This window comes from Piliocolobus tephrosceles, chromosome 20 (genome assembly GCF_002776525.5).
Source record: "Piliocolobus tephrosceles isolate RC106 chromosome 20, ASM277652v3, whole genome shotgun sequence".
Taxonomy (NCBI): Eukaryota; Metazoa; Chordata; class Mammalia; order Primates; family Cercopithecidae; genus Piliocolobus; species Piliocolobus tephrosceles.
This window is the reverse complement of record NC_045453.1, coordinates 40,183,660-40,255,748: the sequence shown is the minus strand read 5'-3', so window position 1 is coordinate 40,255,748 and position 72,089 is coordinate 40,183,660.

The following is a 72,089-nucleotide window of genomic DNA, read 5'->3' as shown; positions in this document are numbered from 1 at the left end:
AAACAATGAAAGTCTTGTGTCTGAATCAGTATTAATAACTATTTAGTATTAGGTAAGCATTGTTAAGTAATTAAGTACTAAGAATCAAGCACAGTATTTTAAAATGTGACTTTACAGAGAGAGAGAGAGAGAGAGTATAAATTGTATGAAATTCAAAAACACACAAAACCAATCTATACTGATGGGCATCAGAATAGTGGCTATCTTTTGGGAGGTGTTGACTAGGTGCACAAGATGCTTTCTTGGGGGTTGGACATGGCCTGCATCTTGATTGGGTAGTGATGGATTACACGGTTGTAAACATATGTAAAACTTCATCAAGCTGTAGACTTCAGACGTGTGCACCAGACTGCACATACATTGTATCTCTGTAAAATAAATACAAGTACACTCCCCTACCACCTCATGATTTATGAATGTCTTTCACAAGATCTACTTAATTCCCTATTATAACTGACCCACAGGTAGATCCTGCAAGATGGCTGAATAGGAACAGCTCTGGTCTGCAGCTCCCAGTGTGATTGATGCAGAAGACAGGTAGTTTCTGCATTTCCAACTGAGGTACCTGATTCATCTCACTGGGACTGGTTGGACAGTTGCTGCAGCCCACAGAGGGTGAGTCAAAGCAGGGAGGGTCATTGCCTCAACCAGGAAAAGCAAAGGGTCAGAGGATTTCCCTTTCCTAGCCAAGGGGAGTCATGACAGACTGTACTGGGAAAGTCGGGACACTGCCACCCAAATACTGTGCTTTTCCAATGGTCTTAGCAAATGGCACACCAGGAGATTATATCCCACACCTGGCTCAGTGGGTCCCACACCCACGGAGCATTGCTTACAGCTATCACAGCAGTCCAAGATTGAACTGCAGCCTGGCTGGGGGAAGGGCGCCCACCATTGCTGAGGCTTGAGTAGGTAAACAAAGCAGCCAGGAAGCTCCAACTGGGTGGAGCCCACCAGAGCTCAACAAGGCCTGCCTGCCTCTGTAGACTCCACCTTTGGGGGCCAGGTATAGCTGAACAAAAGGCAGCAGAAACTTCTGCAGACTTAAATGTCTGTGTCTGACAGCTCTGAAGAGAGCAGTGGTTCTCCCAGAACAGTGTTTGAGCTCAGAGAATGGACAGACTGCCTCCTCAAATGGGTGCCTGACTCCTGTGTAGCCTAACTGGAGACATCTCCCAATAGCGGCTGACTGACACCTCATACAGCTGGGTGCCCCTGCAGAAATATTGCTGTTGTGCAATATTTGCTGTTCTGCAGCCTCCATTGGTGATACCTAGGCAAACAGGGTCTGGAGTGGACTTCCAGCAAACTCCAACTGACCTGCAACTGAGGGACCTGTTAGAAGGAAAACTAACAAACAGAAAGGAATAGCATCAACATCAACAAAAAGGGCAAATCCACACCAAAACCCCATCTGTAGGTCACCAGCATCAAAGACCAAAGGTAGATAAAGCCACAGAGATGGGCAGAAACCAGAGCAGAAAAGCTGAAAATTCTAAAAAGCGAGCGCCTCTTCTCCTCCAAAGGATCACAGCTCCTCGCCAGCAATGGAACAAAGGTGGATGGAGAATGACTTTGACAAGTTGACAGAAATAGACTTTAGAAGGTCGGTAATAGTAAACTTCTCCAAGCTAAAGGAGGATGCTTGAACCTATCACAAGGAAGCAAAAAACCTTGAAAATGGCTAACTAGAATAAACAGTGTAGAGAAGACCTTGAATGACCTCATGGAGCTGAAAACCATGGCACGAGAACTACATGATGCATGCACAAGCTTCAATAGCAGATTTGATCAAGTGGAAGAAAGGGTATCAGTGATTGAAGATCAAATTAATGAAATGAAGCAAGAAGAAAAGTTTAGAGATGAAAGAGTAAAAGGAAACGAAGTCTCCAAGAAATATGGGACTATGTGAAAAGACCAAATCTACATTTGATTGGAGTATGTGAAAGTGATGGGGAGAATGGAACCAAGCTGGAAAACACTTCAGGATATTATCCAGGAAAACTTCTCCAACCTAGAAGGGCAGGCCAACATTCAAATTCAGGAAATACAGAGAACACCACAAAGATACTCCTCGAAAAGAGTAGCATCAAGACACATGCTCATCAGATTCACCAAGGTTGAAATGAAGGAAAAAATGTTAAGGGCAGCCAGAGAGAAAGGTCAGGTTATCCACAAAGGGAAACCCATCAGACTAACAGTGGATCTCTTGGAAGAAACCCTACAAGCCAGAAGAGAGTAAGGACCAATATTCAACATTTTTAAAGAAAAGAATTTTCAAACCAGAATTTCATATCCAGCTAAACTAAACTTCACAAGCGAAGGAGAAATAAAAGCCTTTACAGACAAGCAAATGCTGAGAGATTTTGTCACCACCAGGCCTGCCTTACAAGAGCTCCTGAAGGAAGCACTAAACATGGAAAAGAACAAGCAGTACCAGCCCCTGCAAAAACATGCCAAATTGTAAAGACTATCAATGCGAGGAAGAAACTGCATCAACAAATGGGCAAAATAACCAGTTAACATCATAATGACAGGATCAAATTCACACATAACAATATTAACCTGAAATGTAAATGGGCTAAATGTCCCAATTAAAAGACACAGACTGGAAAATTGGATAAAAAGTCAAGACCCATCAGTGTGCTGTATTGAGGAGACCTATCTCATGTGCAGAGACACACATAGGCTCAAAATAAAGGGATGGAGGAAGATCTACCAAGCAAATGGAAAGCAAAAACAAAAACCAAAGCAATAAGCGGGTTTGCAATCCTAGTCTCTGATAAAACAGACTTTAAACCAACAAAGATCAAAAGAGACAAAGAGGGCCATTACATAATGGTAAAGGGATAAATTTAACAAGAAGAGCTAACTATCCTAAATATATATGCACACAATACAGGAGCACCCAGATTCATAAAGCAAGTCCTTAGAGACCTACAAAGAGACTTAGACTTCCACTCAATAATAAAGGGAGACTTTAACACCCCACTGTCAATATTAGACAGATCAACGAGACAGAAGGTTAACCAGGATATCTGGGACTTGAACTCAGCTCTGCAACAAGCAGACATAATAGACATCTACAGAACTCTCCACCCCAAATCAATAGAATATACATTCTTCTCAGCACCACATTGCACTTATTCCAATATTGACCACATAGTTGGAAGTAAAGCACTCCTCGGCAAATGTAAAAGAACAGAAATCACAACACACTGTCTCTCAGACAACAGTGCAATCAAATTAGAACTCAGGATTAAGAAACTCACTCAAAACTGCACAACTACATGGAAAGTGAACAACCTGCTCCTGAATGACTACTGGGTAAATAATGAAATGAAGGCAGAAATAAAGATGTTCTTTGAAACCAGTGAGAACAAAGATACAACATAACAGAATCTCTGGATCTCTGGGACACATTTAAAGCAGTGTGTAGAGGGAAATTTATAGCACTAAATGCCTACAGGAGAAAGCAGGAAAGATCTAAAATCAACACCCTAACATCACAATTAAAAGAGCTAGAGGAGCAAGAACAAACAAATTCAAAAGCTAGCAGAAGGCAAGAAATAACTAAGATCAGAGCAGAACTGAAGGAGATAAAGACACAAAAAACCCTTCAAAAATCAATGAATCCAGGAGCTTGTTTTTTGAAAAGATCAATAGAATTGATAGACCACTAGCAAGACTAATAAAGAAGAAAAGAGAGAAGAATCGAATAGATGCAATAAAAAATGATAAAGGGGATATCACCACCGATCCCACAGAAATACAAACTACCATGAGAGATTAATATAAGCACCTCTATGAAAATAAACTAGGAAATCTAGAAGAAATGGATAAATTTCTGGACACACATACCTTCCCAAGACTAAACTAGGAAGAAGTTGAATCCCTGAATAGACCAATAAGAGGCTCTGTAACTGAGGCAATAATTAATAGCCTACCAACCAAAAAAAGTCTAGGACCAGACGGATTCACAGCCAAATTCTACTAGAGGTACAAACTATTCCAATCAATAGAAAAAGAGGGAATCATCTCTAACTCATTTAATGAGGCCAGCATCATCCTGATACCAAAGCCTGGCAGAGAGACAACAAAAATAAAGGGAAATTTAGACCAATATCCCTGATGAACATCAATGTGAAAATCCTCAATAAAATACTGGCAAACTGAACATCAAAAAGTTTATCCACCACCGTCAAGTTGGCTTCATCCCTGGGGTTCAAGGCTGTTTCACCATATGCAGATCAATAAACGCAATCCATCACATAAACAGAACTGAAGGAAAAAAACCACATGATTATCTCAATAGATGCAGAAAAGGCCTTCAACAAAATTCAACAGCCCTTCATGCTAAAAACTCTCAACAAATTAGGTACTGATGGAACGTATCTAAAAATAATAAGAGTTATTTATGACAAACCCATAGCCAACATCATACTGAATGGGCAAAAACTGGAAGCATTCCCTTTGAAAACTGGCACAAGACAGATGCCCTCTCTCACCACTCCTATTCAATATGGTGTTGGAAGTTCTGACCAGGGCAATCAGGCAAGATAAAGAAATAAAGGGTATTCAATTAGGAAAAGTGGAGATCAAATTGTCTCTGTTTGCAGATGACATGATTGTATATTTAGAAAACCCCATCGTCTCAATCCAAAATCTCCTTAAGCTGATAAGCAACTTCAGCAAAGTCTCAGGATACAAAATCAATGTGCAAAAATCACAAGCATTCTTATACACCAATAACAGACAGAGAGCCAAATCCTGAGTGAAATCCCACTCACAATTGCTACAAAGAGATTAAAATACCTAGGAATCCAATATACAAGGGATGTGAAGGACCTCTTCAAGGAGAACCACAAACCACTGCTCAATGAAATAATAGAGGACACAAACAAATGGAAGAACATTCCATGCTCATGTACAGGAAGAAACAATATTGTGAAAATGGCCATACTGCCCAAAGTAATTTATAGATTCAATGCCATCCCCATCAAGCCACCGTTGACTTTTTTCACAGAATTGGAAAAAACTACTTTAAAGTTCGTATGGAACCAAAAAAGAGCCTGCATAGCCAAGACAATCCTAAGCCAAAAGAACAAAGCTGGAGGCATCACACTACCTGACTTCAAACTATACCACAAGTCTACAGTAACCAAAACAGCATGGTACTGGTACCAAAACAGAAAGATAGACCAATGGAACAGAACAGAGGCCTCAGAAATAACAACGCACATCTACAACCATCTGATTTTTGACAAACCTGACAAAAACAAGAAATGGGGAAAGGATTCTCTATTTAATAAGTGGTGCTGGGAAAACTGGCTAGCCATATGTAGAAAGCTGAAACTGGATCCCTTCTTTATACCTTATACAAAAATTAATTCAAGATGGATTAAAGACTTAAATGTTAGATCTAAAACTGTAAAAACCCTAGAAGAAAACCTAGGCAATACCACTCAGGACATAGGCATGGGCAAGGACTTCATGATAAAACACCAAAAGCCATGGCAACAAAAGCTAAAATAGACAAATGGAATCTAACTCAACTAAAGAGCTTCTGCACAGCAAAGGAAACTACCATCAGAGTGAACAGGCAACCTACAGAATGGGAGAAGATGTTTGCAATCTATCTATCTGACAAAGGGCTAATATCCAGAATCTACAAGGAACTTAAACAAATTTACAAGAAAAAATCAACCCCATCAAAAAGTAGGCAAAGGATATGAACAGACACTTCTCAAAAGAAGACATTTATGCAGCCAACAGACACAGGAAAAAATGCTCATCATCACTGGTTATCGAGAAATGCAAATCAAAACTACGATTAGATACCATCTCACACCAGTTAGAATGGCGATCATTAAAAAGTAAGGAAACAACAGGTGCTGGAGAGGATGTGGAGAAATAGGAATGATTTTACATGGTTGGTGGGAGTGTAAACTAGTTCGATCATTGTGGAAGACAGTGTGGCAATTCCTCAAGGATCTAGAACTAGAAATAACATTTGACCCAGTGATCCCATTACTGGGTATATACCCAAAGGATTATAAATCATACTGCAGTAAAGACACATGCACGTGTATGTTTATTGTGGCACTATTCACAATAGCAAAGACTTGGAATCAACCCAAATGTCCATCAGTGACAGACTGGATTAAGAAAATGTGGCACATATACACCACAGAATAGTATGCAGCTATAAAAAAGATGAGTTCATGTCCTCTTTAGGGACATGGATGAAGCTGGAAACTATCATTCTGAGCAAACTATTGCAAGGACAGGAAACCAAACACCCCATGTTCTCACTCATAGGTGACAATTGAACAATGAGAACACTTGGACACAGGGCAGGGACCATCACACACTGGGGCCTGTCGTGGGATGGGGCAATGGGAGAAGGATAGCATTAGGAGAAATACCTAATGTAAATGATGAGTTAATGGATTTAGCAAACCAACACGGCACATGTATACATATGTAACAAACCTGCACATTGTGCACATGAACCCTATAACTTAAAGTATAATAATAAAACAAACAAACAAACAAAACAACAACTGACCCACAGCAGATTTTTAGCAATCTTTGACTTTCCTGAAGATTGAGTTCCTTTGGAATACTGTGGAGGATTCTTTCATCATATCATCCTTTCAAAGAAAATATGCCGATTGAAAGACAGAATAAAATCTCTTTCATCACTGTTGGTCTGTGTGACGTTATTTATTTAGCCAGCATATCCTTTCCTTTTTTACATCTAGATAAGTAACAGATACAGAGTGTACTTAATCCTGCACTGCATTCCTGTAAAGAAGCCCAGTTTGGCATTTTTAATGATGAAGTACGTTTATTTTGTTTTCTTGCAAGGATTTATTGTAAAAGCTGTATGCATATATCAATAAAACATTGTTAAATGCAGCATTGCTAAAGAGGTTGGAAAATAATTTGAGACATGAGTTCATGATTATGTTTGCCCTTTTTTCCCCCTACCTTTGAAACTCGCAGAGGTTTGGGTTTCCTAGCCTCAGGTTAGGGGTGGAGTGGGGCTGGGCAGGGCAGAGAGCATAGGGACCTTCATGGCTTCCTGGCATTTATTTCCAAAAGCCTCAACCCACCGAAGAGGGCAGGCTTGGCTGGACAAAGGGTTTTCTGTCTGACTAAAAAGAGATTTTGAGTCAGGAGTGGGAACAGGAGGAGGTCTGTCACTCTTTAAGAAGGTGGTTCTGCCATCTTCTTGGGAGATCTTTGGCAGGGAAGCAGAGTGAGCTGTCAACAAAGGCAGGGACCCAGATACTGATTTCATTGTTCCTGAAGTGGTATCTGTGAGTTCTCACACCTTCAGGAACCATGAGCACAGGGAAGATGTTCTCAGTCATACCTTCTGTGGGAAGATGACCAAAGATAGGACCTCCCATCTGGTCTCCAGCTCTTCCCAAAGCCTTGGTGTTGACCTGGGCCTGAGAGTTGACAGGAAACCACAAGAACAGCTGAGATTAAATGCATCACCAGTTAGGTGGGATGGGGAACTCACAGTTAGTAATACATTTGATTAGAAAGACATAGAGATATTTCACATCGGAAAAACCCTTCCAGAGATTGGCTTAGGCAAGAAATTCATGACTAAGAACCCAAAAGCAAATGCAATAAAAACAAAGATAAAAAGCTGCTACTTAATTAAACCAAATAGGTTTTGCATGGCAAAAGGAACAGTCAGCAGAGTAAACAGACAACCCACAGAGTGGGAGAAAATCTTCACAGTGTATACATCTGACAAATGACTAATATCCAGAATCTACAATAAACTCAAACAAATTAGCAAGAGAAAACCAAACAACCCCATCAAAAATTGGGCTAAGGACATAGATATACAATTCTCAAAAGAAGTCACACAAATGGCCAATAAACATATGAAAACATGCTCAACATCACTAATGATCAGGGAAATGCAAATCAAAACCACAATGCGATACCACGTTACTCCTGCAAGAATGGCCATAATAAAAAAATTAAAAACAGTAGATGTTGGCGTGGATGCAATGAACAGAGAACACTTCTACACTGCTGGTGGGAATGTAAACTAGTACAACTGCTGTGGAAAACAGTGTGGAGATTCCTTGAAGAACTGAAAGTAGAACTACCATTTGATCCAGCAATCCCACTACTGGATGACTACCCAGAGGAAAAGAAGTCATTGTACAAAAAAGATACTTGCACACACATATTTATAGCAGCACAATTCACAATTGCAAAATGTGGAACCAACCCAAATACCAATCAATCAACGAGTAGATAAAGAAACTGGGGTATATATATACGATGGAACATTATTTAGCCATCAAAAGGAATGAATTAATGGCATTTGCAGCAACCTGGATGAGATTGGAGACTATTATTCTAAGTGAAGTAACTCAGAAATGGAAAACCAAACATCGTATGTTCTCACTCATAAGTGGTAGCTAAGCTATGAGGATGAAAAGGCATAAGAGTGACACAATGGACTTTGGGGACTCAGGAGGACAGGGTGAGAAGGGGGTGAGGGATAAAAGATTACAAACTGGGTGCAGTGTATACTGCTCGGGTCATGGGAGCACCAAAATCTCGCAAATCACCACTAAAGAGTGTGTTTACTCATGTAACGAACACCACCTGTTCCAATAACCTATGGAAATATTTTTTTTTTTTTTTTAAAGAAGGATATTTCTAGCACATCTGAGTTTATGGATGGAGACTCATGCCTGCCACACTATGAAAACATTCTTCCCTTCAAAATCCCGATCAGTGTAATTTGAAGTGAATGTTCTAGTACTACATGCTTTTGGACTCTAAGGAAGAGATATGATGTATGAAAATGTGGTATTTGAATAAAGCAAATTGAAAAATACCAGTTCAGATACTTTGGGGCTATGCAGAATTTCCCAGTCAGGTGTAAGTGTGGGTGGTGGTGGTGGTTTGAATACTGAAGAGATGGACAGGTGGGGGTGACAACTAAGAGCTACCACCTGGGGAGAATCCTAGGCAGAGTCTGGGTCTGGATAAGCCAACCAGTAGTGATGGTGGGCCAGATGAGCCTCTGGACTCTGCAGCTCTGGGTGACACAGACTCCTAGCCAGGAGCTCATTCTGAGCCAGAATGTGTCTGCAATTAGGTCTTAGGAATCTTGACAAGCAGTTGTAAAAAATCTCAAAGAAAGGAAGATACAGAAACAAGCTTGAGAGACAAGAAAACAAAAACATTTGATCTAGATGGTTCTTTTCCACTTCCAGTTTGGGACTGGAACTGGTGGTGACTGAGGTTGGGGGAGGGGAACGCCTGGCTGCAGGTGCATGCTGGGAAGGAACTGCGTCTAGTTGAAAAGCTAGAGGCTTTCAGCTGGGCTCTCTTCCCAGCTGCAACCAAGGCAGAGGAGCTGGGATTACAGGATGGCTGTTACAGAGAATGTAGAGACCTACACCTCAGTCTCAAGCCAAGATGGGGAGGGGATTGAGCTGAGAGCTCAAAACAGAGACTTCTAGGCACTGCCCTTGATCGTAGGCCAAAGAAAGAAGTTCAAGAAAGCTGTTGGAATAGGATATGTAAGAATGAGAAACAATCTATACTATAACAAGAACCCCGCTCATGTATGTGCATGCGTGCATGTGTGTATGTGCTTGTAGATGCATGTGTGAGTGTGTGCGTGTGTGTGCACCTGTATGTGTGCATGTGTTTGTGCATGTGTGTATTCGTACATGTATGTGGGTGTGTGTGTGCACATTATGTGTGTGTGCTTATGTACGTGTGTATTGTGCATGTGCATTTGTGTATGTGCTTGTGTATGTGTGTGTGTGTGTGTGTGTATGCGTGTGTGCCTGTGTGGTGGTAATGACCACAACTGGGAAGCCAGCCTGGAAAAAGCCAGCCTGGAAAGACTTGGCTTTATTTGTGTCCAGGGAATTTGGGAATGAGCATTCTGTCTTGGCCGGGAGTTAGAAGAAAAATGCAACTAGAAAGGGCTACTTCCAAGGAACAGCTTTAAAGAGTTGCAGTTCTGGGGAAAAGCTGAGAGATAATTCTAAATGCTTTGTCAAGTCAAGCTGGCCCAGGGAATAATCTGGTTATCTCTAATTTACCCATTCCTATGCTAGTATCCCCTCTTGCTATAATCAAATTGCTTTTTACCCTGAGTCGTTAGGACCAGGGGCCATGTAAGAAGTACATAAAAAAAAATTAAGAGAAAACTCTAAGTTTGTGGTCACTAAAAGTAAAATTCTTCATAAGTTTTATCCAGCTCCAAAATTCTGTGATTCACACATTTTATAATCTACAAAATAATGCGATATCAATAATAATGTTTGCTGTCTTCTGAGATCTCCATGGGAAAGATATGCTAGGATATTATAGAAGTTGGCCCAAAATGTGCACAAATGGATTAGAGAGTGAGCAGAATCAAGTAAAAGAATGGTTTGAATAATAACATATTGATAACAGATAATACAAACTTTTTTCATTAAGCTTCAGAAGAATCTAAGTAGAAATGCATTGTTTGGAATGCATATGCTTTGGTCTCAATAAAAATATCCGGTTGCAGAGATATTTCATGTGGTTTGAACTAACAGGCAAAAAATTAAAAATTCATTGGTATACGCTAATTCATGTAATTGTATATTTTGGAGGTAAGTGTAATGGCATAGGTTTGCTGTAATGGAACTGATTGGAAAATGATCTCTTGGAGAAAATTTATTGCTGGTCATAAGATTTATTTGGTTTAGAAAAATGCTGGGTTTAGTAAAATCTGAAGCACTAAATAAAAGTCTGCTTTAATAAAAATGTGGATCTGAGAATTGTGGTTTTTAGTAAGTGGGCATTTGATCCATTAAAATTGTATTGGTTTTATTCTTTATGTTGGCTTTTCCTGAAATCCATCAGTTTGAAGCATGAAGTAAGCACATGCCAGGTGTTGCTCCAATAATGAAAGAATGAAAGCAAGGCCCTTAATAATTGTTAAAACAAGTCCTATTAATCAGCTGTGACTTGTCCCTTTGTAAACTTTTCATAATGGAAAAAGAGGCAGTTTATTTCGCTTTTGTTGAAGATGGCAAAGCAGTAATTTTATTGTCACTGAATCCCCTCAGCATTCTAGAACTCAGTGATGGAAACATATCTACAGAATTAGATCATGCCACCTGCTTGGGCTGCCTGCATCTCTTTTTCCATACAGAGTTCTCCAGTGCTTTGTCTCGGCGAAGCTGGGCTGGACCCCTGACGGGGACTCTGCCACTCTCCTTGGATGAGGATCCTGTGGTCTAACTGACCTTATTGTTAGGAACTTGTTCATAAAATTAGGACGCTCTGAGTAAACAGAGAACTCAGACAGGACTCTTCCTTGCAGAGGGTAATGTACATGTGTAATGAGTTGCTGAGAAAAGTGATTGAGGCGAAGATCACAAATAAATTCAAGAGCGTTCCAGGTTTATTTCTGGACATGACAGAGGAGGGAGGGGATGAGGAGGAGGCTAGTAGAAGGTAGGGTTAAGATGCATTTTTGAAGGATGGGTATGCGAATAATTTTGCTTATTCTTCAAATTTCCTTTTATGATTGTGGAATATTCCCAATGAAAGGCTGCATGTTCTCATCCATTTGGCGCTGATGAGTACAGCAGGGTCGATTCTGAGTGACAATTCTGGTCCTGCCACTGTCTTTGAGGGAGATGGTTTCCAGTGCCGAGGCTGGGGGGAGCGGGGGTATCCCACCTAATCCAGAGCAAACAATTCAGCAGCAAAAGAGGAGTCAGAGCTGGGCACTCCCAGTGGGTTTCACGCCGAAAAATGCACAACCAAGAACTTGCTTCTGAAAGCCTCTGTTTTTAACTGTGTTTTCAGTTGGGAAAGGGCACTGAGGACCAGTTACATGGAAGACCCTATTTTCTCCTCTTTGCTTCAACGTTGGACTTGTGAATGTGGTAATCTGCTAGGGCTGCACAAAGTACCACAGAATGGGAGGCTTAAGCAACAGACATGTAAATTCTCACAGTTCTGGAAGCCAGAAGTCTAAGACTAGGGTGTTGGCAGGGATGCTTTCCTGTGAGGTCTTGCTCCATGGATTGTCTTCTCCTGTGTCTTCACATGGTCTTTGTGTCTGTGAGCGTGGGTCCTAGTCTTCTCTTCTTACAAGGATACCAGTCATGTTGGATGATGGCCCATCCATATGACCTTGTTTTAGCTTAATTACCCCTTTAAATAGCCTATCTCCAAATATAGTTATATTCTGAGGTACCACCAGTGAGGGATTCAACATGAATTTGGTGAGGACACAACTTAGTCCATAACACTGAGGTTGACAAAGAAACTGGAAGCACTGGAAGAGTTTTGCTGCAGCTCCAAGGGAGAAGGACACACACCTGGCCAGGAACCTTTGTGGCAGCCTTGAGGTCTAGTCTAGGAGGGATTGTAAAAGGGCTGACAAAGGGAGGCCTGAGCTTCTGGCTCACAGCATTGGGTGCTGAGATCTCGCAGCAACTGACTCATCAACCCTGAAGTAGGAGGCTCTTGGAAGCCGAGGTCCTCTTGCCCTGTACTCAGCACCACTCATGATTCCATTTGATGCTCTATAGGTAGCACATGCAAGGGAGAAGGGGGAAATGTGGCAGGGGGGATCACTAAATGGTGAGAAAACTGCCTTGGCTGGGATGTAAGAAACCAACTGTTTTAGGCAGGGAAACGTTATAGGTGGAGGTGATGCCAAAAGGAGAGGAGCCAGTGGTGTGGTACAGTGTGTCAGGGTGGAAGGGAGAGAGCTCCACGTGCTAGTCCTCCAGAACACAGAATTTATTAGTCTAGAAAACAACTCCAGACATGGAGCTCTTTTAAACTTTCACAGCTTGGAGGTTCAGTGCCATCTGCCTTGCTCTGAACCCAGCACCCTGGGCTGGGAGCTGGGAGGAGGAACTTCAGTTCCAGTGCTGTCAACGGGGCTCTTGCTATATTTGAGGTTTCACATCATGGCCACTTGCCTCCACTTTTCCTATGTCTTCTGTTTTCCACTAGACCTCAGAGTTTTTCTTAGAAAGTTTATAAGGCCCAATGTGGGTGGGGGCTCAAAGACAAGGTCAAGGGCAGGCAAGATGGATGAGGCAAATGACTCGATGAGCAAGTGATGGCAGGCCCTTCATGCCGCCTTCTCATTATGCAATTGATAGTTGCTCCTTCCCCACATTTGGTTTGGTTCCCTAAACGTTAAATCATCTCTAGGATAAGAAGCAGGTGATAGCCCATGAATGGAACCAGATACTGAGATGTTGTTCAGCTTGAGTGGCCTCCAGTTCATTCCTGACCGAGCTGTGGTTTGTTCCTGCTGGCTGTTGGATCACCTCCTTCAAGGATTCATCACTGGATAGGCCACTGTTGGCCACTGGAGCTATTCAGCCAAGACTGACCTGAACTCCCCCAATGAGACTTTTCCTTTTCCAGTAGGCTCCATATCTGATTCTATGAAAAGTTCAGCCCAAATGAGAGGACCTTGGGAACACATGTTGATAGAACAGAGTCCAGCTCCTCAAACTGCCCCTCTGACTTATCTGTGCACAGGGCAATGCCTTATATGGTAAATCCTCAACTGACATTGTCAAATTGAATGATCTGACATCAAAAAAAGAGGGGGAAACAAGGTAGCTAGTGTCAGAGGTGTTATTGTCAGCTGCCTGTTATCTCCAGATACCATCTATAAATTAAACTGGGATATTTACACCAGTCCAGCCTTCTCCTTCTATTTCTAGAGTTATCCTTTTATTGTTCCCCTAAATAGGGTAGCTTCATATGTTTTTTAATACAGATTTTGTGATGATTACATGGAGGCAGTCAGTGTCTGCTATGCAGTAAGCACTGTATGTGCCATTTCATCATTATTGCTATTGTCATACTCACCACTGAAATTAGATAAAAGGTCTTTCAAGGTTGAGATTCCTTTTGAAATCAAAGGCGAGCCAAACAGCTAGCCCAGAAGGAGCTGAGCACCCTCTCTTTATGACAGTTTTTAACATGAGAGAAGCAGCATTGTCCTGAAAAGAAGACATCCCAAGGCTCAGCTGTGAGAATAGAGTCTTTACATCTGTTGAAATCAGGAAGTAACTGGAATTCACAAATTTCTGGTCATTTGAGATTTCCTGACTGTTTTATGAACCACAGTTGAACATAAATTAATCTTGGGAACATATTGGAGTTTACTTGTGTCTCTAGACCATTTTATAGCCCAGATCTTTTCCTGAAAGATGGCTCTGCTGTTGATTTCCATTTTCCTTAGGATCTTTACAGAAACTTCTCCAGCTTCTGAAAGGGCCAGAAGAATTTACCTGTCTGAAAGCAGTGGTCACACATGAATGGATTTTCTTGTAGACGAGCAGTAGTTCCTTAGCTTTGAAGGCATCGCCAATGTATTTTTATACATACTACTAGAGAGTCAAATATTTGGCAGGTTGATTCAAAAGAACATTTCACTGGGATGAGGGAGCACTAAATATAACTGGTGAGCAGATTTGTCTTTTACCAAATGCATTTTTTATGAATCACGATAAATGCTTCTTTCTTTAGTGTTATCACATTTTTTTTTCTATTGTTTTAGTACTCAAAAATGTGACTGTGGGAAAGACTGAAAATAGCCAAGGGCATTACCCTTGTTTCTAGTAAGCCTGAAGAAGACAGCAGACTGGTTGATAAGTATGGACATCAAATGTGTTTACGTGATCCATCTAGTCCAGAAATATTTGCTCAGCTCCTACCATATGTCTGGCCCTGAGATAAACATTGGCTATTAGGCAGTATTCTTGTCTCTGGTTTTAAGGAACAGAACGCTACTCAAGCATGCTCATATATCAAGTAGAGTTTATTGAAGGCACCATTGTGACAGCTCAGGGAAAAAGAAAATAGCAGAGTCAGATGTGAACTAGTTCCAGGAACTGGGAAATGACCAACATCTCCAGCAGCTACCCTTGCTCTCTGTTTTGGCCTCTCTGTATCAGTCTCAGTTCTCTGCCTCCCCAAAAATACTTTTTTAAAATACTTTTTAAAAAAATATGTAGTTTGCATCTTGTTATAATAAGGCAACCTAAGAGTTTTCAGTGAAATACATTTATGTAGGCTTGGGTAGTTAGAATATTCATACCATAAAAGGTAATTTTAGAGATCACTCCCTCCTCTAAAATTTTGGTTTCTCTTCACAAATTATTAGGGAGGTCTTTTTCATTGATATGAAGGACCTTGTCACTTTAGGTAACTGATACTACTGAGCATATTAATATTATTCAGCACTGTGCTAATCAATGCTGAACAAGACATACAGGTATCACTAAAGAGAATACATCATTACAATAAGAAAAAGCTTTGCTCTAGGAGGCCAAAGGGGAAAACCGTCTTTTCACTTGGCTGCCACTTCAATGAAGTAATTGGGTAAGACTCATTTATCCCTAAACAACAGTTGCCAAATTTGAATGGAACTTAGTGCTTGGATTTAGTCATTAACGTTCAAGGAAATGCTGCAGCAATTCTCTGAATATTTCCAAAGAATGCATCACAATCCAGGAATATAGAATGCATAAGGCTACTTTCACAAAGTGCCATCAGAGATTAACGTGTTGCATGGGCTTGAAACACTGGCACTTTAATATTCATTACTATATGTAAATTAAAAACTGCCTTGAACATTAGGATTGTTAATTTGAGTGTAGGGAAAAACTAATCTAATACTCATTTCAGTGAGTGTCCAATGATGGAGGATGTAAGCCATTAGGAATATGCTGTAATCAAATATAGATATGTAAAATGTTATTTCATTTCATGTAATTTGATATGGAGTTACATGGAATATCTACAGACTGCACCAAATTAAACCAAAATAGACTCTTACATATTTGCTTTGGGTTTTTTGTTTGTTTGTTTTCATTTTTTAGAGACAGAGTCTCACTCTGTTGCCCGGGTTGGAGTAGAGTGGTGTGATCATGGCTCCCTATAGCCTCAACCTCCTGGGCTCTATGAGTGTGTGCCCCCACGCCCAGCTAATTTCTGTATTTTTTTCTAGAGATGAGGGTCTCACTAGGGTAGCTGGCGTGTTGGAAGGCTTTTAAAATTATTTGCTTTAAATCCTTTAAGTAAACAGATTAAACCCCTATTTGAAATAAAAGTAGCTGTTTACTCATGTAAATGCATTGTTTTTCCTTGACTATTTAAAGGCAAACAGATTAAAGGACATGGAGAGTCTAAAGAGGCTTTTGTGAAGAGTATGTTGAAATTCCTATTTTTTTTCCCTACTGCACTCCTTTTCCCCAATTCATTTAGGTTTTCTATGGCTTTAAAAGATGAGAAAGAAAAGTTTTCGTTTCTAAGTAACAAGGTTTCACAAGCAGGCAGAGGCATTATTGTTTCCATTTAAAGGGAAAGAAAACCAAGAAAAGGAGTGACATGTTCCTCCACCAGCAGGACGGGGGTATGGGACAACTTTGGGCATGCCAAAATGCTTTTTTCACTGAGAGATTTATTTTAAAATATTACTTTATAAACAAAAGGGCAATATATCATTGGATTTTCTAACACCGTATTGGTGTTTTAATTTAAAATAGCAGAGCGTGTGATATTAATGAGCAGGCATTGGTTCTCAAGTCCTTCTCGAGAGTTAAGAGGGCTGGCGTTAGTCTTGTCTCAAACTCAAAGAAGGGGCATTTTCATAATTTTCAGTGGAACAGTGAAGATATTTCTCCCTCCCCCCACCATACACATTTCTCAAATGCAAATGTGACTTTTAAGGAAGCCTGCCTGGCTTTCTCTGAATTCTGGAGCCAGTGATGAGAGAACAGGATGCCCACCCTGATAGCCCACCAACCCAGCAGTTGCTTTGCAGTATGGGGGTAGGGGAGGCTGCTCCTCCTTGGAGGATGGGGCTTTTTCAGAGATACACATATCCCATGTTGTCATCAATCCCTTTGTGTTCACATTTTCCTGTACAGGAGGGATTTGAATCTTTTTATAGACATTCTTGACTCTGTCTTCAGATTATGCCATTTGCCATGTTAGTGGTGACAGGGACTCCCAGGGTCAGGGGACATCGTTATCTTCTCAGCAGATGTGTGGCACAGTGGGGCAGCATTGGACTTAGGATTTGAAAACCTGGACATCGACCACAGATTTGTCCCTTGTTTATTTATTCTGACAACAAATAGTGAAAGCCAATTGCATGCCAGGTACTGTCCTTGCTGCTGAGACACCTGGGGATCAGGTGTGGCTCCTGACCTGGAGCTCACCTCTAGTGCATTTTCCAAATACTCCATGGTGGAGGACCAGATTTTAAATTAAAAAAAAACTCATCATGGACTAATAGTTTTGTGAAGTACAATACAGCCAAGTGACTATAAAAGTGAAAATAAAGACATGCACAATATAAACCCACATTTCATTGTTATTAGATTCCACAAGCATACAATTATCCTGTCAGAGTGACTACTTGGTCTCTTTCTCATCTCTATAGCTATCTCTTCGCAGACAGGTAACAGCCTGTGGAGGACCACACTGGGTATCATTGGTCTAGTAGGTGCTGTGATCCTAAGAGGGTAACATTCTCCCTGGCTCCTGGAAGTGGGTGGAATGGAGCCACCATAGTAAATGTTGTTGGATGCCTACTTAGCAGCCTGCCTCCTGCCTCCTTCCTGAGAGACTCCAACTTATTCAGCTGTGCTCTGGGCACACCATCCTGCTTGCGGCTGGCCCCACCTGTAGGTTGTGGCAAACTTGACTGACCTAAGTGTAATCCCATATGCCTTACCCCTAAATGGACCAGGAGGAGGCACTTGATGGGGTCTAGGTCCGTGAGCTTCAAAGCAAGCTTTGCTGTGAGTGTTGGGAAAGGTCTCTCTTTGTTCTTTCTAGACAGCTTTCTGAAGCAATCACACTAGCTTAAGAACGTGTATTAGTCAGGGTTCTCTAGAGAGAGGGACTAATAGGATAGATGCATATATGAAAGGAAGTTTATTAAGGAGTATTGACTCACACAATCACAAGGTGAAATCCTACAATAGGCTGCCTGCAAGCTGAGGGGCAAGGACGCCAGCCTTAGTCCGAAAACCTCAAAAGTAGGGAAGTTGACAGTGCAGCCTTCAGTCAGTTGCTGAAGGCCTGAGAGCCCCTGGAAAACCATAGGTGTTCAAAAGCTGAGGAACTTGGAGTCTGATGTTTGAGGGCAGGAAGTGTCCAACACAGGAGAAAGTTGGAGGCCAGAAGACTTAGCCAGTCTAGTCTTTCCATGTTCCTTTGCCTGCTTTTATTCTAACCACGCTGGCAGCAGATTACATGGTGTCCACGAAAATTGAGGGTGGGTTTGCCTCTCCTTGTACTGACACAAATGTTAATCTCCTTTGGCAATACCCTCACAGGCACACAGGAACAATACTTTGCATCCTTCAATCCAGTCAAATAGACACTCTTATTAACCATCACAGGAAGAAAGCATGAAATCCAGGTGGCTGGACCAAAAGAATGCCCTAGGCTTGGTGGATGCTGGATGACCAACTGGAGGGGAGAAAAGCAGGTCTTGATGACATTCTAATTAGCCCCAAACCCTCCAGTCCCATGAGCCAGTCTTTTCCCTTTAAGTTGATGCTAGCTGTCATTGTGTTATCTGTTACAGACTAATACGATCTGTAATAATTGAAGATCCAATATTTATTGATATATTATTATCAACTGAAGTCCATAGCTTACATTAGGATTCACTCTTAGTGTTGTATGTTCTACGGATTTTGACATATGTAAAATGACTTGTGCCCACCATTACAGTATCACATAGAATAGTTTCACTGCCCCAAAATACCCTCTGTTCCATCTATTTATCTCTCTTCCTTTCCATGGACCCTTGACAACCACTGATCTTTTTATCGTCTCCATAGTTTTGCCTTTTGCAGAATGTCATGTAGTTAGAATCATACAGTACGTAGTCTTCCTAAATTTGCTTCCTTCACTTAGCAATATATATTTAAGGTTATTTTTTGTTCCCGATAGCTCACTTCTTTTTGTGGCTGAATAATATTTCATTGCCTTGATGTGCCACAGTTTGTTTATTCATTCACCTATTGAAAGCCATCTTGGTTGCCTCCAAGTTCTGGCAATTATGAATAAAGCTCCTATAAACATTAATGTGCAGGTTTTTGTGTGGACTTAAGTTTTCAACTCCTCTGGGTAAATACCAGGAGCACCACTGCTAGACTGTATGGTAAGACTATGTTTACCTTTGTAAGAAGCTACCAAACTCTCTTGCAAAGTGGTGGTATCATTTTACATTTCTATAAGCAACCAATGAGGGTTCTTGTTCCTCTTCATCTTGCCAGCATTTGGTGTAGCCAGTGTTTTGGATTTTCTTTCACAGAACGATATTTTTACATATCCCTGAACAAGGGATGATGTTTAAAATTCCTAGCAATGAGTATCACCAGGGCAGGAGCTCACAGAATAGAAGTGGATATTCAGGTGAAGGCTGGCTGATCACTGGCCCAGCCTGCAACAGAGCGCCATTTGAGATCGTTGCCAAATGCTTTCATTTGTTCTTCTTTTTCCTTCACTAGAAAAGCAACAGCTCATGTGCATCTGGATTGCTCCCTACAACAGCTCTCCCTAACAAGATGCCAGGGCTCTCTAAGCCTTATTTAATATCCCCCCTTTGTTAGGACCCCACATGTTCCTTGAGACATTAAGAATCCTGGCAAGAGTAGAGTAGGGGTGATGAAATTGTTTGTTGTAGGGAGCAGCATCACATGGAAGTATGGTTTCTCACTGCCCTCAGCAAGCCCCAGGCCAAAATTGGAGATGGACTACATTTATTTTCAGCATTCTGCCTTCTTACCATTTCTTGCCCCTTACTTGTCTCAGGCAGTCTACCTCCCTTGAGAAATATTTTACAGTAAAATTCCAGAAACTTTCATTAACCTAATGTAACCTCCTTTAGAGGAGAGAGTTTTTGTCTTTTAAGAAGGTCTAAGGGGAAGGACATTGCTATACCTAAAGAATGGAGCTTAGATATTAGGTAAGCAGCCATGCAGGAGCCTCACTGGAGTCCTCAGAAGTGTCTGTTCACCCAGAATTTGATTCCCAGGATTCTTCTGGGAATCAGAGACAAGGGAAGGCAAAAGTGGGGAAGAAAGAATGAGAGAAGAAGAGATATGGAATGGACAGAAGGACAAAGCAAAGCAAGGAATGGACAGAAACACAAAGGTGAGATGGGAAGTGGATGGAGAGGGGAAACAGATTGCTGTTGGCAATGGTTTCAGATGGTACTGAGCAGCTCCTGCCCAAGTCTCCAGCCATTCTCTCCATGATGCTCAGTGCCATGGTGTTTATTCAAAAGTTAAATGATAAATTTCATTTGTGCAAATGTATCTAGAAAGAGCTAAAAATCAGAGTCACATACTCTTTGTTTTCAGTGTGAGAAGTTCTCCAAAGTGGGTTACAAATCCCGCCTCTGTTCCCCAGTGCTGTCTTGTACATTTGGATTTCCGATTAACCAACAGATGTGGGGGGAAAATGGCTGGCCCGGCCAGAGAGGTCCCCCATGACCACACATGTGCAAATACTGAGGCTCACAAATCATTCCTGTGAACTCAGCTGTAGCTCATGTGATTCCCCCTCTGCTGCCCGCATCAGATGTCTGGGAGAATTTGTGATGGGGATGGAGCTGGGTCAGGCAGAAGAGGAAGGAGCCAGCAGATTTGACTTTAAGGATGAGTTTAATCATCTCTTTGCCTCGAATTTCTTTTCCCAACAAATTCTGAGGAGTGGGAACTCTGTCAGGGAGAATATAATAGACAATATTTCCCTACATGGACTAATAGCAGCTTAATGAATGACTAATAAAAGATAGGGATCGTCAGACCCAGTTGAAATGTACTTGGGTACAAGGTAGTTTTTCTGGATACAAACAACATAATCCTTCCTTCACTGTGTTAGTTTTTTTCCCTACATTTCAAAAGAGCAAATAAAAAGTTCACGAGTTTCTCAGACATCAAATAGTTCTCAAAAATGTCAACAACATCAGTGTAAAGCTAATAAAAATATGGCACAGATTTAGCATTTGTACTTAAAGGAAATATAAAAATGGGAAAGAGAAGCATATGGAAAAGCATGCTTGGAGTTTGAGCAGATGAACCCCACATTTTAAAAAAACTGAAACAAAACAAAATCGAACAGTTCTGGAGGAAAGGTTTAGAGAGAATGGCTTATTTAATTAGAAAAATAGTAATGCCTCCTTTCCTTTTTCTTCAACAACATTGAAGTTGAAAATGGACTTAAGCCATTACCTTTGGCTGTCCTAGCAAGGGAGGGTTTCAGACTTTAATTTCTTTCCCAGCCTATGGTGTGAGGGGAAAAGTTGTCTTGGCATGGAGATACACTGTCAGTGCAGACTCCTCAAAGATGAATGGATGTGCATTTCAGAACAGATAGCTGAGAACATCTCTGAACATCAGTTTCTGCATATATAAAATAGAGCCAATAAACTCTTCCTCACCAGTTTCTTGAGATAATTAAGTGATCTAACATGTGGGAAATGCCTGCTTTAGGACACATCTAGACCAACACTGTTGCAGTGATGGACATATTCTATGTTCTGTACTGTCCAACAGAATAGCCCCCAGTCACATGTGGCCACTGAACACTTGAAATATGATTCATGCTATGAAGGAAGTTAATTTTTACTTTTTTATGACTTTAGTTAATTTAAGTTCGAGAGCCACATGTGCCTAGTGGCTACCATGTTGGATGGCTCAGGTCTAGACAATATGTGTAATGTTGATCATGGTGATGATCATAGTAGTTCTGCTTCCTCAATTTGGAGTCAAAGTTTTATGCTCGGGGAGCTGTTGATGTATCAGGAACTTGTGCCTTTAAGATGGGATCAGAAAACAAACCTTTTTCACGGCAAGTTATATCACAGTTAGATCTTCGTAAATATGGTCACCTGTGGCCAGGTAAGCTTTGAGCTTTGAGTCTGCCTGTTCTTTGATTCTGCCTTCTCTTAAATAGTTATGAGGAAATGTCAGGGAGAAATGGGCAATTTATGTAAAAGAACTAAGCATGCTTTCTTTATGGCATGATCAGATTCTGTGCTCTGTTACTACTGTTTTCATTTTAAATGTTTTTATTATGACCAAAAATTGATGGTAGTAAGATTGACTGAACATTCAGAATGGACTTGTCCTTACAGTGGCCAAATGTCTCAGAATGACAGCACAAATAATAATCAAATAAGTATAGCCGATGCTTTGAGATTTAAGAAGAATCAGAATATCCTGTGGTTTTCAAATTTCCTGTGAAGGCAATCACTAAAGAACATTCCACTTTGCATAAAAGACTTCATTTCAAGGCTGTCAGCCAAATGCATGGCTAGTTGATGAATCACACTGGGCTTCACAAGCACAATTAAGGTCTTCTTCAAACTTTAATAGATTGGTGTCATTGAGCACTGACCTGTGCTTGGAATGTTTTTCTTCTTTGCCTATCACCTGTGTGTGAAATTTTCCTCACATATAGGCCAAGAGAACATATAAGAGAGGATTAGTAGTTCTCCTTTATTCATATATTGTGATATTTTAAAGGCATTTTTCAGTAAATGGCATTATCATATTAGCATCTAACTGACTGATCCAATGAGTTATACCAAAGTGCAAGACACATACACATGGGACTCTTATCTCAAATTCGTTATAGCATCCTTGTTTCATGCACTCTCAGCTCTCCAGAGTGCTTCTAAATACAGTTCTTTCATTTCAAATAAATAGTAAAAAGAGGATCTCTGAATATCAACATAAAATACCCAAGATCCCAGGAAACAATGCAATTGGCCATATAAATAATTAGAAGACGAGATGCACTTTTGTTGGCCAATGTTGGTGCAATAATGAAACTACTTGGGACAGAAGTTACCAGTTTGGGAAAGGAAGCAGGAACACAGGTAGAAGAGATAAGGAAGAAAAAGAAGCTAAAGGCACAAGATGAGAGCAACAGATAGTAGAGGGAAGGTGTAAGGTAATGAGAGTGGTAAGTAGCAGGTTGGAGTCCAGCTGTTCCCAGCCAAATAAGAGGGGCTCTTCAGGGAGAAATCAAAAATTTTTATAAAGTACCACTGTTCTTTCTTTTGGCATGATCATTTAAAAGAGGGCAAGAAGGAGAGTGAGGCAAGTTGAAGCCCTACAAAAGCCTTGTAGGATGTGATTAAGTGACCAAGGACAGGGGCGCATCCCCCTTGGGTCCCATATATTGCATTGCAACCCTCTGATGACAGTGAATGCTCAATTAATGTTTATACTTATAATAAGATTATTTTAGGCCTGTGTTCATTTTTATCCAGGTTATATTCTTGTGATATCCTTATTTTCCACTTATAAAGATTACCTCAACTATTTGTTTCATCGTTTGATATTGGATATGTTGACGTATTTTTCTTTCTCTTTCCTTTTGTTTTGTTATTCTTTGCTTTACAAACACAATTAAAGACTTCATGGACCCTCAGTACTATAACCTTCCCTTTACTACTTCGTGTCTACTTCAAGGATAGGATCTTGTTCTTTTTTATGACTACATAGTATTCCATGATGTATGTACCATATTTTCTTTACCAGGACTACTACTGATGGGCATTTAGGGTGATTTCATGTCTTTGCTATTGTGAATAGTGCTGCAATGAACATACATGTGCATGGGTCTTTATGGTAGAATGATCTATATTCCTTTGAGTATATACCCAATAATGGAATTGCTGGGTTGAATGGTAGTTCTAAGTTCTTTAGGAAATTGTCAGCCGAGCACAGTGGCTCATGCCTATAATCCTAGCACTTTGGGAGGCCGAGATGGGCAGCTCACAAAGTCAGGAGATCGAGACCATCCTGCCTAACGTGGTGAAAACCCGTCTCTACTAAAAACACAAAATAATTAGCCAGGCATGGTGGCTGGCACCTGTAGTCCCAGCTACTCGGCAGGCTGAGGCATTCTGAATGGCATGAACCTGGGAGGTGGAGCTTGCAGTGAGCTGAAATCATGTCACTGCACTCCAGTCTGGGCGACAGAGTGAGACTCTGTCTAAAACAAACAAACAAACAAACAAACAAACAAACAAACAAACTAACAAACAAACAGAAATCGTCACACTGCTTTCCACATGGCTGAACTAATTTACACTTCCACCAACAGTGTATAAGTGTGTCTTTCTCTGCAACCTTGCCAATATCTGTTACTTTTCGACTCTTTAATAGTAGCCATTCTGACCGGTATGAGGTGGTATCTCATTGTGGTTTCGATTTGCATTTCTCTAATAAACAGTGATGTTGATCTTTTTTTCATGTGATTGTTGGCTACATGTATGCCTTCTTTTGAAAAAAGTCTGTTCATGTCCTTTGTCCACTTTTTAATGTTTTTTTTTTTCTTGTAAGTTTGTTTAAGTTCCTTGTAGAGGCTGGATATTAGATCTTTGTCAGATGAACAGTTTGCAAAAATCTTCTCCCATTCTGTAGGTTGTCTCTTCAGTCTGTAGTTTCTTTTGCTGTGCAGAAGCTCTTTGGTTCACTGAGATTCTATTTGTCAATTTTTGTCTTTGTTGCAATTGCTTTTTGTAACTTCATCATGAAATCTTTGTCAGTTTCTAGGTCCAGAAGGTATTGCCTAGGTTGTCTTCTAGGGTTTTTATAGATTTGGGTTTTACATTTAAGTCTGTAATCCATGCTGAGTTAATTTTTGTATATAGCATAAGGAAAGGGTCCTGTTTCAATCTTCTGCATATGGCTAGCCAGTTACCCTAGCACAATTTATTGAATACGGAATCCATTCCTCATTGATTGTTTTTTGTCAGGTTTTTCAAGGATTAGATAGTTGTATGTGTGCAGCCTTATTTCGGGGTTTTCTTTGCTGTTCCATTAGTCTATCTGTCTATTTTTGTATCAATACCATGCTGTTTTGGTTACTATAGACCTATAGCATAGTTCAAAGTTGAAGAGCATGATGCCTTCAGCTTTGTTCTTTTTGCTTAGGATTGTCTTGGCTATTCGGGCTCTTTTTGGTTCCATATGAATTTTAAAATAGTTTTTTCTAGTTTTGTGGAGACATATCAATAATGGTAGTTTGATAGGAATAGCATTGATTCCATAAATTGCTTTGGGCAGTATGGCCATTATAAAGATATTGATTGTTATTATCCATGAGCATGGAATGTTTTTCCATTTGTTTGTGTTATCTTTGATTTATTTGAGCAGTGTTTTGTAGTTCTCCTTATAGAGATCTTTAACTTTCTCGGTTAGCTGTATTCCTAAGTATTTTCTTTTCTTGTGGCAATTGTGAATGGGATTGTGTTCCTGGCTTGGCTCTTGGCTTGACTGTTGTTGGTATATAGGGATGTTAGTGATTTTTATACATTGATTTTGTATCCTAAGACTTTTCTGAAGTTTTGCTGAAGTTGTTTATTAGCTTAAGGAAATTTTGGGCTTAGATTATGGGGTTTTCTAGATTTAAGATTATGTTGTCTGCAAACAGGGATTATTTGACTTCCTCTCTTCCTATTTGGATGCCATTTATTTATTTCTCTTGCCTGATTGCCCTGGCCAGGACTTCCCATAGTATGTTGAATAGGAGTGGTGAGACGGGACATCCTTGTCTTGTGCCAGTTTTCAAGGGGAATGCTTCTAGCTTTGGCCCACTCAGTATGATGTTGGCTGTGGATTTGTCATAGATGGCTCTTATTATTTTGAGGGATGTTCCTTCAATACCTAGTGTATTGTGAGTTTTTAACATGAAGGGATTTGGAATTTTATGCATCTATTGAGATAATCATGTGGTTTTTGTCTTTAGTTCTATTTAAATGATGAATCTCAGTTACTGATTTGTGTATTTTGAACCAATCTTACATCTCAGGGATAAAGCCTACTTTATTGTGGTGGATGAGCTTTTTGATGTGCTGCTGAATTTGGTTTGCCAGTGTTTTGTTGAGGATTTTTGTATTGATGTTCATTGGCGTGAAGTTTTCTTTTTTTGTTGTATCTCCACCAGGTTTTGGTATACAGATGATACTGCCTCATAGAATGAGCTATGGAGATGTCCCTCCCCCTAAATTTTTTGCAATAGTTTCAGCAGGAATGGTACCAGCTTCTCTTTGTACATCTGGTAGAATCCAGCTGTGAATCCTCCTGGTCCTGGACTTCTTTTTGGTTGATAGGCTATATATTACTGACTCAATTTCAGAGTTCTTTATTAGTCTGTTCAGGGACTCAATTTCTTCTTGGTTCAGTCTTGGGGGTAGGTGTATGTGTCTAGGAATTTATCCATTTCTTTTGGATTTTCTAGTTTATGTGCATAATATTCATAATATTCTCTGATGGTTATTAATATTTTGGTGGGTCAGTGGTAATAATCCCCTTGTCATTTCTGATTGTGTTTAGTTGTATCTTCTCTCTTTTCTTCTTTATTTGTCTAGCTAGCAGTTTATTTTATTATTTTTTTTTTCAAAACAAAACAAAACAAAAAACCCAACTCTTGTATTAGTTGATCTTTTGAAGGGTTTTTCATGAAGGGTACCGAAGCCCTTCAGTTCAGTTCTGATTTTGTTTATTTCTTGTCTTCTCCAACTTTGGAATTGGTTTGCTCTTGGTTCTCTAGTTCTTTTAGTTTTGATAGCAGGTTGTTAAATTGAGATGTTTGTAACTTTTTGATGTGGGAATTTAGTGCTATAAATTTCCCCTTTAACACTGCCTTAGCTGTGTCCTGCAGATTCTTGTATGTTGTATCTTTGCTCTCATTAGTTTCAAATAACTTCTTGATTTCTGCCTTAATTCCATTATTTATCCAAAGGCCATTAAAGAGGAGATTATTCAGTTTCCATGTAATTTTATGTTTTTTTTTTTCCAGTGAATTTCTTAACTTTTATTTCTAATTTGTTTGTGCTATGGTCTGATATATCGTTTTCTATGATTTCAGTTCTTTTGTATTTGTTTAGGAGTGTTTTTTTTTTTTTTCTGATTATGTGATCCATTTTAGAATATGTGCCATGTGGCAATGAGAAGAATATATACTCCCTCGTTTTTGAGTGGAGAGTTCTGTAGATATCTATTAGGTCCATTTGGTCCAGTACTGAGCTCATGTCCTGAATACTTTTGTTAATTTTCTGTCTTTATAATCTATCTAATATTGTTAGTGGGGTGTTAAAGTCTCTCACTATTATTATGTGAGAGTCTAAGTCTCTTTGAAGGTTTCTAAAAACTTGCTTTATGAATCTGGGTGCTCCTTTGTTGAGTGTATACATATTTAGGATAGTTAAAACTCCTTGAATTAAACCCTTTACTACTATGTAAAGTCTTTCTTTGTTGTTTTTTATCTTTATTGCTTTAAAGTATGTTTTGTCTGAAACTAGGATTGCAGCCCCTGCTTTTTTCTGTTTTCTATTTGCTTGGTAGATTTTTCTCCATCCCGTTATTTTGAGCCTACTGGTGTCATTGCATGTGAGATGGGGCTTTTGAAGATAACATACCAATGGATCTTGGTTGTTTATCCAGCTTGTCACTCTGTGCCTTTCATTTGGGGCATTTAGCCCATTTACTTTCAAGGTTAGCATTGATATGTGTAGATTTGATTCTGTCATCATTATGTTAGCTGGTTATTTTGCAGACTTGTTTATTAGGTTGCTTTATAGTGTTACTGGTCTGTGTACTTCAGTGCATTTTGTAGTGGCTGGTAATGTTTTTTCTTTTCATATTTAGCGCTTCCTTCAGGAGGCAGGTCTGGTGGTAATAAATTCCCTCAGCATTTGCTTGTCTGAAAAGCATCTTATTTTTCCTTCACCTATGAAGTTTAGTTTGGCTGGATATGAATTTCTGGGTTGGAATTTCTTTTCTTTAAGAATATTGAATATTGGCCCCCAGTCTTTTCTGGCTTTTAGGGTTTCTGTTGAGAGATCTGCTGTTAATCTGATGTGCTTCCCTTTGGAGGTGATCTGACCATTCTCTCTAGCTCCCTTTAACATTTTTTCTTTTATTTTGGCCTTGGAGAATCTGAAGCTTATATGTCTTGGGGATGATCTTCTTGTGAAGTATCTTACTGGGATTGTCTGCATTTTCTGAATTTGAATGTTGACCTCTCTAGCTAGGTTGGGGACATTCTCATGAATGATATCCTGAAATATGTTTTCCAAGTTGGTTCCATTCTCCTCATTTCTTTCAAGGACACCAATGTGTCATAGATTTGGTCTCTTTACATAATCCTCTCGTCCTCAGAGGTTTTGTCTGTTTCTTTTCATTATTTTTTTTTTCTCTATTCTTATGTGAATATCTTATTTCAGAAAACCATCTTTGAGCTCTGAGATTTTTTCTTCCGCTTGGTCTATTCTAATATTATTACTTGTGACTGCATTATGAAATTCTGGTAGTGTGTTTTTCAGCTCTGTCAGGTCAGTTATATTCATTTCTATACTGGCTACTTTGTGTGTCACCTCTTGCATTGTTTTATGATGATTTTTAGCTTCATTGGATTGGGTTTCAATGAACTCTTATAGCTTAATGATCTTCATTCCTGTACATATTCTGAATTCTCTTTCTGTCATTTCAGCCATCTCAGCCCAGTTCAGAATCCTTGCTGGAGAGTTGATGTGGTCATTTGGAGGAAATAGGTACTCTGGCTTTCTGAGTTGTCAGGGTTTTTACGTTAATTCTTTCACAGCTTTGTCGGCTTATCTTCCTTCAGTCTTTGAGTTGCTGACTTTTGGATGGATTTTTTTTTTATCCTATTTGTTGACCTTGAGGGTTTGGTTGTGGTATAAAGTGGATTCAATCAACTGACTTCATTTCTAGAAGATTTAGGGAGGCCAACGCTGAGCTCCCAAATTCTGGACTGCATGCTCTAACTCTGGAGAGTTGTATCAGGCCCTAACTTTGTTCTTTGTCTCCTTGAAGTTAGTAATCTATTGCACTGGGGGTGCCAAAGTGCTCCTCAATCACTGGTTCCTGCAGTCCAATGGGTGATATCAGCAAAAATGTTTTGTAGTGTAGTGACAGTGGGATTCATTCTGTTTCACATATGTCCACAGCAGTGGTCGTGGCAGCTGCGGCAAAATGCTAATGAGTGCCAGGGTGCTTGCCCCTCTGCAGGTGTTCAGCACAGTGGTGGAGGCAACACAGCTGTGGGGGGGCAGTGGCCCTTGCTGATGACTGTGTGCATGCTCATACTGGAGGTGGTATTGGCTCAGGGGTGGGGCACCGGCAGGTATAGTTCTGGGTGCCTTCTCTGTGCCCCACAAGCATGTGTGGTAGCTCAGAGCAAGGGAGGATCTACTGTCTTCTGGGCCTAGTTTCACTCCCACGGCAGTGTTAGCACAAGGGCTGGATGCTGGTAGGGGCAGGGATGGCTAGTTCTGTGTCTGTCCAGGCTCCATCTGCAATGGTGATGAGAAGGGAGAGGGTGGGTGGACTGCACTCCTTGGGCACTGGTGGGACCAGGAAAGCAAAATTCACCTGTGCAGACACATGCCAGCATAGCAATGTGGGGAGCTGTTGTGGGCCTGGGGGAAGCTGTGCTTTGGGGAGGGAGTGCAAAGGCTGGTGCATGGCCAGTGCCCCACTGGAGTTCTCTGCTGGTCTGGCATGGTCCACTGGTACAGAAGTTATGGTGTGGCCCCCCAGGGCACCCAAGATGGCCCTGTAAGCAGGCACGGCCAGGCTGTGGTCTGGGGAGAGGCCAGCAGACCAAGGGGTGCTGAGGTCAGACCAGCCCCGTTTGATGGACAAGACAACCCAGCAGAGTTTAGTACTGATAGCTCCCCTAGGGCTAAAGTCTCCTATGGGATCAAGTCGAGCCTAGGGGGATGGGTGTCCCTGCCTATGCTCTCCTACAGATGCTCCCACATCAAATCCTCTGGGCTCCATATCAGCCGGCTTGCTGCCCCTACCACTTCTCTAAGCAGCTCTCTTTGCCAACTCAAAGGTCCATGGTGTTCGAAGGTTCTCTTCCTCCTGGGGTTCCAGAGGTCCATAGTTAGAGCAGGTTGTTCCTTGCCAGTTCAACTCACCTATTCCCTCAGAGCCACTGGGGGCCAGGAATGAGTTTGGTGTGCTGTAGCCCTCTGTAGCATTCTCAGCTTCCTCTCCCTTTGGCTCAGCTTGCATATCTTCCATTTGTCTACTCTTGATGTCTTTTTCCCTCTTAAGATTTGTTAGGAGCACGCCAGTCATCGCAGTCCTTTTGTGGGAGCTGTTCTACCTGGTTGTATCTAGTTGGCTATTTTGCCTTCCCCCAATGTATTTTTCTAAACTGCCTTCTATTTAAAGATGCAATATGTCTAGCTATATAAACCTTGGATTTCACACTTTCAATTTATTAAGTACAGTTTTATAAATTTAGTATGAAAATGAAGGTTGAATTGCATTTAATATTCTCTGCTTCTAAAACCAGACACGTACGTAATATTTTAGGAAGATGGCCATAAAATTGTTGATTTCCTTTAATGTCAGAGTTTAAAGAGTTAAACTTCAGTTATCTGGATAATTAAGGTTTATAAGACATTTACTCCTAGTGACCTATAAAACAGAGATGTAATTAAACGTACAAGTAGCATGTCCTGCTATATTTTTCACTGTTCTGTAATGCAAAGTTTGAGGATACAAATGGGACCCATTTAAGCAGCAAGGCAGGTTTAGGGGTGATAACAGTTTATCCAACTTAGAATTGAAGCCTAGAAACATAATTGATGCATAGCCGACACCTCAAAGGGTGTTGACATATTTGATCTGATCAAATCTTATATTTAGTCTTCCTTGGTCTAATGCCCTTAGCCTTGCCCCTTTATGCATACTCTCCCATCTCTTGCCATTATAACTTGGCGATGTTCTCAGGCTTATCTACCCTTCAACCTCAGAAGACAAAGGGCTCCTTCAAAGCCATGAACATGTTGCAATTTTCTATGCATGTTTTTATGTACATTCTATTGTGCGCTCGTGCTGCAATAACAGAGTACCACAGATTGTGTGTCTTAAACAACAGAAATGCATTTTCTCACAGTTCTGTAGGCTAGAAGTATGAGATCAAAATGTCAGCAGAGTTGGTTTCTTTTGAGCTTTCCCTTTTTGGCTTGTAGATGTCCATCTTCTCCTTGTGTCTTCACATGAGCATCTATCTGTGTGTCTTTGTTATAATCTTCTCTTCTTATAAGAATACCAATCATATTGAATTAGGATTTACCTATATGACTTAATTTTACTTTAACCACCATTTTTAAAGACCCTATCTCCAAATGCAGTCACATTCTGAGGTACTAGGGGTTAGAACTTCAACATATGAATTTGAGAGGGACAAAATTTACCCCATAACATATATTTTCAGCTTTTAAGGTCCATTTTTCCTGTGTACATTCTCCATTGCCATCAGAAGCAGCCTCTTACCCTTCACAAGCACTAGACCTTCCGTAGTGATTAATTGGCACAATTTCTCAACGTCTCAGTGCCTTTAGGTCCACAGGCATTTTATACCGAGACCATTAAGAGTGAATAATCTTGATGCTACTGGTACTGTGGGTCATCTGTGCCCCATTATCATTTGACAAGGAAGGTGTCTGTACCTTTCTCAACTACATGAGCACACAATATCAATATCCTACTTTGAAATTTTGTTTCCTGGAGGCACTCTGATACCAATTACTGAATCAGGATCCAGGCAGAAAGCAGACATCATGCTTAAACTAGATAACTTGAAGATAATATAGGGAAATAGCAAGCAACAGTGCAGAATCCTAAAAGTCTGAATCTATTATCAACCTTAGGTGTGAATGGGCAAGGGGAGGGAGTGGATTCTGTCATACAACACATGAGTGCAAAAGAGCTGTGTGGGGCTGCTTGATTCCTATTACCTTTGTGTACAACCTGTACAGGAAGCATGGTGGCATCTACTTCTGGGGAGGCCTCAGGGAGCTTTCACTCATGGCAGAAGGCAAAGCAGGAGCAGGCCTCTTACCTGTCAGGAACAGGACCAAGAGAGGGGTGGGAGGTGCTATACACTTTTAAACAACCAGATCTCATGATAACTCACTCACTCACTATCATGAAAACAGCACTGAGAGGGTGGTGCTAAACCATTCATGAAGGATTCACCTCCATGATCCAATCACCTCCGACCAGGCTCCACTTCCAGTATTGGGAATTACATATCAACGTGAGATTTGGGTAAGGACACAGATCCAAACCACATCAATCGCTGTTAAGACATGCAGTTGAACAGTATGTTTGTTAAACATACTGAGGGAATCTCTAGTGCTTGGAATTAGGAAAACTCCTAATTTTGTGGTCCAGGGAATCCATAAGCCTCCCTAAGACTTCTGCATGTTTTAGGAGAGCTAACTTACCCTGGGTCTTGTGCCCTGGTATATAAATTTGTGCCCTCGGATGTGAAGCAACACATTTGGTCATTACAGAAGCGTCAGAAAGGGAAAATTTCTAGAATGTATATATAATATAAAATGTTGCAGGGAAAATAAGGGAGTGTTTTACATTATATATGTCATTGCAAATTACTTAAAAACTCTATATTAGACACTTCTATTCTCCAGTATTTTTTCTTAGGTATAGTATTAGTTAACTGCCAGAAAAATGCAGTATAACAGCTACAGAATCTCCATGGCATACAGCAATAAGTGTTGATTTAGGTGCCAAGCCAATATAAACTAAGTGGGTTGACTGAGGGTTGGCTGGGCTTGGCTTAGTGGCTCTGCTGATCTTGGCTGGCTTTGCTCTGTGCATCCAGAGGTTGGCTGGGGTCAGTTGGTCTTGACTGGGGTATTTCTGCTCCACCTTACACCCCTTTGCCTGAGGCCAGAGGGCTGACTTTCTGCTTCTCCTCATGGTGATGGTAGAAGCTCAAGTCTGAGCACTTAAGTGCATGACAATCATCTGCTGTGTCATGTCCATGCAAGTCACATGGCTTCACATTTCTCAGTGCTCTGTTATACCATTGGATGCGGATGTATTTATTTGTTCATTATTTATTTATTTTTAAACTACTTTATTGAGATATGATTGTCATGTAAAAAGACATACATATTTAATGTATACAACTTAGGGAGTTTGGGGTTATGTATATACCCATGAAGCTATCACCACCATTAAGGTCATAAACTTATTCATCACCTCCAAAAGTTTCCTCCTGCTTCCTCCTTATTATTATTATTACTGAGGATAAGAACACTTAACATAAGATCTACCCTTTTAGCAAATTTTAGGTATATAATATAAAGCTGTTAGCTGTAGGCACTGTGCTGTATAGCAATTCTCTAGAAATTATGTATCTTGCAAAACTAAAATTTTGTACCCCTTAACTATCACCTTCCACTTTCCTCTCCCCCACCCTGGTAAACACCGTTTTACTCTTTCACTTCTGTGAGTTTGACTGCTTTAGATTTCACCTATAAGTGAGTGCTACTGTCTGAATGTTCGTGTCCCTCCAAAATTCATTTGTTGAAATCAGATTCCCAATGTGATAGTATTAAGAAGTGGGGCCTTTTTGGGTCACTGATCCCCGTAAATGGGATTAGTGCCCCTATAAAAAAGGCCATGGAAAACTTGTTTGCCACTTTCACCATGGCAGGGGTCATCAAGAAGAGGCCCTCTGTAAAGCAGAGAGCAGCCTTCACTAGGCAATGAATCTGCTGGCGTCTTGATCTTGGATTTCCCAGCATCTAGAGCTATAAGAAACAAATTTCTGTGATTTTTAAGCCAGCCAGTGTATGGTATTTTTGGTATAGCAACTCAAATGGACTAAGACAGTGAGATAACGCAGTATTTGTCTTTTTGTGCCTGGCTTATTTCACTTAGCATAGTATCCTTCAGGTTCATCCATGTTGTTGCAAATGGCAGGATTTCTTTCATATTAAGTCTAACATCCCATTGGCTGTATATGCCACATTTTCTTTATCCATTCATCTGTTGATAGGCATTTAGATTATTTCCATATCTTGCGTTTCGTGAATAATGCTGCAATGAACATGGAAGTACTGGTATCCCTTGGAGGTCTGATCCCAATTTCATCTCCACTGGGTACATACACAGAAGTGAGATTCCTGTATTGAGAGGTAGTTCTAGTTCTATAATGGCTATAGCCAATTTACATTCCCATCAACAGTGTGTGGTTCCCTTTTCTCCACATCATCACCAGAATGTTATATTTTATTTTATTTTTAAAATAATAGCCAAACCATTTGGATATGGTTTAAATATTCCCAATACTAGATCAACTATTTTCTTTGCTGCCAAGTGAAGAAAAGCAGGGGTTGGAACAGAGCCAAATTTCTGATGATGAACTGTTTGTTCTGGAGGTACTTTTCTGAGAAGAGCACGTTAAACACCATGGCATTTCAGCCTTGAAGTGAGAGGTGTAGACTATTCGTGATAATGAATATACAGCTGAGGTACCCCACTGGAGCAAGTCACTTAGAATCACAGAAAGAGTATTATCAGGCCCATGATGTAAATTTAAAATGTCTTATTCCTCATTTTACAAACTTATGTGGGCACCTTTCCCTCTCACAGGCAGCCCATTTCAGTGTGGAAAACCAGTCTTGTATGAACCAGATTTAGAACCGTGCCGTGATTTGTTCATGTTCAAGAGTTAACTGTTTGCTTCTGCACAGAGTTGGTGTCAGGAGGTATGTTGCTGAGTGCCACCAACTCCTTGGGGGTTGAGCTTAGATGGTCTCCTCTGTTCTAGCATGTGAATGCTGTAAACCGGGTGCGTTAGGCCATTCTTGCATTGCTATAAAGAAATACCTGAGGCCGGGCGCGATGGCTCACGCCTAGAATCCCAGCACTTGGGGAGGCCGAGGCAGACGGATCACAAGGTCAGGAGAGGGAGACCATCCTGGCTAACACGGTGAAACCCCGTCTCTACTAAAAATACAAAAAATTAGCCTGGCGTGGTGGTGGGTGCCTGTGGTCCCAGCTACTTGGGAGGCTGAGGCAGGAGAATGGCATGAACCCAGGAGGTGGAGCTTGCAGTGAGTCCAGTGCGCTACTGCATTCCAGCCTGGGCTGTCGAGTGAGACTCTGTTTCAAAAAAAAAAAGAAATACCTGAGGCTGGGCAATTTATAAAAAGGGGCATCTACTTCAGGTGAGGCCTCAGGAAGCTTTTACTCATGGTGGAAGGTGATAGGGAGCCAGCACATCACATCATGAGAGAGGAAGCAAGAGAGCAAGGAGGAGGAGCCAGACTCTCTTCAACAACCAGCGCTTCCTGTCTGAACTGATTAGGGCAGGGGGAGCCCCCAGCCATTCATGAGGGATCCACCCCCAAGACCCAAACACCTCCCACCAGGCCCCACCTCTAGCATTGGAGGTCACATTTCAATATGAAATTTGGAAGGGACAAACATCCAAGACGTGTCACTGGATGAGATGTGCTGGGATTGTTACCCAAGCTCCATCCAGGTAAGCTAGTGAGAGGCTCCGTCCTGGAGCCAAAGGTACACTTGACTTTATAAAGTGTGCAACATGATTATAATCAGATCACACCCTTTTTCTCCAGGTTTTCAGATACTGATTTACCTAACCTTAACATATTATCAAATAGCCATTCAATGACATATACCTTTGCTCTGTGTCAATTAATTTAAAATTATCTGTGATGAAATACTCAGTTCTGAAATTATTCTATACACACTGAGAGCAGATGCTGCCAGAGTTCCCATCATTCTGCACAGAGGAAGCTTCTCATAGTAAGGATCCAATGCTCTGTCTGCAGGCTCGGCTTGGCCACGGGAGTATGCTCTGTCCATATGCAGAAGTCACTCCTGGAGCAGCTCTCAACCAGTGACTGAGAGATAAATAACCTGGCTTCCTCACCCCTCGGGTGATCTGTGTTCCACACAGTCTACCAGATTCCTCCAGGGGGACTGAGCCTCAGCTGCTCAATTATTACATCAGTAATAACTTACTAATTAATGCACCCGGTGTTCACTCCTCTTCTCCATTTCACCTCTCTGCTTACCTGCGTGCTTCCTGGGATTGCATCTCAAAATAAACTATGAAAGTGAAATCCTTACCTGAGAGTGGGATTCTGAGGGAAACCCAAACTAAGATATATCATCAATATATTTACTTACATTAGAAGAAATTAAGGTTCAAAGGAAGCATAACTTTGCTTTTAGGGTTTTCTTCTTCGTAAACTGATTATTATTATTATTATTTTTTTGCCACTCTTAGTATAGAGTATTTTTTTAAAATAAAAATACCTATTTCTCATTACAAAAGTAATCTGTATTCCTTGTAAAAGAACTAAAAAAAAAAAAGCAGATAAGGATTAAGAAGAAATACATAACTAATAATGTTACAGCTGGAAATGACTGCCCTGGAACATTTGTGTTTGTATTTCCATTCTTTTTACTTGCGTGGTGGGTTTTTAAAACAATGTCTTCCATCCCACAGGCTCTTTTTCACTATGACCTTCACACTCCTCTCATTAAGAGTTAGGACTGGATTGTTTACCCTTGACCCTGGGCCTGCCTTGACCAACAGAATGTAGTGGAAGTTATGCTGGGTGACTTCTGAGACGGGATTATAATAATGTCACACACTTACATCTTGGGTTTTCCTTTGGACAGACACTCATTAGAAAAATCCAACTGCCATGCTGTAAGGAATCTCAAGTTAGCTCACATGACTAGACCACATGTTTGGGGCAATTCTCACTCTCAGCTGTTGAGACACCCCTAGCTTTTGAGTCTTTTCAGTTAATCTGCTAGATGTTGTGGGACACAAAAATGCTATTTACTGCTGTATCTGGACCCAGAAAACGTATGACCCATGGAATCTATGAGCATAATAAAATGATTGTTCAATGCTGGTGCATTCTGGGTGCTTTGCTATGCAGCAATAATAACTTGAATATTCCTCCTTGCCAATTTCTTTGTATTCTCTAGCCTTTGTATTCTCATCTGATCGGCTGAGGTAATTGATGTCAATCCTGTTGGGCTGAGTCTCTTGAGCTTCATCAACTCACAGGTCTTAGTCAGCTTATAACAGATACCACTGGGGGCACGAGACCATCTCTGAACCAATCACTAAATAGCCTTATATAAGTTAAAAGTTTGTGTCGGGCATGGTGGCTCATGCCTGTAATGCCAGCACTTTGGGAGGCCGAGGCAGGCGGATCATGAGGTTAGGAGATGGAGACCATCCTGGCCAACATGGTGAAACCCTGCCTGTACTAAAATGCAAAAAATTAGCCGGGTGTGGTGGCGGGTACCTGTAGTCCCAGCTACTTGGGAGTCTGAGGCAGGGGAATCACTTGAACCTGGGAGGTGGAGGTTGCAGTGAATTGAGATTGCACTACTACACTCTAGCCTGGGTGACAGAGCAAGACTCCATCTAAAAAATAAAAAATAAAAATAAAAAATCTGAGTAAGGGACTGTGGGTAAAAAGAAAAAATTAAACAGAAAGAAACACTGTCAGACATGTATGCATAGGTACTTATGAATAAAAATAAAAACACAATTTAAAAATACACCAAAGCTTAAAATAAATTACAACCGATGTGTGGAACAATAGGTAATTACCAAACAAATACCATACTGTTATCGACTAAAAATATATTTTGTCTAACATAAAAAGAAACCCAAAACATGATGTCATGGATTTCTTGTTTGTATAGCTCCTATCACAGTATGGGAAACACACAGAGCCCTTCCTCCATGGTGGATATTCTCCATCTTCAGCAAATCTGAGGAAGATTTGAGTAAGTAACCCAAAATCTGTGGATAGATTTTTATCCTTTGATAGTAGTTTATGAATTTATATACTTGTGCTAATTTAAAACTTTTTAAATATAGCAGCAAGACTGCATTGTATAGTCAAAGAAAATGGGAAAACTAACCACATCATTGAGGGATTTTTGCTTCCATCTTGGTAGTTTTCATAGTTTCTCATCTTGAGAAGATCTTATTACTTATATTCCTTTAGAGAAATGCTATACTATAGAAGAAAGCGTCCATTTTTTCTGCTCCTTCACTGACATCCATCCCTAGATCCAGCAACTCTCTGGCTTTGGGGTCGCAGCCCTCCCTAAGCCTTCTTGGCTGTCTTTCCTGGGGTCCCCGTGCAGCTGGGTGAGCGCAGTTCTCTGGCTGCAGCCGGACCTGGGTGAGTCCAGCTTCTGCTGTGCTGGAGTCACAACAAGTGCCTGTGTCCAGACTTGAGAGTGCACTAGGTTCTCCAACCACACCCTGGAAAGACGCCGTGGAGACAAGGCAGTGGGAAAAGTGAGTTAGTACACCTCCTGCCTCTGAAGAGGTAGGCTGTAAACGGAACCAGGATTCAGAGCAAAATGAATCAGATGTCTTCATCCAAGTAGACACTGAACATTCATCCACTATGTGAAACCACCATACAATTCAAAACCATTGGCAGGCGCTGTTGAGGGAGAGACGCTGCAGGGCGCCTCCAAGCCAGAGATGAGGTGGCACGGGCAGAGCTGAGCAAGGACACTTCTGCCACATGATGCTTGGCACACACTGTTGCTCCTTGTCTTGTTTTCAGGTGTCATATTTGCAAAAACAAATGGAACTGAAGGCCACGCTGTATCCCATCCGGCCAGCTAAGACCTGCTCATGAATCACCGACTAGCTCCCTTACTTAGCTAACGTGTCAGAGCTGGCTCCGCTCTAACTGACCTCCCCTGCCTCTAAAAAGTGACACATTGATTTTTATTACTGACTCTGTGTTTCAAGACTTTTGGGGACTGAAAAAGCCACCAGGCAAATCTCAGGCCTTAGAAAGCAGTTAAACTGAATTGCAAATAAAAGGCTTAGAAAGTCCTTAAAATCATAACCTTGGCATCTCCATTAGGACAAATTAACTTTGTCTTCTCATCTGAGCTAACAGATTTAGGAGAGTCGAAATCTTCTTTTGGATAGGCCACATGCTACCATTTCCACAGGTGAGCTGCCTCCTGAATTTGGAAAACTTTTCCTTCTGAAACCACCCAATCTCGTTAGCTTGATTTGGGCAACCGAATCTCTTAGGCTTTTGCCTCTTTGTGTCCAAAACTAGCACTGTTCCTGAGAGCAGGCTATCAATCATTTACACATTCGTGTGACATTCAGTCAGCATACATTTAAATACATTTACTCAGATAAATATTTATTAAGCACCTACCTTGTTCTAGATACAAAGATGGGTAAGTCACTGACCCTGACTTCTGTGTGCTGTTAAAAGAAAAACTTTAGACAAATTAAATTTAATGGAGTTTAATTGATAAAAGAATGACTTGCAAATCAAGCAGCCCCCTGAAACAGAATAGGTTCACAGTGGCTCCAGGGCTGCTACATGGTTGGATAACATTTATGAACAGAACAAGTAAAGAGACATAGAAAATAGAAGTGAGGTGAAGGATTGATTGTAGCTCAGCGTTTGCCTTATTTGAACATGGCTTGAACAGTTGGCTGTCTGTGATTGGCTGAAACTTGGCTGCTGGGATTGGCTGAGACTCACTACTTGTTAAGAGAGTAGGTTGCAGTCGTTTACACACCCAGTTAGGTGATAGTTTGCTATGTATGGAGAAACCTCAAGGCCAAATTTAAATATGTAAGGAAGCATCTTTAGGCTAAATCTATTTATTTATGTTTTGAGATAGGTTCTCACTCTGTCACCCAGGCTGGAGTGCAGTGGTGCGATCACAGCTCATTGCAGCCTCCAACTTTCTGGCTCAAGTGATCCTCTCACTTCAGCCTTGGGAGTAGCTGTGACCACCAGCGTGTGCCACCATGCCAGGCTATTTATTTTATTTTATTTTTGTAGAGACTGGGTCCTGCTATGTTCCCAGTCCAGTCTCTAACTCTTGGGCCCAAGTGATCATCCTGACTTGGCCTCCCAAAGTGCTGGGATTACAGGGATGAGCCACCATGCCCTGTCTGGCTAAACTTACCAGCACAGTCAAAAAGGAGAAAAAGACAGGTAGATGCTAGTAACCAATGTGTAAGCAGGAAGGGAGTGGAACCAAACTTCTGTGGAGTCAAAAGGAAGAAGCATGTAACAGGAGGCTTGAATTAAGGCAGCATTTGAGTTGAGCTTCTAAAAAGGAGACTTTCAGCAGGCATGAGTAGGGTGGGCGAGTAAGCAGCCATTGCCAGCAGCCAACAGCACACACAGATGAAAGTGGGAGACCCTATGGGGACCTGAGTGTGGATGGTGACATGGCAGACGATGGTGAGACAATGGGACTGGAAGGGAATTTGGGCCAAGTCATTGAGGCCTCAGATGCCATAAGACATCTTTTTTTTTTTTTTTTTTTTTTTTGAGACGGAGTCTCGCTCTGTCGCCCAGGCTGGAGTGCAGTGGCTGGATCTCAGCTCACTGCAAACTCCGCCTCCCGGGTTTACGCCATTCTCCTGCCTCAGCCTCTCGAGTAGCTGGGACCACAGGCGCCCGCCACCTCGCCCGGCTAGTTTTTTGTATTTTTTAGTAGAGACGGGGTTTCACAGTGTTAGCCAGGATGGTCTCGATCTCCTGACCTCGTGATCCGCCCGTCTCGGCCTCCCAAAGTGCTGGGATTACAGGCTTGAGCCACCGCGCCCGGCCTGACATCTTATGTAATACAATACATCTTAATAACGCAGGCAAAATAATAAAACATCTTAATAATGCAGGCAGTAGAGAGCCAGGAGAGAGTTGGGGTGGCAGACTGACAGGGTGAGGTCTCTGCTTAAAAGACATAGAGCGTTGATGGCATTGTGGCAGGTGAGTTGGTTGGAGACAGAGTAACAGCTAATGCCAGCAGTTGAGATAATAAATCAGGTGGAGGCAGTGGAGATTAAAATGAGAGAATAAAATTGAGGAGCATGTTGCACTTAGACTCAATTTAAACCTACAGAACAAAGAGGGCAGAGGAGTTGAAGATAACTTCAAGGTTTTTCACCCAAAGGAGTTTTAAATATATTTCTAAGCATAAGAATGTATTATAGGATTATCCACAGTTAAAGAAATTCCAGGCATCATCTGCAGTTAGCAGTGAAAACAGAAGAATTTACAAATGATGAAAACTTAAAACAAATGAATCTTAATCTCCTTTCTTTCATCCTGATATTCTTATTCTATCCCTTATTACTTAAAGGTTAAATTGGAAATATTTAGGAGTTTTTAATTTTATCTGATAAATGTTTAACACAAGGCATTTACCAATGGCTAGTAATTCTTAGTTGTCCCCAGTTAATTACAAATTATGCAATCGAATAATTTTGTTTTATTATGCCCTAGCATCATATCACTACGCACTGAGAACAAGCAGTGGGTTACCACACTCAAAGCAAGACCAATGTATAATTTCAGCCTGAAGAAGATTCTGCAATTTTCCTCAGAAAAGAAGGCCTGCAATCCCTCTTTGCGTGTGAGCGTCCTTGTGTTGACTCTGGAACTCTGGATGTTGTGGCTGGGTGCCAGTCCTGCTGACTAGGCTGCCAGGAAAGGGAGTGGAGTGGACACTGGCAACCCAGGCCAGAAATAAGCAACGAGTAAACCCAGTATTTCAAAAGCTTTGGGCCATAAAAAAAATAAGTCAAAAGGTTTTAGTGATGAGAGGAAATTGGAACTCAGCCCCTCTCTATTATAAAATAAACAAAACAAATACAGCCATTTACAAGCAAAGTCACCTGATCGTTATTTAACTGTGGTTCTGTGTAATGCATTATCACCCAATGGGAGACAGTGAGCTGTCAGGGAGAGAACGTAGGCTTTGGACTTGGGTGGCCAGAATTGGCAACTGAATATCTCCACTTGCTGCTTGGACAATCTGGCTTTTCTGAACCTAGGTCTCTTCATCAAGAAACTATTGTAAGTTTCACCTTTAAGGCTTGTCATGCGGATCAGCTGAGCAGACAATTGGAGTACTCGATCACCTGGCAGGTCCTCAACCATCAGTCCTTTAGTATGAGCCAAGTTGGTTCTCTGCTAGGCACTTGGAATGTAGTGAGAATAATCTTGCTCTCACAGTCCCAGTTTCTAAATAAAATTTTTAGTATCATATTTATTTAAAATACCTTCATTTTCTTTGTTACTTTTTATTGATACATATTTGCACATATTTATGCAGTACATGTGATATTTTGTTACATGCATAGAATGTGTAATAATCAAGTCAGATTGTCCAACTCCTCCAGTGTTTATTTCTGTGTGTTGGGAACATTTCAAGTACCCTCTTCTAGCTATTGTGAAATATACAATACATTGTTGCAAACTATAGCCACCTCACTGTGCTGTCAAACATTAGAACATATTCCTTCTATCTAACTGTATGTTTATACCCAGTAATCAACCTCTCTCATCTCACTGAGCCTCCCCCACCCCCAGCCTCTGGTAACCATCATTCTACTCTCCGTGCCCATGAGATCAACTTTTATAGCTCCCATATATGAGTAGGAACATGCAGTATTTGTCTTTCTGTTCCTGGCTTATTTCACTTAACATAAAATCCTCCAATTCTGTCCTGTTGCTGCAGATGTCACAATCCCCTTAACAGTGAGACAGATATTAAAAAAGCAAGCAAAAAATGAATTTTGGCTGGGTGCAGTGGCTCACACCTGAAATCCCAGCACTTTAGGAGGCCGACCCGGGTGGATCACTTGAGGTCAGGAGTTTGAGACCAGCCTGGCCAAGATGGTGAAACCCTGTCTCTACTAAAAATACAAAAATTAGCCAGGAGTGATGGTGTATGCCTAATCCCAGCTACTCAGGAGGCTGAAGCAGGAGAATCGCTTGAACCCGGGAGGTGAAGGTTGCAGTGAGCCGAGACTGTAACACTGCACTCCAGCCTGGGTGACAGAGTGAGACTCCATCTCAAAAAAAAAAAAAAGAGAAAGAATATTATAGCAGAACAGTTATTGCCCTTAGACCTAGGCAAGATGGGCTCTGTGGTTTAAAAGCCCCACCCTGGGCTTCTTCCCGTTGAGCCCCTCTCTTGAGGATAAAGGGTCTGCAAGGCCAAAATCACATGCTGCACCTGCTCGGAGCCCATGCCTCTCTTCTGGACTTGCTCAGGGGACTAGGATCCTGGAATTCCATGCTCCAGCCAACCCAACCTTGTTGTTTCTAGGGTGTACATGGGTCTTTCTCCTTGAGGGTATGCTATTCCACTGGGGTGGGCACCTGGGACTGGCCCATTCATATATCTTAGTTTCTTCAACCAACTCACGGTCATTTTGAAATCTCTCTGTTTCTTCATACAGGTGTGCCTCTTACTTGGAACCCACTTTCCCTCCATTTCCTTTGTAAGTCTTTTGCTCATTCATCAGTGAGGTTAGAAGTCATTTCTCTGTGAACCCTTCCTTATCAGAGCAGGTCTGAGCACACTGTGGTTATCAGTGTGGGCATCGCCCCATAGGGGTCTTGGTAATGAAGTCAAGCTGCAAACTTCTTGTCTAGAGAGCCTGAGATTCAGTAGACTGGAGAAAAGTCTCTGGCCCAGAATGGAGGCTCTGGTGCCTGTGTTCCCTACCAGGAAGAAGGGGCAAAGGAAGCGCTCCAGCAAGTTGTCTGGAAGGGCTCTGGAATATACTACAAGGCACGTCAGCCCATGGGTAAGCTGTCGTGGGCTAGAGCTTACTGTGAGCCAGACTGGGAAATGTCCTCCAGCCCTGCCGAGCCTGAGGTCCTGTGGAAGGAGACAATGCATTTGGGGACTAAATAAGAGTCTCGGAGGGACAAGAACTTCGTTATTCAACTCTAAAATAATGAAATAGAAAATAAAGTAGCCTAAAAATACAGTAACATAACGTAGTGAATGATGGAAATAGATGTGAATTATATACTGTTCAATATATAATGAAATGAATAGATAACTTAAAATTTAGAAAATCATGATGTGTGTATCTATGGCAATTACTCCCACTATTCAATGGTCACTTCCTCAGGCAAGCCCTGGATCTGTTTTCTTAAAACTGCTATATACTTTCTTAAAACTGCTGTATACTTTCAGGTCCTTGTACCTTTGCTCACATGCACCACTGCCTGGAATGCCCTTCCCCACAGTCTCCATCTGGTGCAATCCTACTTGACGCAGCTGCGAAATGCCCATGAGTCCTCACCTGCCTTGGAAGCCCTCTGTGCTCTTCCTCCCACTTTGAACTCTGACTCTTTTTCCCTCATAGAAAAAAGGAAAGAGCAAAGAGCCTTTTCATCACAGTGGTTTATGGTCCCATCTGTTTAATTACCAGACTGTGAGACCTTCGAAGGCCTCTTCATCCCTCCGTCTCCTCATCCCGCTGTGTCATCTTCATCAGCACACCTTCATCCCTAGGTGTCACAGAGAAGGAAGATTGGTAACTGGAGGCCAGACCAGTAACTTACTCTCCCAGGCCTGATGATTCCAAGTCAACATTCAGATATTTAGGAGTCTTCCTGGGTCTAGGACTGGTCTGCTCCTTCCAGGGGTTACTTCTGTTTTGTCTGAAGCCTCTAGCCTGGCTGAGTCCCCCGTGGGTCTGGGACCAAGGTATCCTGGGGTTTCCTGATCATGGGCACATGTGGTGTCAATACAATGGGGGTAATGTGTGGGCAGCTGAAATCTGATTCACACCTTCCAGACCAAAAGAAGGGCACTGGTTCCAGTGTAGTGTCCCATAGCAGAAACATGGCTCAGAGCTCAGTTCAAAGGTACTCCTCGAATGAAGCCAACCCTTTTGGGGGAAGGGAAGGAGAAGAAGAAGGAGAAGGAGAAGGAGAAGGAGAAGGAGAAGGAGAAGGAGAAGGGGAAAGAGAAGGAGAAGAAGAAGGACGGTCTCCCACCCTTCGCCTTTTTTTTTTTTTTTTGAGACAGAATCTCATTGTGTCTCCCAGGCTGCAGTGAAGTGGTGCCATCTCGACTCACTGAAACCTCCACCTCCCGGGTTCAAGCGATTCTCCTGCCTCAGCCTCCAGATTAGCTGGGACTACAGGCGCGCACACACCACCACGCCCGGCTAATTTGAGGTCTCCCCTTTTTTATCCTTTCTCACTGTATTTATGTGTGTCTTGGTCAGAGTCTTCATCTGGGTTCAGTGGGATGGCATTACATGGCAGTGTAGGTGTCCTGAAACTGAAGGAGAAATTTAGGTCTGTTTGGCCACATTAGTTCTTCTCAGGAGAGGGCAGGCATCCAATTTTAATGAGGAATGCAACACAGAGAGAGAAAAAAAGAAAGATCAGGTGATGGAGTAGACATTGAGGCTGAAAAAATGTAGAAGTCAAGTCTAACAAATAAGCATAAACATGTACTTTTAGAATGAAGTCCATGTTGCTGTTGCCCTGCTCACATCACTTTGGCCCAGCCTTGAAGGACAGCTGTGGAGTAGATTCTCTTATCTCCCTTCCCAGAGGCATCCTCTGGCCAAAAAGGGGACATTCTTGGCCCTCAAGCTGAGCAGGCCAATGAGGGGCGGGCATTGAGGGGCACACACCCAGCTTGTGTCCTGCTCAGACGGGCGGTTCTGAGGCATGCTCTCTATAGTCTCCCAGAGTTGTCCCAGGAGGGCTGAGCCTCAGTTGCCCATGTTGGTAACACTCATCATTGCACCCTCGTGGCTTCCTTCTCTTTCCTGCCTCACTTCTCCCTCCCACACTGTGCTCCCCTGCATCACTTCCTAAACTAAATCCCTTCATCTAAGACCTTGTCCCAGGGTCTGCTTTGGGGAAGAACAAAAGACAAAGCATTTACGATACCCTCGAGACTAACAGAAGCATAAGCTTCTGAGGATTTAAATGCAAATAGAAACAATGCAATAGAAATAGACTAAAAGGCCTGTGCTCTCCTTAACCCACACAGCCTGTTTCAGACTGATGGGCTTGGGGTCAGTTTCTGCCAGAGTGCTTATTGCTCTTTAAATTCTTGGTTTTCCGGACGTGGAATATTAACACCATCTAATAAGTTGAACTACTTGTTCTTTATTAGTGAACTAGAGGAACCAGGCCCATATGTTTGATGGCAACTTGACAAAGCTCAGTTAAGAGCTCACACCTATGAATACAGCGTGGTTTGCCAGAAAAGGGGCATTCACTTTCCGAGCCAAATATAGTACACTGAAGCACTAAGATGTATGAACTGAATCTTGACCTGCCGGTATGTAAACTTTTCAAAGTTCCCAAATTTGAAGACAGGTTGGACATTTTTCTAGTGAAGTTCCTGGACCCGAAGTTATTTTTTATGAAGCAGTTTTGTAAAATTTATGATGTGAGGATACAATATGCCTTTTTCTTGTGATTCATCCTTCTTGCAAGCTTCTCTGTAGCAAGCTGGCAAAAGTCAGTGGAAGGGACTTCTGGGGACGGTCCCGTCATTTCTTACAGTATTTTCGTGAGTCATTCAGCGTGGGTCTCTTCCCTACCCCCATTGTCTGGCTGGAGAAAAGCACCCTTTCGTAGGTGAGCTTTCCCTACAAACATGAGAGATTAAAAATAAGATCTTCAAATGAAGAAAGAATTTGACATTTATTAATTGAAAATCACTCATCTTCAACTCATTTTCCATTTACAGCTCTACCCCTTTCTTTTATGGATGGAGAAAATGAAGCCCAGAAAACTAAATGGATTTGTCCAAGACAACCCTGATTGTTTAATCAGGGTGTTTCAGAGCTCACATCCCCTGGTCATGTGTATGCTGGAGGACTCAACTTTTGGAGTCTCTGTTTTTTTATTTGTAGAAAAGAGGTAGTAGTATAGTTCTTGAAGATTCATCTTACAGAAGTAAATTGATTGAAAAACTACCTTATTAAGACATGATTGACATAAAATAAACAGCATGCATTTAAAGTGTACGATTTGATAAACATTGACTTATGTGTACATCCATGAAACTGTCACTACAATCAAGATAGCAAACAGTCCTCATCCCCAACAGGTTCCCTGTGCCCCTTGTCATCCTTCGCTGCATTCCTCCCTCTCTTCCTCCCTAGACAATCACTGATCAGCTTACTTTGCATTTTCTAGGGTTTTATATAGTGGAATCACACAGATTTTATTCTTTTTTGTATGACTTCTTTTACTCAACATAATTGTTTTGACATTTATTCATTGTATGGAATGAATCAGTATTCTTTTTTAATTTTTGAGTAGGATTTTAAGGTATGGATACACCTCAACTTGCTTATTCATTCACCTGTTGGTGGGCATGTGGGTTGTTTAAGTTTTGGGTTATTACAAATAAAGCTGCTTGAATGTTTATGTATATGACTTTGTGTGTATTGATGCTTTCATTTTTCTTTGGTAAAAACCGAGAATGGAATAGCTGCATCATATGGTGGTTGTGCGTGTGTGTGTGTGTTTTAACTTCATAAGCAACTGACACATTGTTTTCCAAAGGGGCTGTATCATTTTACATTCTCACTGTAGTGAATGAGATTCTAGTTCTTCCATTACCTCACCAATACTTGCTGTGGTCAGTCTTTTAGCTAACAGATATCTCATTACAGTTTTAGTTTGCATTTTCTTAATGACTAATGATGTTGAGCATCTATTCATGTGCTTATTTGCCATATAAGTATTTTTTTTTCAAGAAAGTATCTGTTCAAGTCTTTTGCTCATTTTTAAATTAGGCAGTTTATTTTCTATTACGGATACAAGTCCTTTATCAGATATATAATTTGCAAATATTTTCTCCAAGTCTCTGTCTTTTTCATTCTCTTAACACTGCACTTTGAAGAACAGAAAAATTTTAATGAAGTTCAATTTATTAACTTTTTATTTTAGGAATCATGTTTTCAGGGTCATACCTAATAACCTAAGAAAATTTCTCCTATGTTTTCTTGTAAAATTTTACAGTGATAGGTTTAACATTTAAATCTATAATCTATTTACATTACTCTTTTTTATATGGTATAAGGTATGAAAATAAGTTAACTTTCCTTTACACATATATATCAATTTTTTAAACAGTACATTTTTTTGAAAAGGCTGTTTTTTCTTTACTGAATTACCTTTTTATCTTTGTTGAAAATCAGTTGTTCATATATGTGTGGTTCCTTCGACTTCTGGATTCTTGATTCTGTTTCCAAGATTTAGAATCTATTATGTGGTATGAATCATGTAACCGTAAGTTAATAATTTATGTCAATTATATTTTAAGTGTCTGGCACATAGTGGAACTTTAGTGAATGCTGTTTTACTGTCTTCTTCTATTGGACTTTTTTGCTGCAGCTGTGAAATAATTACTCCCAACTCCTTTAAGTTCTCTAAGTCAACAATTATTACATGATTCTCATTGTGATCTACTTACCTGAGTCATTTTGCAGAGAATCATTACAGAAACAATATTCTCTGCTCTTAAGAACCTTATGGCCTATAAGAGATGGAGATAAAATATATTTTTAAGTAAACATTTTCTTTCTTATGTTGTATTTCCAGTTCACATCAAATAAAACAAGGCGTGCTTGATGGTAGAATTTTCTTTCTGTGACTCCTTCTAAATATACATGATTATTCATTCCATGCTAAAAACACAAAGACATCAGGACCCAAAGAGAGTGACCTGTGAATGCTGTAGGAGACAGCAGGCTTCTTTGAAGAACAGCCTAGTTGGATGTGCTGAGTAGATTTACTCAAGCTTGGTAACTATTGGAACACATTTATCCACAATTATATGTAAACTGTTTAGAATACAAAGCTTTCTTCCTAGTACCGTAGGGATATGAAGGTGGGATGGATGTGAGCCCTGTTGATCAAAGACCTAAGGGTCTAAAAGGAAGAAGCATGCCTGGGTGTATTTCAGATACTGGGGAAAGTGATGTGTGGTGTAGGAGAGGAGGCGATGTGCTGCAGTGAGGTTCTAGGAGAGGAATGGGTCAATCTACTTAGCACTGCTAATATTATTGTTACTATTTTTTAACGTAGGCAGCTACCTGTGTTTGGTAGGCAGTTACCTGTGGGGCCACCTGAGAACTATCATAATTTGGGTAGACTCTGGCCTGGAGGACAGAAACTCCCACTGACACCAGGAATCGGGCACTCCTCTATCCTTGGCTCTGCTTTCTCCAGTGCTAGCTCCATTCTCCAGCTTTTGTAGGAAAGGTAGCCCCAGCGGTTACAGGTAAAGCGACCTGTGATCTCAGAGAGCAAGGCTTCCGATGGTTGATGAACGCCCATCCCTGGAGTAATCACTGTGACCTGGGAGATGCGTTTGGACTGGACTGGCCAGTGAGGGGCCCACCTACTTGCCTTGATGAAGACGATCACTTGCACAGAAACACGTGGAATGAAGGAGAGGCAGAAAGTTAATGGAGATTAATTGTATCAGCTTTGTAAGGAACACGGAAATAAGAAATATTTATGGAACAAATATTTCTATGTATTTATTTTCAAACTGCAATTAAGAGCACCATTGTCCCCAATTCTTTACCCTTCCCTTTATCTCTATCCTTTGCCAAGTGACTTGCAGTCCCCACCTCTATGGGAGGAGTGTACGTCCTTTATCCTTGACTCTGGGCATGACTTTGTGATTTGTTTTGGCCTGTGACACCAAGAGGAGAGTGACAGTGTTCCAGTTCTGATCCTAGGCCTTAAGAGACATCATGTGTTTCTGTTGTTGTTCTTGAACTTCTGCTGTCTTATGAAAAGAGCATGCCCTAGCTGGGTGGCTGTTCCTCGCGTGGGCTGAGGGAATGGAGGGTGACAGTGGAACGGGGTTGCCCCACAGAGCCCACAAACTCATGAGCAAAATACATTCTTCTGGTTTAGGCTACTGAGAGTTTCAGGTTGTTTATTATGCTGCAGAAGCTAACTGATGCAAGGGCTAGCACGGATGAATACAGTATCTCAGCATCTGTGAATGCAATGCCACCTATATAAAGGCAGAGGCTATAATGTACACCGCTTTATTCCCAGTGCCTAGAAGATTGCCTGACACATGGTAGATCCCCAGTAAACACACTCCAAAAGCACTGCTTCACTACAAAGTGCTGGCCACTGTGACAGGAACAGAGGTAGAAATAGACACATGATGGGGTATACCTTAAAGGAGCTTGTCTTGTGTTTGGAGAGACCAAATGGATATGTTAAATTTGCAGGGCAGGGTGAAAAAAGTACCATATTGGAAATAGGTTATGTAAGTAGAAGTGATATGTGTGTCATCAGAGTTGTCTCAGAGGGGTGATTTAGCCCCACTCATATCCTCTGTCCTGCACCCATCAAGGCACACCGACCTGACTCCTGGCTCCCATCAGCCATCATCTGCATTTCTTTACCCGATAATCTCTGTGGCCATCAGAGCCTACTTTGCTTTCTTGCACAGGCCAGAAGTACCAGAATATGAATTCCCCCCCTACCCCCTCCAGGAGCAGCCCTCAGTCAATGACTAATGGGAGTTGGTGTGTAAATAACCTACGATCTTGCTTCTCATCCCAGATGACACTGAGGTGTGTTCTACTGTGGCTCTCAGAATTCCCAATGAGATTAAGCTCCTGTTACCCTTAGATAACTTGCTTGATAATGTATATCCTGGATCACTCCAAAATAAATGACTTGTCAGTGAATTTTTGTCTTAGCATCTGCTTCCGGGGAAAATCCAAATAAAGACGTGAGAATTAAATTTTTGGTTTCATTCTTGTTTTATTTTCTTAACATACGTGCTTACCTGTAAACTAATTTTGAATTTTATGTATCAACAATTTAAGTTCTACTACTTTACGATTATATGGACATTAAATGTACAGAAAAATAGAAATTAACAAAAGATAAATAAATACATTTTTTAAAAAGTCTCGTGAGCTGTGATGGCTTAATATTACCGTGAGCTAATGCCTTGAGGGCTACTCTCTCTGGAGTGGGAATGCAGCTCTCAGTAATTAGACAGTTTTGGCCTGTGGCTTGTCACACGGATTGTGCGTTCACCTGGCTTTAGGAGGAGGAGGAGGAGGAGGCATGGCAGCCCTGCCTTCATCTTGCTCTTATTACTTTGCCCTCACTATCAGTGTTAACTTTGATTCATGGATGCTTTTCAGGGATCTTTTTTTCTAAGCCACCTAACCAATTTGGGGGATTTAGTGTACTTAAAACCAGATAGTATAATCCGTAAGCCCATTAAATTGGGCACATGTGAGCTGCAATATGTCACAAGATGCAGAAAACCAGCCCTGGAGTGAGAGGAGTGTCTTCCACTGCTGTCCTCTGGATCTTTCCTGTAATGTCGATGACACATGACCACTGGCATGCAGCCTGCTAAGGGACAGTGTCCATCTGCATATAAACCAAGACAAAAGCCTGGCTCATCATTTATTTAGAGAAAGCAAACATAAATGGAAGAAATTGCATTTCCCTCCTATTCCATAGTTGATCATCTCTTGCCCCACCTGGGTAGTGTCACTTGTCCTGAAGATGGTAGGAGTGAGGGAGAAGAGATGGGCCCTTGGAAGTATAGATGAGTTGAGAGCCAAAGATGGAGACAGGGCGTGAAGGGTCCTTGTGGGAAGCATGAGTGGACAAGGCCAGTGTCCCTAGGGAGAAAGGGGAAGCCTTTTAAACTTGTTGTTCTAAGGATTATTGAGGTCATTTCAGTGATCAAAGTGAGATTTATTGTTCACTAATCGGGCTCCTACACGATCTTATATTACATATCAGTGCAAATTTTATATAATTTCTATTCGTAACAGCTATTGATGAAACAATTTTTCCCACATTTTTGTCCTTTTGGTGCCAAAAATGAAAACCAAAGTGAGGGTTATAGAATTTAGGATTATAGAACCAGGGATTTTTTTGGTCCTTAAATTGGTGGGTTCTGTTTGTTGAAAGAGTGATTATACTATGAAATTGCATAGCATATTGTAAGTTCCATCATAATATAAAGAAAGTTCAGGATGCTTAATATTTTTTATAGCAAAGATAATCATTGGTTTATAGCCTGAGTGGTGACTTCTTTCAAAATTGAGAAACACACATTGAGAGTTTACTAAGAAACAGTCACAGAAAAATGGAAACATGATTTTTATTAAACTTTAGATGAAAAAAACTAAGCTTTTTTTTTTTTTTTTTTTTTAGTTTCAGATCAGTAAAGGTCAAACTCACCATCTGAAGTTAGTTTGTGTGTTTTTTTCTTTCTTTTTCATTTTTTAAAAAAGATCTCGTCATTTAAAAAATGTGTGGGTCATCAGACCCCACGCAATAAAACTTGCTCCACTGATTCTAAAAAATGACATATTAAGAACCAGGAGCTATATTATGTTATGCATATCTCTTGGCCTTCTATGGGTTATTCTTGCAAATAAAAGCTCATTGGAGGGACTGGACAATCTTGAGGCAACCCTCAGAAGTGGTTTGCTTTGCTGGTACACCAATCGTGTTTTATAAAGTTGTCAACCGTGAGACCTTATTACAGCAAAGATGAAATGGCGGTTACTGCAATTCCTGTAAATCATGTTTTTCCATGGACATTTCTGTGTTCATTAGGGGAGTGAAAGGCAGTGGTTGAAGTGTGTTCGTGATTTTTTTTTATAGGCTTCTTGATGAACTGAGGATGAAGGGTTAAAACTGCAAGCAAGCCAAGGCGGTTTCTAGGTTTTGAGTCCAGCAATTTCACTTCGTGGTCTTAGAAACTCACAGTAAAATCAAAGAGTTAATACTAATTTATTGGCTCTGTCCTGCTTTCATATGCCAGCCCTAGTTAGTGACCTCAGGAAGTGCAGCAGGGTGAGGCACCATATTTCAACGTTGGCCCTGCAGTTATGGCTTCATTTACAAGCCGCTTAAAATCAAAACACAACATTGCATATTCCTTTTGTGCATTATGAAGAGACTCCTCATCCTCCTAACTCACCTGGGAGATATTCAGATATACCCCATTCAGAGAGAATGTGGCTTCCATCAGATTAGAGACTCTGAAATCTATGTTTAAAGATGCTAAGTGCCCTGAGTTCTGGAACCAACTCTTTCTTATAATAAACACTGTGCTAAATGGATGTATGGAGATGTTACTCTCCAGCAAAGATAAGGAAATGTCTGGAACGCTGCGAAAGAATAGATGTGCCACTTTGGAAGTTGGCATAAAAATGAATGATATTTTTACTTTTTGGAAAGTCAAACAGGCCTCAGAGTCGTGGGGCAGTAGTTGGCCTCAGAGTTGAGGCCACCCATTCTGCTGCTGGCAGCCACAATGATGTACCCTTGGCACTATGTCGCTCCCCCTACTTGGCATCCTCAATTTTTCTAAACTCATGGGTGAGAGACGAATGACGTCAGAAGCCCAAACCTTTGGATCCTGATCTAAAAGCATCAACCAAAACCCAACACCCCAGCTTCATAAGTTCCCATTTGAAGTAGGAGCAGTTTTATGGCAACGAACAAAGGATTGCTCTGTCCTTGTTGGAACTGCTTGAGGACCAAGCACAGAGGTGGGCAAAGATTGGCATCAGGGCTTCTGCTACCTGTCTTAGCTCCTGCACTCTTCAAAAGAGATCCTCAGGGCAGTGATTCTCTGTGAGGCACCTGCCTTAAGCCTGGATGCTGAAAACAAGACAGGAACTAACCTCATTCTATGCCCACTTAACCTTTCTAATAGCTTTAGCACTGAATGACTCATATGAGCCCATTTTACAGGTGAGAAAATTGAGGCCTAGAGAAGTTTTAAGGCACATCTGCTTATAGCTAGTGAAAAGTGGATTCGAACTCTGAGCTGGTCTCACCCTGTAGCCAGAGCTATCCACCATGGTAGTGCACAGCACCTAGATGAGTTTGCGCTCTGGAGAGTTTACAGTTTTCACTGCTCACAGCTCCTGTGTTCTAGGTAGTATGTAATGGTGAACGGACTGGGCCCTAGATTAAGATTACATGATTGGAACTGCAAGTTCAATCTTTTGGGGCACCTTGGGCAAATCACTTGTCCTCCATAGTCCTTCGTTTCGGCGTAAGTAAAATTGTGATAATAATAATAGTGGATAATAGTGCCGGCTCATAGAGTTATCGAGAGTTAATTACATGAGTTAAATCTTGTAAACTGTTGAGGGCAGTGCCTAGGCACATAGTAAGAAATGTGAATGATTACCGTTTTTATAACCTTATTGTTAATGCTAATTTGCTCCAGATGGCATGATATACAGTGGTAACAGCTGATGACTTCTCTCCATTTGGATAAACTGTGCTAACTTAATACAGTGGCTCTCTGGAGCACTAGAGGCCTAGCCAACCCTGCAGCACATTTAAGGCCTCAGTTTACATCACTTCTGCCAATATCTCATTGGCCAAATCAAGTCATGTGACCAATCTCATCATCCATGGAAGAGGGATCATATTTGTGCCACTAAGTTGCATGATAGAGAAAATGAGGGATTGAAAACCATAACTGCACCCACCAAAAAAGCTATTGTCTTCTTCAAGCCTCACAACAGCATCCTGAGAAAGGTGATATTGGAAAGACATTATCCTCCCCAGTTAAGGATAGTTATCCCTGTGGAAAACATGAGGCTCAGGGAAATTCTGTGGTTGCCAATACAGTTGGCATTAGGGCCAGCCCTTGAATTCAAGTTTTTCCCACTTTTCCCAGATGTTATGGTGAGTTGCATGTTATGGGGCAGCTGTAAGTAAAGCTTTTGCATCTCCATAACACAACAATTGTGGCTCACATTTACTATCCTGACCTATACTAGCACACGAGTTATCTCATTTACTCCCCTGGCAGACGTATACAGTTGGCCTTTTTGTTACTTACAGGCTTATTTTACAGGTGTGGAACTGAGGCCTCCTGCTCTCAGGCAGCCATAAGCTTGCATGAAAGTCATGCCCCACTGTGTTTCTTTCTTTTTCTAGATACAGGATGAGGAAAACATGTTTTCCCTCCTTTTCCTTCACATGAGGATTTCCTTGAGTTTAAAATCCTGTGTTGATAGAGATGGTTTATTTAGAAGAGCATTGGCCTCCTTCGAAGAAAGTTCCTGCATAAATTTGAAGTGTTGTGGTGAGATGGTATCCTGGAGACGTATGTGTGAATAATAAAAATGTCAGCACCTGCTGCAAAGAACCACTGAATGAAAGGAAAGGAAAATACCATACATCAAAGAAAGTTAGAGGTTTATTTAGATTCGAAGTCCCCTGGGTTAGGACCACACCCAGTACATTGTCACATCCAATAAATGTTGAGAAGTGACTGTCTAGCACGTGAGACACAGTTGTGGAGACATCTTAGGCAGGCTCCACCTCAGAAGCAAAACACGATCCAGTTGCAATGGAAATCCGCTCTTTGCTCATGTGCTGTTTCCCAAGTACTTGCTTATTAACATATGGCTCTACTGATGAACCAAACACAGGGACTTTCTACAGCAGACAAAAAGGGACTATGAGAAAAAGCTAGGGTGGTCTAAGGGGTGAATTAGTGACGATGTCAGTGGATCAACTCCCAACACATAGTTTTTCAGACGGAATTAGTCTAGGCAGAAGCTCATCAGACCCGGTTCTTAAATGTCTTTTGTCTTTGTGGAAGATGCTGTTGGTGCCCTGTTCATATACTCTGTGGGCTCGTACTGGAAGCACCATGGCTCGTTCATTATCAGGGGGCTTTCTTGAACATGCTTTCTTGCACAAGGTGGGGCACAGGCTGGCATTTGTGGGGGAGGTGAAAGCCCCCAGGAGTGACCCTCAATCAATCTCACTTGGGAATTGGTGGATAAGAGCTCCTGCTTCCTGGCCTCCCATTGGTACAACTCAGAAGCATGTTCTGCACCCTCTCCCAGAGGGCCTCGAATGGGACTGAGCCCCAGTTACTTACAGAGGAAACCTGCTTGTTTACCATCTCTGTCTATTGACTTCTATCCCTTCCCTGTCTCACTTTCCTAATCTTCTCTTCCACCCAGTACTGTGTGGGATCATCTCCCTAGGAAAGTCTCTTGTTTCAGTATTTGCTTCTGGGGAGATGTCAACTAAGCCAGTCTTTTACAATCTAGCAAAAACCTTTCTGCTGTAAGTTCTGTGGAAAGGGTCACAGATCACGCGCAGTCACACAACACTCTTTGGATTACCTCTGGCACGGAGGAGCAATGGGGGAGACCTTCTCCTCCAAGCAGGGCTCAGGATGCGTGCATGGTAGGCCAAGAGGGCAAGTGGGTGGGGAGGTGGAAAGGGTCAGGAAGGAGGCACAGACATTGTCAAGGCTTAAGGAGAATGGACCATTGACACAAGGAAATGGAGATCATGACACTTAGATTTATTGTCAGGCAAACTGTTCGCCACAAACCCAAAGTTCCTCTAAACAATGCCTAGGTAAATCTTCCAGAAATTTTGAGGATCTGGTGACCATATTTTCAGAATCAAAAGTTGGGAACCAGTCTGCCAAAAAATGTTTTGTTTATGATTTGTGAATCTATCAGCACAGAAAAAAGAAATTATAGAGAATATTGGGAATTGATCTTGCTCCAAAAATACTGAGATTTGTGGTCACCAGGCTCAGGGGTCATGTCATCTGATTTAGTGTTTCTCAGCAGACTGTATATGTTACCATGGGTGGGTGGGTAAGCGGGCGGGGGGTGGTAAGAGCAAAAGCTGAAATCAGAATATTTAAAATTATTGAGATTTTACAACAAAGTTTACTTGAAAAATGATAATACTATAATTTCATTTTCTTAACTTTAACCATAAAAGAAATAATTAAGTGCTTATAAACATATATGTTTATAATGTAAAAAACTAGATATTTTATTTCTTTGTTGATGAGAATCAGAGTCTCTGAGTAACTGAAAGGGTGTAGGCTATGAAAGGTTTTTTCACTGATTTAATTCACATTTATTTTTAATCTATGGATAGGCACTATGCAAACCCTTGTGATGTAATGATAAATAAAACAGATAAAAATTTCCACCATCATTAAGTTTATCATGAAGTTTATCATGAAGGCATCACAAACAAATAAGATGTAATTACAAATTGCAAAGGTACTGAAGAAGGTGCCAAGAGAATCCGTGAGACTTTTTCTTTGATAGATAGAAATCTAGTGACATGTCCAGGATGAAACAGTAAATTAATGGCAAGGCTAATGCTTCAACCAGTGGTTCCTGGCCCCCACAAGAGAGCAGAGACAAAGTACCGAGCACAGTGTCTGGCATATATTAAGTCATCAAATTTTTTAAATTAATTAATTATTTTTTATTTAAATTTTATTTTAAGTTTGGGGTACATGTGCAGGTTTGTTACATAGGTAAATTTGTGTCACAGGAGTTTGTTGTACAGATTATTTCGTCACTCAAGTATTAAGTCTAGTACCCATTAGTTATTATTCCCCATCCTCTTAATCCTCCCAACCCCACCCTCCGATAGGCCCAGTTCCCCTCAGTGTGTCCATGTGTTCTCATCATTTAGCTCCCACTTATAAGTGAGAACATGTGGTATTTGGTTTTCTGTTGCTGTGTTAGTTTGCTAAGGATAATGGCCTCCAGCTCCATCATGTTCCTACAAAGGACATAATCTTGCTCTTTTTTATGGTTGCATAGTATTCCATGGTGTATATGTACCACAGTTGCTTTATTTAATCTGTCATTGATGGGCATTTGGGTTGATTCCATGTCTTTGGTATTGTGAATCATGCTGCATGAACATACACATGCTTATATCTTGATAGTAGAATGATTTATATTCCTTTGTGGATGTACCCAGTAATGGAGTTGCTGGATCCAATGGTATTTCTGTTTTTGGGTCTTGAGGAATTGCCACACTGTCTCCCACAATGGTTGAACTATTTACACTCCCACTAACAGTGTATAAGTGTTCCCTTTTCTCTGCAACCTCACCAGCATTTCTTATTTTTTGATTTTTTAATGGGCTTTCTGACTGGTGTAAGATAGTATCTCATTATGGTTTTGATTTGCATTTCTCTAATGATCAATGGTGTTGAACTTTTCTTCATACAATGTTAGCCATCAAAATTGTTAACTCCTTCCCTTCCATTCCCATTTTATGAGTCTTCAATATGCAGAATACTGAGAAGAGCCCCTGGCATATGATAAGTGCTCAAAATACTAGTTACTACTATTATTAATAGCATAATCAGCCAGGGCTCAAAATTGTAGTATCAAAATTAGCAGATGCTTAAGTCTCTGATGTAAAATGCTATAGTATTTGCATATAACCTAGGTACATCCTCCAGTATGCTTTAAATCATCTCAAGATTACTTATACATGTAAAGTCAGCTAGTACAATGTAAATGCTATGTAAATAGTTGCTATAGTGCATTATTGCATAGTTTTAAAATTTGTACTATTTTTATTGTTGTATTGTTGTTTTTTTCCTGAATATTTTTGATCCCTGGTTGGTTGAACCTGCGAATGCACAACCCATGGATATGGAATGCAGGTTGTACAGGATTCAGCTCCCACTGAGAGACAGAACATATTTCCGAAAGTGGTGGAACTACAAATTCAACTCCTAGGTGTATGACTTCAAGCTCCTGGCATTCTCCTTGCTTGTCCTCCCTCTCCTGTTCTCTCTCCCCCTCTTCTATTCCCTTTTCCTCCCCCTCTGATATTTCTTTTCTCCTTGGAAGAGTTAAATCTATTATCTGAAGGAGTTCTTAGTATTCTGCAACTACAGAGCTCTTCCAGGGAATCTGCTTCAGGGAGTGCAGTTGACCAACAGCCCCAGTTGCCAAACCTCCAGATCCATTGTCTTAAACACTGAGGCCACCCTTTCCCCGGGCTGCTCCTGGCCAAAGACAGAGCACAGCAGGGCTGTTAGAACCTGCATGTTCCTGTCAATATTCACGCACTGGCCAACCTTTGCTTGGGGACTCCTTGCTGCACTGGCTGAGACTTTCTCAGAACTACAATCTAAAGCTCTTCAAACCCAACTCTTCCTCCTTCCCATTTGCTGTTCTTAGGCTTCCAACTGCCTTGTTGTTTGAACGCTCTCTCTACCTTCTCCTGTCCCCTGTCTCCTTAATCTTGCACAGAATATTTTCTCCTCAATCTTCTGTGTGTCTAATCTAATATTGTTTCACAGGAGATCTAAACTGTACAGAATAATAAAACACCTTAAGCAGAGGAAACAAAATTCAGTCTAACAGAGATCCATCTGGAATACCACTAAGAGCAGCTGAGTTTCTCCAGATCTAAAAAGCACCTTATTATGCTGGATCCAGTCTCTTGTGTGGACTTGAGAACTTAAAAGTAGATCAGCCAACAAGATAGTCTCTAAGTTGAAGGCACCTCTAATTGGGATCCTGAGGTCACCTCTCTTAGTTAAATATCTACATACTGAAGGTCAAACAGAAATGTCTACTTTACAACTACTATACTGCATTCGTAATTTCTCTCCTCATTTTATACTCTGATGAAATACCAACTTGGTCATTTCTGTGCATTGTCAAGAGGGTCGAAGTTGAAGCAGAAGCAAGCAGCTGGCTGGCTTAGCTTATGGCTCCTCTGGTACAGGAAAGCAGTGAGAGTCATTATTCTTATTCTTCAGGAGTTAACGGATTTTTGCATGCCTGGGCTGAGTGTATGTTTATTTTCTGACCCTTGATAATTACTGTATTCCCATTTTCAATATGAATTTGTTTCTATCCAATGGATGATCAACAGTAGCCATTGTAATTCTTTTTGAGGGGCCGTATATGCACTGTTATTTTTCAAACTTGGCTCTGTGTGGAGATCTTAAAAGATATAGATATTCCAGTGTTCCACATGCTTGTCAAAATTCCATTTTAGTCATTCATTTCATTTAGTCATTTTAGTCATTCCAGATTCAGTCATTTGAGCAATGTCTAGTGTGTTCACATTGTGGTTCTAATTTGCATTTCCCTGTGGTGTACTGAGGTTGACAGTCTTTTCATGTGCTCATTGGCCATTTGGGTGTCCTCTTCTGTGATGTACCAGTTTGAATCTCTTGGCTATCTTCCTAATGGGTTGTCTGTCCTTATTGATTTGTGGGCATTTTAATATATTCTGGCAAGTCATTTGTCATATATATGCACTGCAATATCCACTCCCACTTTGTAGCTTGCCTTTTAATTCTCATAATGCTTTTCAATAAACAGAAATTCTTAATTTTAATGTAGTACAGTTTGTACAGTTTTCCCTTAACACCTACTGTTCTTTGTGTCCTGTTAAGAAAACTTTGTCTATCTCAAAGTCATGAGGATATCAAACTCTACACAATTTGTTGTATACTATTCTCTTTCTCTCTACATGTGTATACACACATGTACACGCCCTCTCTCTCTGTACATATATATGTATACATAAAATATGGCAGCAAAAATTTTACATAAAATCAGGCTGACATGGGTTCAAATTCTGGCTTCTCACAATAACCTGTAAGACAAATACTATTCCCGTTTTACAGCTGAAAAACCTGAGGTCAGGAGGTCAGGCTAAGTAATGTGTCCATGGTCTTATAGCTAGTGGTTGGGAGATGAGAATGAATCCACTCCGGCTGAAGGGTCCATACTTCTGGCCTCCATCATAGCCTGGGCTTCCCAAAGCTTGTGCTTTTGTTCCTTATTGGCAACATGCCATCAACTGCATTCATGACATAAGGTTATTATGAGGATTAAGGGAGTTATTAAAAGTGTCTAGCATGGTTCCTAGGACATAGTAGGTACTTAAATATTTTTCCCTTTCTGTTACTATTAATACTTTCTTTATAAAATACAAATTGGCCAGGCACAGTGACTCATGCCTGTAATCCTAGCACTTTGGAGGCTAAGGCGGAGGGTTTCTTGAGCAAAGGAGTTAGAGGCCAACCTGGGCAACATGGTGAGGCCCCCCCTCTACAAAAAAAAAAAATTAGCCAGGCACGGTGGTATGCTCTTGTAGGCCCAGCAACTTGGGAGGCTGAGGAGTGAGGATTGCTTGAGCCTGGGAGCTTGAGGCTGCAGTGAGCAGTGATCACACCACTGCACTCCAGCCTTGGTGACAGAGCTAGATGTTCAAAACAAATACATAAAATATAATAAAATAAAAATTACAAGAGGCCAAAGGCTGATGTCTCTTCTTCTTTTTTTGTGTTTGGAGCAAAGTAATTGAATCTTTGTAATGACTTAACTAACACTGAGAAACTCCAGACAGACTCTGAAGTTAACAAAACATGAATCTATTATCTACTTAAAATGACTGCAATAAAGGCTTCTTGATCTATAACATCTACTTTTGCATGAAGATCAACAAGCTTTCACATGGTAGGTGGAGTAGATGTGAAGGTGTCAGATGTGAAGGATACAGTGGGATTCTTGCCATACTCTCTTCAGTCTTAAATCTTTTGCAGAAGATCCAACTACACCCCAGGAATTAAGGAGCAGATTATAAACCTGAGGTGTTTAAAGGGCAAAAAGGTCTGAATTAGTCCAAAAGTTCAGGGCCAAACTCTAAATGACTTTTAGTTACAATGGAAACCCATTTGGAAAGTTGCTTTTCTTCTCCAACAGCTTCCCAAGAAAGGGGACATGGAGGTAAACCCTGAGTCTTTGCTTGTCTAAAAATGCATTATTTTACCTTCACGCTTGATATGGATTTATCAGTTGAAAACAACTTCCTTTCTAGAATTATGAAGGCATGGTTCCATTGTTTTCAGATTCTTTTTCGAGACAAGGTCTCTTCTGTCACCCAGGCTAGCGTGCAGTGGCACAGTCACAACTCACTGCAGCTTTGAACTCACAGCCTCAATTGATCCTTCCATCTCAGCCCCCCGAGTAGATGGGACTACAGGTGTGTGCCACAGTACTCAGCCAATTTCTGTATTCTTTGTAGAGATGGGACCTCACCATGTTGCCCAACTGTTCTCAAGTGACCCGCCTGCCTTGGCCTCCCGAAGTGCTGAGACTACAGGCGTGAGCCACAGTGCCTGGCCAGCTTTTCTTGTATTCTCTCTCTACTTCCTTCATTTCTCAAAGGCATCTCAAACTCAGTGGGCCCCAAGCCAAAGTCAAACTCCATCGGAATATCACTTCCAACTTTAAAATATTTCTTAACTCACAATTTCTTACTACATGCAACCCTTTGGTTCAAACTACCATCATCCCTCACTTGAACTTAGAATTTATTTTCCTGCTTCTGCGTTTTTTAAATTTTTGAAATATTTCAAATAAGCCATGTGTGGCTTTATACTTTCTGCTACATAAAAAGAATGAAAATCTGCCAGGTGTGATGGCTTGCACTTGTAATCCCAGCACCCAGCGAGGCCGAGGTGAGGGGATCACTTGAGGTCAGGTGTTTGAGACCAGCCTGCCCAACATGGGGAAACCCTGTCTTCACTAAAAACACAAAACTAGCCAGGCATGGTGGTGCGTGCCTGTAGTCCCAGCCACTTGGGAGCCTGAGGCAGGAGAATCTGCTAATACTAAGAAAAAACTGCAAAGTACTAAGAACTCTTTGAGACAATAGATCTAACTCTTCAAGGAGGAAGGAAGTAGCAGGGAGGGAGGAAAGGGGAGGAGGATAAGGAGAGGGAGAGAGAGAGCAGGAGAGGGAGGACAAACCAGGAGAATGCCAGGAGTTTGCAGTCAGATACCAGGGAGTTGAATTTCTAGTTCCACCACGTTTGAGAGCTTACTGCTATTAGGAAGATAGTCAAATTTTCTAAGCTTGGATTTCTCCATTTGTAAAATCAGTGTAGCAATTTTGTTCACTTGGTCTTGGTGAAGAGTCAATTAGGTGGCATGCATAGAGGACCCAGCACATTCTGCATGGAGCACTCAGGAAGGAGTGCTTCCCTAGTTTTCCTCATGCACCACCTCTGTTTCGTTCTTCGTGACAATAGTGCCTGTGAAATATAGCCACTGGGACAGGATTTACTATGGATAAATGTGCCATACAGATGTATGTCTGCAGTCTTTGCCCTATTAGCACTTGAGTTGAGGGACTGCTTTGTCATTTTTAGGTAGGGTGGTCTTTGGGAAGCCACTCAATAGCCCTGAGACAGACATCTGATTTGTAAAATGAGGATGCTCTTTTCTGGTCTTCACACCTCATGCACTGTTGCAGGAGTGAAATGCAATAGCACACAAAGGTGCTTTTCACAGCAGAATCGATTGAGCAATCAGGGCTCCATGTCTTCTTGCTAAGCAGTTCTCAAGTATCTTATTGATCGAATGCTTCCTCATAAGAGTGTAGATACAGATAAGTTTTTCTTACAACAAAATCTAAAAAAATTGCAATTTTACTGTACATTTGACAGATCACTGCATACTTGCTATAATTGATACATCTTCTGAAATAGACAGTCAACTCAGCTAAGAGTACGTGGTATGTGGATATAAAAGCAACTAAAGAAAAAGAACAATGAAAAGAAAAGGCATTCAAAAAATTGAGTCAAACTTCTTTAAAGAATTTCTGAAAGTGGAATGGAGGAAAGCAGTTAATGCAATATGCTATTTTGTTCATTCAGTGATGCAGATTTACAACTTGCCACATGAATGTAGCCAAAATACTTAAAAAAAAAAACACATAAGAAAAAAACAAAAAAAAAAAAAAAAAGAAAAGCAAAAATAAGTAAACCTTCCAGCTTCAGACTGGACTAACCTCTAGGGTGCTAACACAGTAAGACTCCATACCTCCTCAGACCAGTGCACAGCATGGTTGAATGCACTGAATCCCATCCACAAAGACGGCCTCATTAACTATTCAGAAAATTGCCGTTTTGTGCTTCTAATCTCTGTTAAGACACCAACAAGAAGTCATTCTAGCCATGTGTTACAGACATGGAGATACAAACGCCAGATTTGTCTTTAAGGAAGGACTTGCGACCCAGATGCAGGGGTGTGGCTCTCAGGTGACTCCAGAGTGTGTCTCAGCTGCAGACATCACCCTTCCCAGGGTAACGTGCATCTGGTGGCTGAGTGAAATGGAGAATAAAAGTCTTGCAGTTCCCCCTGATGCTTGATGACTTGTGCAATACTCACTCTAGAGGTCCCTGTCATGATGGCCAAGCTTTATCACACCTGTGTCACCATTCAACAGTTTCCTCTGCCAATCCTGCTTTCTCTTCCTTCCTTTCACAAGGTTTGATCCCCAATAACATCTCTTTAAAAACATATATATATATATACACACATATATATATATGTGTGTATATCTGCATACGTGTGCGTGTGTGTGTGTGTGTGTGTGTGTTTAGAGACAGGGTCTCATTCCGTCCTCCATGCTGGAATGCAGTGGTACCATCATGGCTCACTGTGGCCTCAAACTCCTGGCTTATGTGATCCTTCTGCCTCAGCCTCCCAAGTAGTTGGGGCTACAGGTGTATGCCACCATGACTGGCTAATGTAATTTATTTTTTTGTAGAAACAGAATTTTCATTATGTTGCCCAGACTGGTCTTGATCTCCTGGACTTAAGTGGTTCCCAGGCCTTAGCCTTCCAAAGCACTGGGACTACTGGTGTGAGCCATAGCATCCAGCCCCTAATAACGTCTTGAACCCAAAACTGTGTCTTTTTGCCTGCTATTAGAAACCCAACATGTCTCACATGGTATTCTTCTAGACGGGAGAAATAATTTCAAATTATCAAACCGTGATACCCAATGCAGGGATTCTGCTTTAGGTGCTAATGATGAAAGCTAGTAGTTAGGCCCAGGGGTTTCCAAAAGGAGTGTTCATCCTCAATTAGCATCACTACTAGAAATGTTCACAGAGGCTCCATGGAAGGGATGGGCTATCCCCATAGGCAAGAGAGACAGATGAAAACAGCATCTGTTAAAGGGCCAGAGCCTCACACATGTTTGGTTTGGGCTGAAACAAACAATGTCAAGTGATACCCTAATCCTCCAATACAGGATTAGCTCTCCAATATCTCCCTGTATTCACCTTCTTATATTGAGAATACCTGGGTGCAGATGTATTACGTATTTCACACTAATCACTATTTAACAAGTTGCCCAATATTCAGTGGAAGTTGGGATGGAAGAGCCAGCCTTCACCACTGAAAGCTTTGACTTACGTGATATTTTTGCTAAAATAAAAGTTGACAAATAAGATTGAAAACATAAACGGATGGTAAGTTAGGGCAGACACAATTGGTTTTCTATCCAACAGCTATTCCTCCTCCCACATCTTTTTGCTAATATAACTCCAATATGAGAGGAAAGTGGCTAGATGTATGGGATTTTGATTTAATCTAAACCTACTGTTCAATAGATAACCACATGTAGCCATTTACATTTCAATTAATGAAAAGTCAATAAAATTAAAATTAGAAATTTAGTGCTTAGTCACCTAGCAACTTCTTAAGTAATAGACACATGTGGCTGGTGGATGCCATATGGAACATGCAGATATGAAGTAGTTCTCTCATCATACAAAGTTCTATTGCATAAGACTGGTCTGAACTAATCATGGTGCCTTTCTCTACTTTGTCAGCAGAATTTCTCCCAGCATAACCGTGGTGCATCAAAATCTGGCTAATCGCATGTAAGAGAATGTAAGGAGACAGAACTGCAGGAAAGGAGAGCCCTTCATTTTCTGCTTGGGAAGCTGTCAGGTAAGAACATGATGCATAAGGATCATGCTGATAAAGGGAGGGTGTCAGCCTGGAAGTAAAAGAGTCTGGGTCCTTGATTGAGTCATTTAGCTGAAAGAGTTGCCTACCTTTATTCCTCATTAACTAAAAATTTAATGTCCATAGGATTTAAGCCTCAGTTCTTTGGGCTTTCTCTTACTTGCAGCTTAAAGCATTCCTAACTGATGTTTAAGAAGTTTGAAAAAGAAGACTAGAAGAGAAAAACTTACTCATTGTACTCCTTCTTTTTTTGCCCTATGCCCAAAATATAAATTTTCCTTTCTGTATACAAGTTTGCACACAACTATGACCATATAGTGTATGTACAATTGTCTTTGATGTTTTTAAATTTATCTTCTCTTAAAATTAAAGCATGTGTTCATTGAAGAAAAACTGAAGAATATAGAAAATGGTAAAGCAGAAAATAAAATCACTCAGATACCTACCAAGAGAGAACAAATATTAACATACTAAGGTTTTTCTTTTTGTAATTTTTCATAATTTGATGTACTTTATACATTGACTTTTAAAAATTATCAGCACAGGATTCTATTCCTATTTTAAATGGAAGAAGGTGCCAAATAATACTACCATCATGTGAATTATTAATTTTATTGCCAACTAAAAAACCAATTAAGTATGGATTTCAGAGGTACAAAAAATTATGACTCACTTCTTTTATAATGAAAATGAACACTAGATTTCTTATGCAACCCTGAAAATCCCTAATTAAAACATACTGGTTTAGACTCAGAACAATTTTAGGAAGCTTAAAAATATTTTTTACCATTACTACAATTCTGAACAAGAGAGTATCCTGTTTTGCCTACAGCTGCTTTGTAATTATGCTTTTCTTTTTCTTAAGGTTATTTTCTTATTGTAGTTTATATGCTTTATTGAAAACATCACAACCAACCAACACTTTGCAAGAAGTTACATGGACATTCTCTTCCAATTTAGATTTTTCTTTTAAAATAAACAGCAGGACTGTGTGTGCTTTGTTCATCACTGTAGTCCCAGGGCTTGCTTCGCACATGAACTGGAATATAGCAGGCACTTAACAGTGACCCGTTTGGCAGTGGGAGAACTGAGGGAGAGCAAGCAAAGCTTCATTTCAGTGGGGAAAAGTTTGAGGAGAATTTCATTTATTTATTTTCTTCAAAACATTAAAGGGAAGAAGTAAAAACAAAAACTAGCAAACAAAATAATATTTGTGAAAAGTGATTTTCAAAAATTTCCAGACTGCTGTGGGGTGATGAGCGACACACATTTCCATAAAGTTTCTCATTCTATCTGTGTCTTTCAATGTGAACAAAAAATTTCTTTCTAACATTTGAAGATTTTGTGTGCTTCACTACAACCTCCTTTAGTGGTTGGAAGTCATTTGAATTTTTCTTTAATTTTCTAGCAAGAATTCTTTGTTTTGTGCTATGACTCACGTGAATAATAGCCCCTGGCTTAATCTGAAGCTCTGTGTTGGCTCTGCCAGCATGAGACAGGAAGATCTTCTCCACTTTTGCCCAGTAATTTTCATTCTCCCCACCAGGGCTCCACTTAAGCGACAGTCCACTGGAGGATGAGATGCTGATGTGGTCACAGCCAGTAGAATTCTAGAGGGACAGCATTTGGAGCCTATGCCATTTGAAAAACAATAGCTCCATTTGAGAAACAAAAGAAACACAATTTTTAGCATTTTGGAAGAATGAAAATGTTTAAAGTGGTTCCAAGGGCTCCTGAACCCAGGGGAGTTTTGCATGAAGACACATCGCTTAATACTGAGCCCTTTTGCAACTCTAGGACGTAGCTCTCCAGCCTGGGATCAGTTTCTGCCCTGTCTGGCAACAGCCTACCAAGTCTCATCCACCAGTTTTTCCTGAGGACAAGGAGCCTCTTAAATCTGAACTATAATGAAATGTTTTAGTTTGAACTCCCGGGAAAGAGACTCTGAGGCAAAGAATTGTGAGTAGAAGGTTTCATGGAGAGTGCTCTAAGGATCGACACCTGCAAAATAATAATAATGGTAGTAATAACAATAATAGTAAGGAAGCCCTGGACTGGGCAGAGGGAGAAACTGATCCATAACAAAGGTGCAATGAGGCCTCAGCCAATTCCTGGGGGGCAGATCTGGCTGTGTACAGCAGGTCCTGAATAATGTCGGTTCATTCGATGTTCTTTCTGATTTGTTTTTCTAAGACCACCAGAGCGGGCACAAAAGAACCAGTGGGTAGGCAAGGGTAGAAGCAAAACTGCAAATTTATTTTTGGTCACCTAGCTTCAAGGGAAGAAGGTGGGTAGGGAGAGGTCTGTCGGCCTCCAGCAAAGGAGGCCAACAGAGTCACCTGGTGAAGCTCTCGGACGGAATTCCTGCAGTCCTGACAGGAGTGAGGGACTGAGGAAGGCCCAGCGGGACGCTGACCGAGAGCGGCTTTTCTAGGAGTGGGAGGGCAATAGGCAGGGCATGGGCGTGTCCGGGGGTGTTCTGCAGGTGTGACCAGGTAAATCTTGGTCTCTTCGGATTGACGTCACCTGGCGCATGCCTGGTTGGTCTGCACCTTCCCCGGCGCCAGCTGCATTTTCGCGCGCATGGGAAAAGTTAGTGATGAAGAACCCGGAAGTGCACCATCTTGCCTCCCTTCCTTCAAACACTTTCCTTATAACGTTGATGAGAAAAAAATTGATTTGCACCTGGGGCCACCATCTGTGTGGATTTGCACAATGTCCACATATCTGCATGGGTTTTCTTTGAGTACTCTAGTTTGCCCTCTCATTCCAAAGTCATGCACATTAGGTTAATTGGCGTGTCTACATGGACTCAGTGTGAGTGAATGTGAGTGTGGGTGTGAGCGTGTTCTGCCATGGGAGATTGTCCTGTTCAGGGCTGGTTCCTGCCTCACTCCATGTGCTGCTGGGATGGGCTCTGGCCACCCATGACCCTGAACTGGAAATAAGCAGGCAAAGAATTGTCTTCCTTGGTTTTATTAATCTTTCTTAAACATATGTATAGTTCACATTTATTTCAATGTTTAATATTAGAAATGTTTTGCCTTTATTTAGAAGTTTGGTGTTTATTTTGTGATCAGAAATCTGCCATAGGAACTTCATTATAGTTTAGTCTATGGAAAAATTGTTTTTGTTATATGTCATTTTGCTTAAAGCTGCAGTTTCCAGGACTCTATCAACAACATTAAGTGAGGACTTTGTGTGATTTGCGGGGGTAAGTGCAAAATGAAAATGTAAGGTCCCTTGTTCAAAATGCAGGAAAAAAGTGTCATTAGAGGTCCTAAAACATACCTTTTTCTTCTATCTGTGGTCTCTCAAATTGTCATGATTGTCAGGCCTCTGAGCCCAAGCCAAGCCATCTCATCCCCTGTGACTTGCATGCATGCGCCCAGATGGCCTGAAGTAACTGAAGAATCACAAAAGAAGTGCAAATACCCTGCCCTGCCCCGCCTTAACTGATGACATTCCACCACAAAAGAAGTGAAAATGGCCAGTCCTTGCCTTAAGCGATGACGTTATCTTGTGAAATTCCTTTTCCTGGCTCATCCTGGCTCAAAAACCTCCCCCACTGAACACCCTGTGACCCCCACTCCTGCCCGCCAGAGAACAACACCCCTTTGACTGTAATTTTCCTTTACCTACCCAAATCCTATAAAATGGCCCCACCCCTATCTCCCTTCGCTGACTCTCTTTTCAGACTCAGCCTGCCTGCACCCAGGTGATTAAAAAGCTTTATTGCTCACACAAAGCCTGTTTGGTGGTCTCTTCACACAGACGCACATGACAATGATGGTATTTATTTTTTTCTAAATGTCTTTTTAAGGAAATAAAAATAACAATTTTAATTATTAGCAAGGATTTTTACCATTCATCTTTATATTATGCACTACTAATTTTAAACACAAGTGTGTTTCATTAACTTGTATGGAGAATCACCAAAATACACATTTTGTATTTTATTACTCATGCATGCATGGCTTTTATTCTAACAAGAAGAGTAAAAACACTGCACAATACTAACTCAAATGATTTTATTTCACTTATTGATATGTGCATATTCTGCCAATATTCTTTACCTTTGGCATACTGGTGACTAACAGATCTGAAAGGAAAAGTAACCATCTGACCATGGTGGGCTTATACAGTGAACTAATATGAATAAGAGAGGACATGGTAGGTTTCCCTTGTTGCTCGTGTTTCTTAGAATGCCATTGCCTTCTTTCTGTGTTTGGAGTAAGTTCTGCTTTGGATGAAAAGTGTGGCTTCTACAGGCTGTCAGTGTTATGCTTACTCAGCTGTAGATGAGATGCTGATTGGTGATTGGTTTTACGTCTTGCTGAACTCCCACTCATCGTGGATCTGCTGGAGTTCTGTGGCCATGGGGCATTGAGAATGAGACAATAAAGAAAGGAGAACACCCATGTTGTGCTATCTCTTCTGCTCACCTGCATGCTCCATTGTCCCAGTGGACTTTACTGACAAAATGCACATTCAAAAATCAGATTGTTAAAAATTTCAAGATGGTGACAGTAGAGCATGAAACCAAACCCAGGGTTCTTCTGAGTGTGGGATCTTGTGAGGTTCCTCAGATTGCGTGCCCCTGAAGATGGTCTTGCTTGGGAAACTCTGGAGCTTGGATGGCCCTTCAGAATTGCTCTAACTAAAGCAAAGAGGAGCTGGGTTTTGAATATCCACACTAACTGGTCAAAGCTGTAAGCCAGCCCCTGGGAGGAGGCATAACTCTGGGCAAGGCAGTTCTTTATGGTCTAGGGCAATTCTAGTGTGGAATGCACCTACTTGGAGCTGTCAGTAGCCCACATTTCTTGAAACTAGGAGATGGGTGCACGTGCTGCAAGGAGGAGATATGGGCACTGCACCAGCGCAGTCACTCCATCAAGGTCCAGGCTTGCCAACACGGGGAGTTTTGAAGTGAGCAGGAATAGCTCTCTCTACTTCCAAAAGCTCTCATAAGAGAGCACTAAGGAATTATTTTCAACCTTGTGATTTTAACATTTTGTTGCAATGGCCTTTTTCCTTCACGTGCACCCATATACCCACATGTAACAGTGTATCCAGTGGATTCATAATTCTGTGCCAGGAATTCCTACAGTCTTTGACTTTGCTCCCCTTGGCCATTCAATCCCAGATCTCCAAAAGTTCTGCAGGAATACTGTAGGGTGCCCACAAGTTATGGTTCCTTCTGTGACCTTTATATGCCTATATCTACAAACCTGGACACACCACACACCAGTCTTATCCTTGGATCCAGCCTCAGCAATTTCTCTGTATCACAGCAAGCCTGAATGCAATTGTTCTTTAAAATTCTTGCAACAAAAGCAGATGATTCAATTTCTTATTGAGCTAATTCTTAAAGATAACAAACATTTATGTTTAACATTTTGTGTTTTTAATCTTTTTTTTTTGTTTAGAACCTCTTTATGGAAACATGTCTAGCTTACTAAGGTAAAATTGACTCACTCATTGACCCATTCAGCAAATTATTTGTTGATCTCCTATTTATCAGACAGTGTGGAATATGGAAAAGGTCTCTGCCCTTCTGGAGTTTCTAACCCAATGGGGAAAACTGATAATACATAACTAAATAACTCATATGCCAGTATAATTACAGTGGATAAGTACTAGGAAGAAAACGATTGTGATAGTAGGTAACCAGGAGGGGTGTACTTTGATAACTATCACCTCTTGGATCTTGACTCCTGGCTCGATCTCCCTCTTACAGATAGGCAATGCAAGTGTTTTTTTGTTTTAGCTTTATTTATTTATTTATCCTCCAAGGCTGGAGGGCAATGCTGCAATCTTGGCTCACTGTAACCTCCGCCAACTGGGTTCAATGGATTCTCGTGCCTCAGCCTCTTCAGTAGCTGGGACTACAGGCGCATGCCACCATACCCTGCTAATTTTTGTATTTTCAGTAGAGATGGGGTTTCACCATGTTGGCCAGACTGTCTTGAACTCCTTACCTCAGGTGATCCATCTGCCTTGACCTCCCAAAGTGCTGGGATTACAGGCATGAGCCACTGCACCCAGCCTGTTTTAGCTTTTTAAAACCTTAGTTTCCTCATTTGTAAAACTTCAGCTCATAGTATTCCTGTGAGGATTAAATAGCTCGTCTTAGTTTGGGTTCCCTCAGAAACAGACCTTGACATAACAATTCAGGTTTATGTAGTTGATTTGGGAGATGGTCCCAGGAAATGCCAGGAGGAGAGTGGGGGAGCGAGGCAGCTGCTGCAAGGTGTGTTAATGACCACTGTGAACAGCTGGGGCTAATCCCGCTGGAGACCTCATTGGGGGGTGGGGAGAAGGGAGGGCCTGTAAAGTGCCCCTGGGTTGTCTAGAGCCTGGCTCAGAGTTGTCCTGCTAATGGGGAAAGACGTTTGCATATTTCTCCACCATCTCTTGTTTATTGTTGGTTGAGGGTTGCTCCAAGAATTGTTAACTCCTTGTACATACAGCCTGCCCAGTGAGGTGCTGAGCATGCTCCTGTAGCCAGAGAAAACTCTCCCTGGAGAACGGCAGGTGCTGTCAGTGAGGTGGGTTGGCATGCATGGGACAAGCATGCCATGGGAGCATGGTGGTAGTATTGACAGTCAGCCAACACTACAAACAGCCAATGCACATAAAGTAGAATCTGCCCCTTAAAAGGTGCTCAATAA